General features: G+C 39.8%; 1 long non-coding RNA gene across 1 annotated transcript; it reads right to left on the reverse strand.

The window, feature by feature from the left end:
- Positions 1–40211: 40211 nt before the first annotated feature.
- Positions 40212–58161, reverse strand: LOC141740620 (uncharacterized). The gene is made up of 6 exons (XR_012586099.1): positions 58072–58161; positions 55811–55947; positions 54920–55095; positions 44686–44830; positions 44528–44580; positions 40212–43956 (listed from the first exon to the last, which is right to left on the reverse strand). It is a non-coding gene; the product is annotated as an uncharacterized LOC141740620 (long non-coding RNA).
- Between the last annotated feature and the right edge of the window lie 13928 nt (positions 58162–72089).

Here is a 72089-nt window from a genome sequence, read left to right on the forward strand (position 1 = left end):
CCAACTCCTTTCTGTGCCATACATGACAACAGAAAACAGGACCAAAATAGCCAATTTAGAAACAGCAGTTAAAGGACCCAAAAGACAGTTTCCATCAAACATGCTATTTTTATGCTAAATTTGGGGTGTTCGAGCTATTTATGAAATCCAGATAGAGAGATTAACATTTCTGAATAATCCTAGAACAAATGATGAGGATTGGGATCATGCTGGGTTGTTTAACATTTTCTTCTATGAAAATATTTTCCATTATATCTTGTGGGACATTTGTAACCCAAAGGATTCATGCAAAAGTCCAGAGCATTATTGCAACAATATAGAAGGAAATGACACATAGCAATGTGATAATTTCTTACCATGAAGTCTGGATTAAAATGTAGTCAATGCCTTTGCTTGCTTCTGTCTTTGAATGAAGACATGGTAACACCACAGAGTTCATTCAGTGCAGGCAAAATTGCATGCAACATTTCTGTCTCTTCTCCTAGTGCTTTTTGAATTCAAATGAGTTATATTCGGCATGTTAAACCAAAGAGATAGCACATGAAGACTATATCAAAAATATTTATCCATCTAGGTGACACTGGGGGACACGGAGAGAAAAATATTTTCATCAACATCATTTGTACTGCAAACACTTTGGACGCAATGGCTGAAAGAAGGACCTCAGGCGCTGTGTAATCACATAATAAAAGGTAGTTCTTGTTCTAAATTTTGTGTTTAAAGTACACACATCAGACAGCAAGGAGAGGGAGGAGGAACACCAGACTGTGACTGGGAGGTGAGGCAAGAGAGGCTGAGTGCCCGGCTCAGCACAGCTCAGGAATCTGTATCAGCAGCAGGAACTGCTCTCCCCAAAATCTCAGCCAGCACTTCAGTAGCATTCTCTTAAGTAAAAAAAGAGAACGGTAAGACAAATAAATTGGCTAACTTTTTATCTTCCTTCAATGAGAGGTTTAATTCAGTTTCAATTTGAAGTTCAGATGAGGGTTGAGTCTTGTCTTATTTTGTCAAAATTATTTCATCTGTCTCATACCATGGCTTTACTTCGTTATGTGTTTTACCCTTCTGGTCTTTTTCATATGAGGTAGTAAATTCTGGCTCTTTTCAACAGTTGAAATGTCAGGACATGATCATTTTGAATGTGCTAGATGAAATCTGTGAAATGTTGCATTTCTTTTTCAATGATCTCTGGAATGAAGTCACAGTTCATTGGGCTAGAGGACTGGAAGTGACGTCTGGGGTCACCAAGTCCAGTGCAGTGAGTTCAGCCAAGTGCACAGGCACTACATCTCTTTCACATGCCCACAGACTGTTGGGTTTTTTAATTTTGGGGTTTCTTTTACAAAGTTTGAACACTTCACTGCAAGCAGACACTAGATTAGGAAACAAGATTTTGCTCTTTGGTGGAGATTGAAGCCTAAGAGTCTGCAAACAGAAAAAAAGCTTGCAGGATCAGTCATACTTTGTGCAGGCGACCTAGGGTGCGGATAATGTTGCTGGATCCTGTCCCTCACGTCAGTGGGTGCGACGAGGTCCTGACTCCACCACTACCACCCATCTCAGGGATGCTGCCCACCTCAGCTTTCTGCATCTCAGTCTCTTGGGTTTTTTTTACAATCAGCAGTTTAAATTGAAAAGGTTATTCCTTCCTCTGGTAGCTCAAGTTCTTTGTTTTTAAGTAGTTTCAGGATATATCATGTCATAGGATGTTAGATACTACATTCCTTGACGCTTTTTAAATCATTGCTTCTTTCTCTTAGAAAGTAAAATTTTGTTAGAAACCTATTCAGGTTTGCTTTCCTTTCAAAAAAAATTAGGCCTTTATTTTACAAAACATTTCCTTATCCATAGCTTATTGACATCTGCCATATCAAGTTTTAGACAAACAAGGGATTTTTAGTAGGGATTTATCACTCATGAAATTTAATCTACAGATTCTCTTTTTTGTAACTAAGAAATATTTTTCAACATCAGGCCTTTTTTGAAGACAATCAGGCTTTTTTGAACATAATGGAATAATGACTTAACCTTCATTATCACATCTCCAATGCTACAATATAATACATTTGCTTAAGTCTGGGAGAAGGAAACCAAACCAATTTATTATAGCCTGTTGATTCACACTCACATGCTGTGCAGTTCGTGCGAAGGTCCCGTTTACTTTTTCACATGAACTGCCACAGCATGATTTAAATAGAGATTTCTCTAGCAGTAGTGTTAAGGGTCCTCATTAACATCACTTCTGGAGTCACTGGGCCAAATATATCCCTAGTGCAATTCCACTGATCTCAGTGGGGTTATCCTTAAGATATATTTGGTCCATTGTTTCTACAGAATCTCTTTGTTCTTTTTTGATCTCTTTAAGAATTTTGTTACTTTGAACATTTCTCACATAGCAAGTCACTGTGCTGAACAGTTAGCAACATTTACAAGCAATTTCTCAGGTATTTCTACCTATTTGTACACTGAAATAAGCCATTATATCTTATAACATTTTTATATTTCTTGTTTTTATTTAATAATCTAAGAATATATCCTGTTCTCCAGGAAAATCAACAAACATAGTAAGTTTCTCTTATTGTTTATTCTCTTATTGTATATTGTTTTATTTTTTATTTGTAAAAAATTCCAAAACTTGATACAACTACCAAAAATAATCTCAGACAGACTGCAGGTGCATTGGGCATTATTTTCTGCCCAGCTCTATTGCTTGCAATTTTTGGAAACAAATAATAATTGAGTAGTGATACTCTCGGGCCAATATATTCTCACATTGAAAACTCTGAGCTTCTCTGATGTTCTATATCAATAGTGAATGTTTGTCTTCATTAGCTGGGTGGGGTGTTTTTATTTTTTTCGATTAGGAAAAAATGTATGCAATATTAAAAAAAAAATTTAAAATCAACTGATACACAAAATTTGGCACAAGCTAGATTTGCAGTTGATGACCATTCTGTACATTATGCATATGCATGTGATTTACGTGACTTAGATTTTTGTTCAGGAGAATGAAAGGTCTGGGTAGGGAAGACAGCATACTAAAATGAAATCATCCCTATGACAAATGGTTGGGTAAATGGAAAACACATCTCATTCTCAAAACACCATGCCTTATTCCTTGCTGTATATTACTGCAGTTTTACACAGGCATTTGGTGGCCTTGTTAATTTATATTAATTTTCCCAGCAAACTTCTAACTCAGCACATAGACCTCTTTATTTGTTTTTGCATTCGAAGATTCTGTCAGATATTAACAAAGATAATACAGATAATACATAGGAACCATAATCGGCAGAGGAAAGTGACTTGGACTGGGACCCCTGGTTCCCTGAGCTCATACTTATCTTGCTGTCAAGATCTTTTTGTTCTCCAAACTCTTAAAATAATTAAGTCCTAACGCGAGATTGCATTCTGCAGGGAACAGCCTACAGGCTCCAGAGGAATTAAACCACTGCTGCTTGAAGAAGTGACATTTGTGTCTGATGATAACAAATGGGTCTGGAAATGCTAGCATGGAAAGCTCTGCTGCCAGCGTGGCCTTTGCTTTACACACAGACGCACGCATTCAGGGAAGTGCTGCAAAAGAAGCGCACCTGTGAGTTGCATTACTTATTCAGATACAGGGCTGTAATTTTTTGCAAAACTTCCAGTCCCTTTGAGTATGCTATTAACACCGAAGGCAGAAATGATACTGCATCTAAATAAGGATGTGAAAACCTCTCATTTAAAACTACTCAGAGGCAAAGCTTGTGTTTAAACTTCACACGCAGGATTGGTTTATGTTTATAGAGATTTATATGTGAGACAGAATGGAAAAATGTAATTCAGTTTTATTTAACATCTCTCTCAAAATCCTAAAGAACTGCTTTCAGATGAATTAGGTGCTGGTAAGTGCAGTGACTAGGTAGGCAAACATTAACAGCCAAGCTTCAGTCAGTAACAGCCCTGCATGTTATATTATGTGTTAAGAAATAGAATGTTAGTTAGAAACCTGGGGTTGTCCCTGTGCTCTTTTCAAAAGTGCAGTGTGATCATTTATCTACAAAACACTAGAGCTCAGATAAAGTGCTGAAGGTCTCTTCTGAAAGCTGGTGCCTTCGGGCAACACCTGGTACATCACTGAAGTGTTTGTATTATTATACCGCTCCAATCTCAGTGTGTTATTCCTGTCTTCCTGGTCCACAGATCACTGAGACCGAATGGCAACCTGTTGAACCATATTTTAACTCTGATCTTTGCACGCAGAGTGGTCCATGAACAGAATACAGTCATAAAATGAGGCATTAATCTATAGTCTCCATTTCTTGATCAGTTCCTTGGATTTCCTTGTATCAGCATCACAGAGAGTGTGTGAAGTTATGATTTTGTGTCACATAGCATCTGGTCTTGTGCAACACAGTGGAACCTCCTGAAGCAAGAATACAAGAAACAAGACAGACAGTGTGTGGTCTGCGGATGGACGTGCTCTGTTGAGCGCACTATCCTCGGGATGCACATATTGCAAAGTGCAGGAGGGACCCAGAGAGTAGGGGTGCCATTCTGACGTGCTCAGAGTGCTCTGGGGGGCTGGCAGCAGCTCTTCTCCCCACTGAGCCTCAGGGCAACTGGATACTGATTGGAAATTAAGAGCATATGGGACCTTTCACAGATAAAACCTTGCATGTGTGGCCGGGGGGGGCATTTCCACCTGACAGCCCCTCTTGGAGCATTATGGCTGGGTCTATGCTGTGCTCCTAAACCACTCCTAAAGGCCCTCCTCCTGGGAGCTCTTCATCTGCACCATCACTGCAGGCTTTCAGAGAGCTCCTGAGCACCACAGGGCCTTCACATCCTCACCATCCTGTGGCACAAGCCAGGAAGAGTGACCTGAAAGGCTTTGCACAATGTGAGTTGCTGATTTTTATTCGTGCCTAAGATCTTCATTGCAAGCAAAATCCAAATTTTGGCTAGAGGAGAGCTGAAACGCAAACAGCTTTCTCATAGTATATTTAGAGTATAAGAAAAATCTATAACATTTTATCGACTCATTCTTAGCTCAGGGGCCGGCCCTCAGAGTACAAAACCTCAGTTACGCCAGCTTTATGAAGAGAGAAAAGAACAAGGACTTAGGGTCTCAAAGTGCATAGATCTGGACTGTGTTGTAATAAACCCATTCAGGGCACTGGTAAAATCTGCTTTCCAGCAAAATGAAATGAAATGAAATGAAATGAAATGAAATGAAATGAAATGAAAAACACCTCATCGCTTTTGTGTTTAATTTAATTTAAAAAAAAAACCTCTATGTGCAGAATCATGCATGGCCATTTTAATAACTCTGGACCCACTGTTAGTTGAAGGACACAGTTTCTTGGATGAAGTACTGGAAATTATTTTAGTATTTTCAGTAAAAATAACTAACAGTGATGAGTAACTTCCTGGCTAATAAGTGCATCGGGCAATGCACATTGTTCCTCAACCTGATAAACTCTTAGCAGGGAACTTCCCTTCTCTGGGGCTGCTGCTCTGCCCCGGGTTTTTGCCTCTTCAGAACAGGCAGATCTGTATAATCTAGAGTCAAACATTGAGCAACCAGTACCACCAGGGCAGTGTTTTTAATGAGAAAAGCAGTTAAATAAATGGAATGTCATTAAGACATACAACTGTTTTGGAGATGATGCCACCAGTATAACAGAAAGTTATTTTAACATATTACTTGCTATACATTTATTTTTAATGCATATGAAATTGTAGAAACAAACCACTTTAACTAGCTAAAGAAATGGAGACTCTTTGCACACGCTATTTAAAATCCCGGTAGTATTTCAGCCTCTTGGAGTTGTCTCTTGAACTGTCAAAGAAAAATCTGGACAGTCTCTAAGTGTCTCTGACTGTTAAATCCTTAAGTGACATGTATATGTATATATGCTTAAGGAATGGGTCAACTTGCAGACAGAAATGTCCTGATCTTAAAAAAAGAGAAAAAAAGAAAAGATGAAACAGATTGGTGATTGGAATACTGCTGTGAAACTCCTTGCTCTCAGTTGACTGGGTTTGTTCCAAGATTCAGTGTTCACTTAAACATGGTATGAAAAAAAGCGATGTGGCCAAATATTCCTGTCATATGCTTCAGCAATTTTTTAGACAATGCTTTGTTCTGTAACTACTTAGTTCAATGCATTCAACATACACTTCCAAACCTGCTGGACCATTTCTCCTGCAGCAGTCAAAAATCTAAAGACACTTTAACCTAATAAGTGGCTGTGTTTTTCTTGGTTTCTGTCTATAGTGAACTTTTCCCATTCAGAAAGGATAATTTTTTAATGCAGTTGGGCATATGTTAAGGTCTAGTTGGCTTTAGCTCAATAGCAATGACACACATAGTAATCCTATTCTGGGTCTTGCAACCATCCTCCTCATCTACCACCTCTTTATTCTTTGTTGTGAATCTTCCAATTAATTAGTGGCTCATGTGAGAGTCACAATGTTATTAATAAACTAGATGAATTTTTAAAATTTTAGCCATTACTACATTCTTCCCCAGGTGAAATGAAGACCATCCCTTTCTCTGGAAATCAGTCTTTAACTGCTAGCAATGCACAGGTCTAAGATCTAAGATCAGACTTCTGCAAAGTACTGGTTAACCAGTACCGGACAGTGGGAGCTGGAAGAATCACTGAGGAAATGGTAAAGAAGGAAAAGGAGGGTTTGAATATTAGAGTCCTTAGACCTGCTTCTTTGGATTTATTTTTTTTCTCAGTTCTGAAGATGGAAAGTAATTTGGCTCCTTGGTTTTCACAGTATGAGCACCACTAAAACATTATTTGGTTTGCTTTCTTAGCAAATTTTGAAAAATGTTTGTAAACAGGGTAACACAGACAACGCGGCATAATCTGTTGCGAGTCATCACTTTCATTCTCAGTCAAAGTTCTTTATTTCTCAGCTTTGTGGCATCCTAGATATATCCCCCATGGGGACCACAATGATGATATAATTATTGTTGTTTTGACCCAAGAAATTCAGCACCTTTCTTTGAGGGGGAACTGAAACTCTTGGTAAACAGAAACTTCCCAGATATCCAAGGACAAGAGTCAAATTGCTCAAGCTATTTGGCTTTACACAGCTGCAAGGAAGACCAGCTTCAGGGAAGGACAATTAAAATTATTGTATGACAGGTAATTTATTATTGCATTGTAATTAAATGCAACATCATAACCTGGAAGCAACACTATAAACTAGATAGTACTGGATGAAAGAGACTGGATTATTGTTTTCAGCCTGGATAACGAATATTCCCCAGGTATCAGATTCCCATGAGATGCCAAACGAAGTAACAAGTTAATTCATACTCATATCCTCTCTTTTTTTCCAGGAAGTTCAAAATAGCTCTACAGGGACATTTCAGTCAGATGAGTATACAATTTCAACATTTTGCTAACACCTAAGGTCCTTTTGCCTTGTCCATATCAACAACTGTTAAAGGAAGACTTTATTTAGACTTTGTTTAGATTTCTTGCAGCCCACATATCTTTTAGATACTTTGAATATCTAGTACTGAATGATTTTGCATATCATGACATCTTTATCTAAAACAACAGTAGTTAATATCATCGGGGTCAGCCACTGCAATGTAATCGAATATATATACATTATTTCAAAAAACCCAAAAGGATGAAGGATGGAGCCACCATCTTACAAGACCTGTGGGGATAAAAAAAAAGCATGAAAACAATCTTGGGATAAAAAAAAAAGCATGAAAACAATCTTCAGTATTTTTTTTTTATTGTGCACCCATTGAGGATAGAGTTGGTTCCCTGCCTTTGGGGAAAACAAGAAGAAAAAACAATTTTTAGTTTTACTAGAAAAAGTCAATCTGAATTCCATGCCTCTGGAAAAATTCTTGCAGAAGATGGTAGTGTGGAGACTATTTCAGCAATCGGGGAAACCCCATGAAAGAACGTACAAAGAATGCTAATGCATTTTTTTACATACTGAATTTGAACCACCTCAAACAATGTGACTGACATGCATTGACAGGACAAAGAATTATATGCAGCTAAACTTCAACTTTTGTTCCTAACTTTAGACCAAATGAGGTCCCGCAGAAGGTATCTCACAGCTTCCAATCCATATACATACTTTGCTAGAGCAAAATGCTTTCCATGTCCTGCTACGATTGGCAGAGAGATTTGGTTTTAGTTGAATATGAATTTCATAAAGAATAAGAAAATAATCAATTAGATGTGAAATCCACAGAAGGAACTTATAAATACCCTGATTCACCAAACTCCGGTTAGGCACCAAGGCTGTGTGGGGAGAGCTGGGCACATAAGAATAGGCTTTGCAAAGTCTGACATAGTGCTTGGAGAGGCACTGAAGGCAGGCAACAGGAAAAGTTCAGCACAAAATTCCAGCTTTCCCTAGAGTTATACTGCATTCATACCCGTCACCTAGGTTGGGGTGGCACATATAGGAGAAAACCAAGGAAAGAAATGTGCAAATGGGGCTTTAAAGTAAGGCTTACTTGGAAGGAGAATGCTAGAGGTCTATTACCTGCTCAGTTTAACATAAAATACTGAACTATTAATCAGACTAGTCTGAAATATTCATCTCTCCCCTTCCAGGCAAGTTCCCTAACCTCAAAGCCAACAGCTTAACAAGTATTTAATTATTTCATTCAAAATGGAACAGTTTCCACAGAAATATTCAGAGGCTCCTCTCAACGCAGATTTCCCCAAGGCACCCTCCAGAAATTTTTGGAGAGACAATTTTAGCCAGAATTCTGTTGGACAAAGGGAAGGAAAAAAACCAGGTTTTTCAAGTCCCAAAGGGATGATCTAACTACTGAGGTGCTGGGTAAAAGCATGAAAGCAAGAACAAAAGCCAGTGTGCTAAGAACAGTCAAGAACTCTGTGGATCTTCAGATCTAAATTTTTCATTAAACACGTGGCTGACTGAAATATAGGGACCACAGTCCTAAAGGCTCCACTGAGACTTGTTGTGGAACAGATTTTGAATAGAGATTGTTTTAGCTCTACTTCCTTTTTTGGGGTTCGTTTTTTTTTTTTTTTTTCATTGGTTGTTACTGTTGTCAAACCATTTTTTTGTAGCTGTTGTTAAACTATCTCTCAGCCATCACTTTGTTTGCTTCTCAGAACTTTATTTATTACTGCAGATGATTAGTATCAGATTCATGAGTGAGGTCATCATTTCCAGAATTTCTTTTTGCTTTCTGTAATTATGGTGTCTAGTTTTTGAGTTGTTATCTACAAAATTTTCATGCTTTGCAGACATTCTGCAAAATTTGGAAAACTAAAGAAATCGAGGATGAGATTTCTGAGGAAGTTCTTGCAATCATCTTACAAAAAAGCCTTGCTCTGGAAACCGCTAATGCAATTGATTATATCCAGGACATTCACAAGTATTTCTCTTAACTGTGTTTTAAAAACTTCTCCTGAAAGAAACTCCACAACCTGTCCAGGAGCTTGCCAGAGTGACAGAGAGACTGGAAAATATGAATTCTTAAAGGAGTCTGATTTCCAGAAGGCACATGCTCAGGCTTCCACAAAAATCACAGGCTTTTTTTTACATCCTCCTCAGCTAGCCAAGTGTTTTAGAGAATCATTGGTTTCCAAAATCACATCTGTAAATGAGGTCCCTGTATCAAAGAAGTTGCTATTGAGTTAGATTGCATAGGCTACAGATGAACAAAATACTCATATGAGCCACAGGTTGCAAGCAGGTGAATTGAGGGTTCGGACTTAGCAATCAGTCCATTCATTCCTCTGATTTCTCTCCACAGTTTCTGGCTTTTGACAGGGCCTGATGCAGGGGTGGGGCAAGTTCCTTCTCTCTGGCCCTTCTTGACCGTTCTTTTGTGGTTTTATGGGAGTGTCACAGAAGTATATTTTGAGGAAGAGGCCAAAGAAAAATAGTCAGCAAAATGACAATGGATGAAAATATTGAGACCTGAGTGGCAGAGAGTGGACCTTAGCTGTAATTTCCATATGGCCTCTAACATCACAGTAATTGTGTCATCATTGCTAACCACTATTTAACCTTACTACCAGCTATTCTCCAGCAGTAGAGCGGGTGCTCAACATACCAGGAGAGGAGAAGGTTAGAAGCAGAAGTGCACAGACACTTCCCCTTTGCCCAGTGGGGAGGCATGCCTGGGTCTCACCATCCTGGCCAGAGAAGAAATGGAACTACTCCTAGAATGGGTGCCCTGCTGGTTTTAGGTGAAAACCAGAGAATTTCTGGGAGCAGGATGAGCCTTCCTGGAGACTGGAAAGCAGCAGCTGCTCCAGATTTATGAAGAGAGAAGGATTGAGAATTGGCTGCTTTGTAAATGTAAAGACTATAAAATCAGTAACTTACACAGAGTAAGTAACTGGGCACAAAAGAAGCATGTAAAAAAGATGGAAAGGGACTATGAGGTCTCACAAACCACAGGAGGCTGAAAAAGATGAAGCAGTATTGTAGGCTTCAGTGTGTTGTACCAGGCCTTATATAAAATAAGAGACCTGTGTCTAAGGCAGAAGTTGAAAAGATGCATTTCTGGAGCAGCTGATTTGAATAATGAGGAAGGCAAGGATCACTGGGTATCAGTTTAGGTGGTCTGGTGTGCGTCCGTTGTTACACACGGGGCGATCAGCAAACACACTCCTGTGTCACAAAGCACAGGTCTAGTGTTTTTGCATGAGCCATTTTCATCCCGGAGTATTTCTCATTCCCATCTCAAAAACACCAGGGGAGTTACCTCATGTATTCTTCTTTCTCTCCACAGATTACAACAGACAACAAAACAAGCTACTGTAAGTTGGTAAGTTGTGGGTACCAAGCCAAAGTATCAGTAGCTTCTTTTTTTTTTGTTACGTGGCATCTTCCAGTATATGTAAAGTGCTACAGACTTTTGTCCAGCTGGAAAGTCACTCTTCTCAGCCAAAATAAAACAGTTCTGTTACTTGGTGGTAGCAGGAATGAGTGTCTGTGAATTTCATGGGCTGGTGACTGGGGCATCTTGCCAGGCACAAACAGCTTGTGAGGGAAGAACATTATCTGTAGGAAGTATAATGTAAATTCTTTATTATTGCTTATGACCTTGTTTTTTGAGGGGAAGAATTTGCTACTGTTGAATTTGGTTACTACTCTGCAGTTCAGAGCAGCACCTATTGTCTCTTTCATGGTATTGGAAGATAGGTAGGTAAATAAAATATAATGCTTTTGTGTAATGTTTATTTCAGTGGCAGATACTAAAGTTGGAGAAGGTGAGTCAACTGGAGTTTATTTATAATAGTGCAAAAGCTTGCTTTTTCAAAGTCTGAACTACCTGAAAAAGATTGAAGAAGTTTAAATTACTAACACTGTTAAATAGCATCAAGTTCCTAATATTCAAAACCAGACTTTCCAGATAAAGAGGAATGTTGGACAAAAGAAAACAACAAATTTCCTGACTACTCTGTAAAATTGAAGCAGAAAAAACCATTTTGAGTTACCTAAACAATTGGATGAACCAAATAGTCTGGAAAATTTCGTTTCATGTCTGACAAAGTTAGACAAAAAGTTCCCGTGATTCAAAGTGCTAAATCTTCAAGTACTGCTTTTTTATATGTCAGAATTACAAAGGAAGAAGATTTCTAAATGAAAAATTGTTTCCTCCACACACTCTCTCCTTCTCTCCCTCCCCTCCTGCCCCCAAAAAATGAAGAAAAAGACACAACATTTTTATCTGGTTAATATTTGGGTTTTTTCATTAACAATAAGGTAAAAGCAGAAATGAGTTCTGTTCTCTAGGCTTTACATTTATTCTCAGGGAAAAAAAAAATCAGCTAAAAACGTTTTTCTGGATCTACTGAAGAGTACAGCCTGTCAGATCCAGCAGGTCACTTGATCATATATTTAATTTGAAACATGTGGGAAGGCCTGCTAATTTCATTTGCCTTTGCAATTGATCAGGGGTGATTCTTAAAGCTACCACTTCACACAAAACTAAACTTGCCTAGTGAATATGTATTTCAGACACATTAATTCCTATTCCCTCCATAAAAAAAATCTAACTTCTTTGCTATACTTGTAAGGAACTCTTTTCTTCAGAAAAAAAATCTGTGATTTTAAAATGGAACCTTGTTTAAAAAAAAAAAAGAGGAAAAAAAAAAGCTTTTGCTAAAGAAATATCTCGAACTTCTAATTCAAGACTGTGGCATTGTAAATAACTTTAAAGTAATTTTTCTTGGGTGAGCTCAAATGAACGATTCCCAGTGGGTTCTCTGAGGATGACTTGTTTTATTTGAAGCGTTTTCAAGTTTAGAATTTCTTGTCCCTAGTAAACTGTGTAAATGACACTTTCTTGAAGCGTGTTTTTTGGAAATAGCACGGTTAAACACACAGCAGCAAGTTCCCTTCTCAGTCCTTCACATCCTTCTTGCTAGCTACAAGCAGTAGTTTTTTGGGTGTACAAAACACAAACAAAGTCTGTTGCAATCTTTCTTGAGCAACACGAGCCTTACTTAAACGGGCACTAAATACACTGACAGCACTAAAATTAAAAAAAAAAAAAAAAAAAAAAAAGAAGAAATAGAAAGAAACCAATCATTCAACAGTAGCTTAAATCTTAATCCAGCTGCCCAGAGGGTAGAAAAATAATTGTTTTTATGGTAAAATTAGTAGCTTCAAACATTTTATGGCTCAAAAAGGAACAAGAAGAAATGTATGTATAAAGGCACTCTCTTTTGTCATTGTTTAGCTTCATCTGCTTCTGACCCCCATGGCATAATATTATATTCCAGGAAAACGGCTGTTTTCACTCTTTCCACTTGCTCCAATATTCTCATACTTCTGATATTTTTTTTCCACTGATGCAAGAAAGAAAGAAAAAAAAAAAAGAAAGCAAAGGAGGAAAAAAACAATTACTCACATCTAAAATTATACAGGCAAGGAGCTAACAATTGAACGAGAAATGCACAGCCTCAGTTGTCCAGCATCAAACCCTTACCTTCAGGCTGCATGGCTGTTTATAAGAAGGAAAAGGAAAGCCTCTTGCACCCCTCTTGGAAAACTGAGAGAAAAACAGTTGGCTTGACACATGCACTGCAAGTTCCTCCGATCCACCAAACACTACCCAGAGTGTCCGTCAGGCTGTGTCTCCTTCTCCTCTGAGGGTCTCACCCCAGCCTTTTCTTTAGGACTGCCATGAGCACTACCAGGAAGGAGTTGCTTTGGATCTTTCTTTGGTTCAGATAGACCATGGCACACTGACCTTAACTCGCATTTGGGAAGGTGTTGGTAACTGCTGCTGTTTGGAGACTAGTTGCTCTTTTTTTCAGTTATAATGAGATCAGCATAACCCTGATGTCACTTATAGTCAGAAAGTTAGCAAAAGCTCATTGTCAGCCTCAAAGAATAAAAAAATAGGTAAGGAAAAGCCTGAGTTAATTCCTGTACCTCCACATTCTCTATGGGGGAAAAAAAAAGCAATACTAAGGAAAGAAACTGGCTAAAAAACTTAAGAATCTGAAACATAAAGAGGAGGAAAGTATTGTATTTGATTTCTGGATTCTGCAGTTTAGAGAAGCATTCCATATTTTCAAAATTGTTCTTGCAGTCACAGAAGCTAGAAATTTGCTTTGTCATTTTAAGGAAAATTGTGTTCTTATCTTCTAAAAACACCGTCATGAGACTCAGGTGAAGTAGAGCCAGTCACATGCATGACAAATAACACTTCCTCAGAGAAATGGAAATTCCCAAGATCCCCACTAGAGGAGAGACACAGAAGTCTGTGGGAGCTGTGGTCTGACTGGGGAATTTGGACACAAGTCGTGTGTCCTGTACTTACACAGGGGTTAATCAGAAGGCTGTTTGGGTATTTGTAGCTTAAAAAACTAATTCATATAACATTCATCTTAAAAAGGGAATGAATTTATGAGAGAAGGAACAGAAAGAGAAAGCTATACATCCGCTCTCAGGGAACATCACATTCCTGGGCTGATTGCTAAAACACGCTAAACTAGGATGTTTGCTTTTAGTTTAGCTTAGTGTTGTACTTGAGGAACGGAAAGATCAAAGTACTCTCTCTGAAGATATTTGGCTTTCTAAAGCCTGTGCTGACATGTGGCGCACCTGGAACAAGGCTGCAGCTACATGTTCAAGTCGCCTCCTTGGATGTAGAGGTATTTCAGTATGTAATCCAGTGCTCAGGGAATTTTCCTCTGTGGACAGGGGACTGGGACGTGTGTGTCCTTGTGTAACCACAAGTTGCGGTGCAAACATTTATCCTTCCCAAATGGGTCTGATTGTTCTTGAAATAAGGCAACACTATACCTTCATGGCTGTATGAGTGTAGATATTTCATCTGAAAAAGAAAATTAAATCAATCCCCTATGTTAGAGTTACACAGACAAAGCCATTTTTCATAGGTTGGCCTTACTCAAGGGAAGCAGGGCTGACAGCATTTTACAAACCAGAAATCTTTTATTTGGAATTTTTTTCTTGGATTGATTTTTGTTTTGGAACTTCTCTAAACACTATTTAACTTCAAAAATATTCTGACCAAGCTGTACCATATGACATGCTATAAACACAGAATCTACAAGAGCTGCTTTCATTCTCTTCTAAAAGTCAGGCGCTTTTATTTAGCGGGGCAGGCTTACAGATGTTTCAGTGGATCTAATGCTAGGAAAAAAAGATCTGACAACGCAAGCCATGGTAAATCTAAATAGGCTTTCTGTATGCACCACTAATACATAAAGCCTTGAGTTCTCACACAGCATTGAGGTATTGCAGTGCTAACAAAGTAAATTCTGGTTTATAAACTGCACACAATTGTGTGGTAAATTAGTGGGTGTCCCCTGAGGGTGTAAAAAAAAAAAAGTATGAAGCAGTAACTAATCATAGAACAGAATTAAAACAAGGATCTATTTTCCATAAAGCCCCCGAGGAATTTTTACAGTCTCATCAGTTTGTGTGGTGTCAAACAGGGCAGCTCTGTTGTGGTTAGCAAACATTAGCGTGTCCTCTTCATAATCCCATCCATGCCTAGAGTAAAAGGGGCCCCATGTCAAAAATGTTCCAGATAATGCCTCTGCTGACTCTGCAGATGTGGGTTTGCTCACTTCTGAGGTGCTGGCACCCTCTTAACCTGCTTGTAGTGCAGCAGGACCAAAACCCAAACTGTCTTTTTCCAAACTGTGTCCCAAGGTACAATCTCAACACCAGAAGCCGAGGAGTGAGTGGGAAAGTCACCGAGCCCCCTTTTCCCCTTGGAAGCCTTTTCTCACATGAGGACTTGTGCTGTGTACCTGGAGTCTTTTTTTTTTTTCCTGTGAGGCATATGTGGGAGCACTGTCAGCCCAGTCAGCAGCCTCCCCAGGTTACATATGGCACAGGGATAAAGAGCCGCAGAGCATCCTCTACATTTACTTGAACCAGAGCTATTTACAGAGCCAAGCTAGTTCCTGAAAACAATAAGCCCCATGGAAAAACCTTACCTTACTTTTCTGCCCCTTGTGAAATATTTCCATAGTTAGTATCTATCATGCATACATCAGTTCTATCCAGAGGTTAAAAAGGGCATCCAAGTAGGCGGTCTTAGGTTGTTTGGGTTTGTGGTATTATAAAGTTTTCGCAATGACTATGCTGATATTTTTAGAGAGGTGTAAAAATCGTGTCAGATTACTGTTTTCTTCAACTCTTTATTCCTGTCAGCTAGGAATCTTCTAAGGGAAAACCATTTCCATTTTGATTCTAATCCTTCTTCCAGATCATTCGGGCTACCATCGTCATACTTTACTGTTCTACACCCTTCCCTTTTTCGGGAAATGTAGGGTTATCAGACACACATAAGAGATTCCAATGGCCAGTTCCTTAGGAACAGCCATAGTCTCAGCTCTATGATTAGAAGTAGCATAAGTTTTCAGGAGTATTTCTGAGTGCTGCTGAATTCTCAAAAATCAATCGTGTATTAGGATGTTTCGCAGAACACTGTTAGATATAAAGCTCCTTCCAAATTCTAAACGACCAACTCCGATCATGAAAAAACAACTCCTGCCAAGTTTGCCACACCATATAGATAACAATAGTTGTTGCTGCCTTTTTGAAGTCCTGAAATACTGAAAATGAAGTGCCTGGATACTTTAGCCAGTAGAAATTTGGCTATTTCCACTGCAACTGCTACAGCACCAAATTTAACACCAAAAGAATTTTTAAAAAAGAGTTATTATTTTGTCATACCAGTTGTATTAAGAAGCAGTGACAAATTTTCCCTGCTTCTGGTTTCACTCTCCCATGTGAATTAATGTTTCCCACTCCATGACAGATTATCCAGTTACCAAGCTTTAAGCATAAACCAAACCTTTCTGAAACTGGGACATCTCAGGACTAAAGTAACTTACTTAACTGACTGATAATGAATTCTTCCTTTTAATACAGTAAAATGGGTCTTGTTAAAGGAAAAACTCCATTCAACGGTGCTCAGAAAAAAAAACCAAAACAACATGTTTTCTTATCCACAGCTAGTTAGGTAAGTTGTATACTTGCACAATATCTGGATTGCACAGAGTGAGTTTTCTAAACAGCTCTATTAAAAAACTAGGTTTGGGCATAACCGATATCACCTATCGCTCTTTAAGAGCAAAGATTGTTTACAGGGAAATCTTGAAGTCTTTTTTGTTTGCTTTAGTGCAAAGTTCATGATGAAAAATTTGTCTTCCTAAAAAGAGTCTCCTGGGGAGGAAAACCTGATGGAACATAGAATTAATGTAACTGTCCTGTTTAGATTAACACTTAATCAGGTCCCATACAAACTAATATAAAATATTTAGGGACTTGATATAGAATATATGCTTTGCATGGTTTCTTTTTAAAGGTTCCTGCATGCGATACACCAACCATAGCTTTATGTATTAAATTCTGCAGGGTGGTTCAAAACCTCTGTAGAGTATTTTCTATTGAGTGCTATAGGATCTTTATCTGCAACATTATTGATTTACATAATAAATGCCCAGTTCTATATAACTCTTTTTTTTAAAGTGAATTCTTCCACTTTCAAAGGCTGTAGGTTTAGGCCCTTATTAAACACCATTGGTAGTGATGAGTACTTGCAATTCCATCTGAACCAACTGGATAAGTAGTTAGGATTGGCTCCAACAAGAGTTCCACATACAATGCCATGTGAGGCACAGACGCAAAATTCACCATTTATATAGATTTGGTATGATTAAGTTTGTGGCATAGCGTATTAACATATGCTATTGCTGCTTTTGCCTTTATAACTAGCTGTATTTCTGGTGTTACATAAAAATGTTGCTGACACTCATTGGGAACGATCATTTTACTTGTGTCTTAAAGATTCAAGTAACAAAAAAATAAATTAATACAAAATAGAACCATACTTCCAACCATCACTTAGTTGCTAGTACAATGTTTCTCAGGAATGCAGGGGAAATAATTTTAAAACTTTTTAGCATAGTTTGAACAGTTTGCTTGGTAGTGCTGTTTTTTCTCTCTGCAACTGGATAACCAGTCTACCTCAAGTGGAAAATGCCAGACAAGTGGAAGAAAATAAAAATCTGCTTAATGAAAAAAATCTTAAATTTTTGCTATTGAGTCTCTACAGGAGTTTAAACTCTTTTGTTGCATGTACATACATTTATCCTCTGTAAGATCATGCTATAGGCAGATGTAAAACCATAATACGTCAACCACTGTTCTGAACATTGTGTTACAGGGCATGGCTGAGTTGTACAGGGTTCCATGATACAGAAGCATTTGAACTAGCTACTTCCACACAGTTTGGCAGTGACAGCAGAGAGCTGTACTAAAGCTAACTGTACCATTTTAAAGGCTGAATGAGCTTTCTCCCTCTGCAAAGGAAGGAGAAGCTAGGGAGAAGCAGCGTTCAATAGGTATGAATCTTTCTGCTTTGAGAAGGAAGTCCATGTTCACACAACCTGCTTATACGTCATACCTATGGATGATCTTATTTTACTCCCAGATGACTCCCAAAGATATAATCCTGGCTGTATTAAAAATTGTGGAAATTATGTGGGTGGAAATTTGGAGCAAATGGATCCAATGGAATGTCTTGTCCCTTCCTCACTCAAACAGTACCCTGTCATCACTTTTCCTCACATATAAATTTAATTTAAATTCCACTGACTGCAGTGTCACAATAAAGATAGAATGTCACACCACAGAATTTTCATAAGCATATAAACAAAAATGTCGCGGGTGGGGAAAAGTCAAAAGTAGATTTTATCTACCCTTTTTGCATGTTTGAGTATAACGTTTCACTCTTTTCCCTTTTTCTTTCTTTTTTTTTTTTTTTTTTTTTCCAGGCAGAAATTATTCCCATATTTCTTTAGAATCTGGAGTCCCACATCATGAGTGTGAATAATCTTTTATCATCTGGGGTTAGGATGGTTTATCAGCTACTGGATCTGCCACTTCTTCAGTCACCTTTTCAAGGACCAGTTACTGATCCCCCATCACATCAGAGGAATTTATGAGAGGAGGAGCAAAGAAAAGAATAATGCCACATCTTTAGGGAAAGAAGACAACATTTGTCTGAAAGACTGGCTTTATGTGTGAAATGGCAGCTGTTTGGAACTGTTGACAGATTGGGAGTGTTGGAAATTGTCCCAGACCAGGTGGATTAGTGATCTGAGTTCGGGTGAAGTGGTCAAAGGTGCTTTATAAACGCCATTTCCCACATAGCTACCACCATAGCTAGTATAGGTAACAGTTATAGGTAACAGTTATTTTTATAACATGTAATTGAGTTATTTTGGATAAGTCCCACATAGGTCAGGGGTATGTACTTTTATATCATCTTCCTCTCCTTTTGCTGCAGCAATTGCAGTAATTTGAGACATTCCTACTACTATTCCTAATTGAATTAGGAAGGGCTGAAGGCAAGATATCTGGGGAGAGGTGGTAGAGAAATAGCTCTTTTAGTCAAGAAATCACTTTCAGTCTTTTTCTCTCTGCTATTTCCTGTGACCTGAATACATTGATCAGATTCATGGGCATGTTGTATGGAAAACATTTCTTTTCCAAGAAAAAGAAATGAATCAACCAAACAAGAACGGGGGAGGGGGAAACAAGGAGTTTCATCTATTCATGAGAATTTGATACTTTCACTTCTCACGCTCTATTCTGCTGCATTTTATTTATATTATCATGCATGTTTCCAGAGAACAAGTAAATTTTAATTTAATTTTAAATGGAAATAATGGAAAATACAAAAATCTTTCTGTCTCCATGCATACATAACATGAAATATATGATTTAAGCAACTGAATATAGTACAGAAATAAAGATAATTGAAGACGCATGTTTTTTTTCACAGTCTGCTTGGATTGAACCAATACCCTCAACTATCTTCTGTGATAACTGCAAAGTCGTGTTTTTTCCTACAGCGTCCCTCCACTCCCCGATGGTCTGAAGTACATCTCAGAAATACAGGTCAGAACCTCATCTGGCTCATTAGCCTCTGCTTGTGACAAAATCCTTGGGAATGCTGGACAAAAAGCTCTGTCAGGTATTGTCCTTCCCTACACAGGTAACAGAGCTTCTTTTGTGAATAGTTGCCCATGTAAATTTAAATTTGTTAATGACAGGTTTCTACCAATAAAACTTATTCATTAAGATCCATGGGAAAAGTGCACTAGATGACCTTTAAAGGTCCCTTCCAACCCAACGCATTCTATGATTCTATGATTCTAAGACAAAAGGTAAGGAAGCTTCTGACAAGAGTCCAGTACCGTATGTTAAGGTATGATCTAGATCCCGCTCTGGTTCGATACTGAACGCAGCAGTTAATTTATTCACAAACGATTAGTGAAGATTGCCCTCTCTGGTCCTGAGCTATCAGTCGGCAAAACACAGTAGTTTTCCCAGTAAGCTCTACCTAAGCCCGGTGTGCTAGAAAGAACAACTACACCAGTGAAAGGTGTGTGGCACAACACAGAGCAAATCAAAAGGTTGCTATACATTTTGTTTGCATCAGGCCACTTCAAAGTTATCCATCTATAATGTAGCAATGTTCTAGGAAAAGCTCATACAGCTACTGTTGAACTGAGAAGAACCGTATTTTCACACAGCTGTAACGAACAGCTTGGAAAACTTAATTATATGCATTTGATTCTTTCTTTCCATATGATTTTTTTTTTCTCAGCTAAGTTTAAAAATAGTTTGAAAATCTTCTGTCTGTCATTCCAGAATTCAGTTTCAAACCATGTGTCAGCAGGAAAGCTGTAGTTCTCATGTTTTCAGGAATATGCCCTCCCCCACCTTTACTACACAGGTGACAAAAATGCTTAAAACTTCAACCATTTTTGTTCTGAATCATTAGAGTATGCCAAATAATCTATGATGTAGCAATTGCTATAGCAACTGTTCCTTTGGCTCAAACACTGAAATAAACAGTTGACACATCATATTTCACATGCTAGGCAAGGTTGTTCCGGCATAATGTAGTAATATTAATACATTCTATGGAAAGTGAGCAATATCCAAACTGGTACATATTACAGACTACTTTAGGCTGAGAATAATTTTGATAACAGGATATTTAAAGTATATTAGTTTGCCTCTGTTTAACTGTAATTAAATACTATACATAATTAAGCTGAATTAATCTAATTAGACTTCCAACTGACAAGGGTTTCCAGTTGGCTGAAGTTTTGCAGGGCCCATTTTGTACATGCCAGTAAACATTAACCTTTTCTTTGAGCAGCTGACCCTTAAAAAGATGCCCCACTAAGAGACCATATCATCTACAGTATAGTCTAACCATAATCCTGACCGCTGAAAGGTCAAGAATTTCCATCATCTTTCAATATTACTAATACCTTAGGGAGAATTTTCTCTGTGTTTCTTGAGCAAAACCATGTTTGGTGAGCTTCCTCACTGGTTTCTGAACTTCCTCAGAACTGGTTTCTGAATCTTCAATTATTAATTGCATATTTGGTAAAGCTGAAGGGGGTCCAAGAAGATATTCTGCACTTCAGACAGGGTTTAGCTGCTATACAGAATGGTATTCTCAAACTGAGACAAATTCTATGCTATTCAGTGGGAATATTGTTCAGTTATGAACAGCAGAATTTGCCCATGTATTATACAGATATATATAATATATATACACAGCTATATGTATACATGCAGCTATATGTATGTATGTATATGTATATCGTCTATATTCTAAAAATCTCTGTGAAAGACCATTCTAAAGAACTGTTTAGAAATTGAAATCACCAGTTATTTTGTTTATCATCAGGCCACTCAGAATTCTGCCACAAACAGGGATTTTTATCTTTTTTTTATGGTTAAACTCTCAAACTTCTTTTTAGGTCGAATAATGCTTGTGTTTCCCATTAGGAAAGGCACATCAATGGGACCAGGGGCCCTATGAAGCATGGTTCTCAAGGCACAACATTAATAGCTTTCCTAATTGCATGAAAGGGTAGACTGTCTAAGCAGAGGTTTCAGGAATTTATGTATCTCAAACACGAAAACATCCAGGTAAGGAAAAATGATATGTATGGCATGCTGGGCACGGAGCTGTGTGCCAGAAACATGGAATTGTCTTGCTGGCTCTATTTCTGTTTTTTTTTAATCTGAGGCAGGTCATCTTGGTCTTCTGTACCTTGATTTCCTAATTCGTTTTTAATCTTCCTTGTTTACTTAGGATGTCTTTCTTTCAGAGTAAAGATTATATTTAATTATTTGTTTGAACAGTATGCAGCACTTATATCCCAGTGAATATCTGTGAGCACTCTGATAACTATACTCCAAAATTCTTACACAATTGTTTCTTCTACCTCTCATTTTAACCTTTGGTGTTGCATCATATTTAGTGTTCACAGAATAAAACATGAGTGTTCTTGCATTTACTTAACAAACAGCCCAAGAAAATTGCCTTCCGAATACGCAATAGCTACAAGGTGATGATCTGCTTGGCAACCAGGCACATGGGAACACGTTCAAAAGTCCTTAACAGGAATTAAGTGCTAATTAAAAGAAAAAGAGGAAAGCAACGATTTTACCCATAGGCTTGAGAAAGCACAGATGAAGATTCATTGAAACTGTATTTCTCAGGGCTACTACAAGCAGGAAAAGCAGTACATATTTAGCCATCTTCTCAGGTAGGTGCTTAATAATAATAGACTTTATGTCTCTTAACTCTGCTCCCAAGACTCTTTTAACAGTTATATAGTATGCATACATATTAGGGAGGAGTGTCTGGCATACCTGTATTTTTTTCCCTTTCTAACCAAATGTTGGAACTTTAAGCTAGAGTCAGGTTTCGTCTTGGCTGTACTCCTTCTGGCCCACAACGCCAGTATTTCTGGATGAACTTCAAGAGAAAGGGTGGGGAACAAGTTAATCAGAATACCTCATGGCCTGAGCACTTACTAGCACGTGAAAGATATGGGTTCAAGCATTCCTCGCTTGAAGAAAGCACTAAACTCTTAATTGCTGGATGAGTTAGTGGAGTATTATTAAAAAGGAAGGATAATGAAGTATCTGAGTGCTTGTATGTTGTCACATCTAACTTCATAGAAGATTAAGGTGGAATTTTTATGGCACTCCACCTAAACCTGGACTACAAACCTGCTCTAGGTGACCCTGCTCTGGCAGGGGGGTTGGACTAGATGATCTCCAGAGGTCCCTTCCAACCCCTACCATTCTGTGATACAGTACAGGGTTGACTCTCCAAGAGCAGGCACTGTCAATCATGCAGGGAGCTTCCGGGCTGAGTACAAAGATAATATATGTATCAGACTGTGTTAATCTTGTCCATGTGTAAAAAAATGTTAATCGTGGAAGACAATAAAACAATGGTGGTCTGTGATTGGTTATGGTTATTTCAGAGAATATAATAGCGTGGGACTTTTTGTTGTTATTAATCTAACATTTTCGAAGTAATGGAACAACAATACTTCTGAAAGAGCAGGGATTTGGATAAAAGTTACATATTAAAGGAATATGACTTTCTGATGATTGATTGTCTTTACAGCTCATCTTCAATTATTTCAGAAGTATTTTGCCTCTACAAAATGTACTAAGTGTATCACTGTATGACCTTACACAGACAAATAAAACCAAGTGAAGTATTTGTACAAATACAGTCCATTTCCCTTGAATTATTTCCAATCTACAGTCATGCTCAGTATAGGATTAAACTTCTCTCATAGATACAATACCAAGGACCCAGTTCTACTACCTTTACATAGAGCAAGGGTTTAGTCTGGGAGCAGTGTACCAAAGTGTCACTATATTTAAGTAAAGCACGTGTTCAACTGAATCAGGCCCCTTAGATGTGAAGGTGAGAGGTGCCACGGATACTTTTGCATTTGCAACATCTAATTTAGCTATGTTCCTGTGGTCTTAATGACCTGAAGCCATAACAGAAATAAAAGACTGCTGGCAGGCTCCACTGGAAATATGAGGAGAGTATCCAAAGGCTTACTATTTATTTACACACCTAAACATAAATAATCCCCTCATGTGCCACTTTTACCCATAGGCTAAACCACATAGTTTTACAGTAAGGTCATTCTTGTCCTCGTGTTTTGGAAATGTAATCTGTCTTTTAAGGTCTGCAATTCATTTTGTTCCAGCTGTGGTTTTATAAATCCCTCCACTTTCGAAGAATTCAAAAGCTTCTTAAGACTTAAGATAGTTTTCATTTGGATGGAACAAGTATTAAGTCTGATCTAAAAGAAAGTCCACTACAGTATACGTATGTATAGACACACACACACTCACACATTTCTCATGAATATTTCAGAAGGTATAACTTGGTATTGTAAAGGCCAAGATAATAGAAAACCTGGCAAACAAAACCTTCTTTTTCTGAACATAAGTGAAAGGTATATCACATTTACCTGCACCATTGGGAAGAGTTGTGAACTAATATTAAGAGCTATGATGAAATCCAGTATCAGAACTCATTAACATTTGAAATTCATTAAAATATTCAGTTTAAATCTCTTCCTTTTTCATATTCCTCCTCAAGTCCAACACCAGAATGCTGCAGGAAGTGTAAGTTTGCCTAAATAAGGTCGGGAAGCTGAGGTACTGTGGACAAGATCTGGGTAAGCATTCAAACTGCTGGACACTTAATTTATATAGGAATCTGATCCTAGCCTATGGTATATATCTTCTGCCTTTCTTCAGGCTGCAAGGGTCATAAGACTGATTTCAAGAGAAAACTTTGGGGCTTTTCTTTGCATGGAGAAGTAACCAAACATAGTGGCATTGGCTCAGCACAACACCCTTCTGCAGCAGTGGTGTTACGGTTTAGAGAAGTGAGTCTTGTGGAGGTGGTGTCTGCTCTATTAATTTCTGGCTGATCTAAAAAGCTATATGGATCAAAGCAACTGAGACACCTGACCAGTCTAATTCTACTGTCATATCAGCCCAAAAGCAATAAACTCTTGTTCCCTCAGGGGCCCCAAAAGCCCTAATGAAGAGAATCAGGCTATTTGTTACTAAATACATGTCACGTTTGAAAAATCAATCTTGTTTTAGAATGTCTTCCTAAACTTCTTCAAGCTGTTATTTGCTTGGCAGAATCACCACTGGGCAGAGTTGAACCATTTTGACGCACTTTTGTTGTGGTGTCCTTCCAAACAGAAGAGTGCCACAGTGTTTGACTCTTTCATGTTGCTGAAACCAAGAAACTAAACCCCAGACTCAAGCAGCATCACTTTTGGTCAAGGGGTGCAGTGAAGTCTCAAGGGCTGTCACTGTTTCACTCCCTCTGTGACCTACCACACCTCCCTGATACCACAGAAGGGGAAGCTGAGACATTTCCACAGGGAGCTCCTCTGTGTGAGAGCTGCAATAAAGCTTGCAGTGCAACGTGGCCTAGAGAAGGCTATGTAAGTCCATATACATACTTGTCTAAAATCTTGCTGAACAATCTAAAAAAGGGTAAAGAATAGTGCTTAATTTGAAAAAAGCTAATCCCATAAAAAAATTATCTTTACTAGATAGTCATCAGCCTGACAAGAAACTACTATCTAGAGGAAAGATTCAACTCAGCGCAAAAATCCTTTGATTTCTCAAGTTATTTTAGTAAAGGGATTGCTATAGTCTAGAATACTCTGGTCTGAAGTTAGGCATTTATAAACCTCAGATGATCCTGACATTCAGGAAGTCTAGCCCATTGCTTTACTTTCTGTTGGTTCATGACCTAAGTACAGAATTGAACTTTTCCAAATTTATCCTGTGTGAAAGCAGAACTGAGCCCAGAGGTTATTTGTTCCGTATTCTTCCACAGACTTCCTGTATGAATTTGGTAAGTTGTTTAAAGTTTATTTCTGTGTTTGAGGCCCTCACTGGATCAAATGTGTACATTTTCCAGTGCCATGTCTGGTTTAGACTACAGACCCTCTGGATTGTGGACTGCAGACTGCTTTTTCTGACAAATCGCTATACAGTATCTAGCACAATGGAGTGTGATTACTTGTCTGGAGATCTTAATATAAAAGGATCAAATCTAATACAAACATTAGGAGGCATAATACCATGTCATATCATATCAGTGACTGGAGATAAACAGAGTCACCCTCCAGCACTCTGCATGGAGAGCCTCCAGAGACCCTGCAATAAGAGGTAATATAGAAATGCAAAGTAGTCCCAGGTTTTCCAGGGCTACAGGTTTATTCCTTCTCTTTAAACAGCCAGTAAGCAGGATGAATAGGATGAAGGCCATAAAACAGGAATGCCCTTTTTAATTGGAAAACATGCAGTAAACTACCTACCCCTTTAGGATCAAAGACGCTATTAAAAATGAAAGATATTATTACCGTTATTGTAAGTTTTTATTGGTAGCATTTACCAATAGCCCTTCTCACAGGGGAAATTGCTGTAAATACCCAGCTGACTTACAAGCAACTGTATTGTTCATAACATCACGCCGCTGACCAAGCATTACCTTCTGCTACTCTTTTCATCTATTCTATTTTGTACCATTGAACCTAGGCTGTAGAATTTTTTTCAAACAAGGATGTAGTATGTCCCCGATATATGGCTGAGGTAACAGCAAAGCTGCTAATATTAGGGAACATTTACCTCTGTAAAAATTTGAGATTCCACTTACTCATTCCTCTCTCTGTTTACTTTCAAGGGCTAAATAAATCTGAAACTCTGCCTCCAGAAAGTCTGAGATATAGAAACACGCTGCATATCTTCTCCCATCCCATCAGTAGGCTATATTTGGTAGAATTATGCCAGATGCCTCTGGGTTCATGTTAGTCATTCTGTAAAATTGAGAGACAAATTAAGGGAAAACTGTTAGACAGTATAGTCCCAGGGATAGCCTAAAATCAAAACAAAACAGTATGTTAAAAATAAATTGCTTTTTGGAACCTTTGGTGTTATCAAGGTGCTAATACGCAAATGTCTAAGGAAGAAATACTTTCCTAATGACGATTTGCAGCTTCCTGGGGTGAAAAGCTCTAGCTGGCTTTTACTTCTACCCATTTCCATTTTGCTAGTGTAGGGATTGTGGCCAAGCTTCCCTGTGCTCCTGGGACCTCCTTAGTACTGCGATGGTTGGCAGCTATTTCACAAGGAGATTGTCTTGTGTGCTTATCTAGCTGGGCAAGTCACTTCTGCACTTTTTCTTTTAGAGTGCAGAGGTTAGGAGGCAGAATCATGAAATGAGGGGGCATTTCTTCTGGATCTGAACCCTCTTCTTTCTCTTTCCAAGCCTTGTCTTTCTGTCCCTCCTAAGCATAGGACCAGAAGATAATTCAAGTTGGAAGGGACATCAGGTCTCTAGTTCAACCTCTTTCTCAAAGTAGGCTCAGCTGTGAGGTCAGATAAGGTTATTCAGGGCTTTATTTGGACAGGTATTCAACACCTCCTAGGACAGAGACTGCTTCTTTTCCATATTGGGGGGCCCAAAACTGCACTTGGTATTTAGATATGGTCCCACGAGTGCCAAGTAAAGGCCTTCTTTCACTTCCCTTGATCTGCTGTCTGTGTTCCTAGTGATACAGCCCAGAATGTTATTGGTCTCCTTTGCTGCCAGGGCACACTACTAGCTCATGTCCCCCTTGCTACCGAGACCTGCAAGTCCTCTCCTGCAGAGATGCTCCTCAGCTAGTCAGTCCCTAGAATGTATTGCTGCAGGATTTCATTTGTTTCCAGATTAAGGACTTGGCATTTGTCCTTGCTGAGTTTCTGAAGGTTCCTGTCAGCCCATTCCTCCATTTGTCTAGGTCTCTTCGGAGGGCAGCTCTGCCTTAGACTTTATTGACCGGTCCTCTCAATTGGGTGTCATTTGCAAACTCAGTAAGCTTGTACTCCATCACCTGTGGTAAATCTTTGCTAAAGACGTGAAACAAGTCAGATCCAGAACAGACCCCTGCTGTACTCGTCATCATCCTTCAGGCAGGGTAGGTCTATTATCCACTTCCTTCAAACCTGATTAATTTTTTACCCATCTAGTCATCCACTTACCAAGACCACATTTTCCCTGTTCAGTCTTTTACTACTAATGTAGTGGTAAAGGCTACTCTTGTTTCCCTTTGGCATCCCTTTGACATCTCCGTTTGAGCTTTGGCTCCTTTTTTGCACTGGAGCTCTTTCATGAGTTTTCTACTTAGACAGGCTCGTCTCCTGATATATCAGCGTGCCTTCCTGCGTATTGGGACGGACCATTCCTCTACTTGGAGGATACTGTCATTAAGGATCTGCAATCTTTTCTGAGTTCTTTGAAGCTCCTTCCCATGGGATCACATCTAGCAGTTTCCAAAATAAGCTTAAATCTTATCTCCTGAAGTTCAGCGTTTGTAATCTGCTACTCTCCTTCCTCTGGATCGTGGATTTCATGGTCACTACAGCCAAGGCTATCACTGATTATTACACAGCATGCAGTTCTGCCTTGTTAGTGAAGAGCAGATGCAGCTGTGTGTCATTGCTCATTGGCTCACCTAGTACTTGCACCTGCTTACATTCTGCCTTGTTGCCCTTTCTGCAGAAAACAGGGAAAGCAAAGGGCCCCATAAGAACCAGAGACTTGCTGAGTTTTTTAAACAAGGCTTCATCTACTACCTCATCCTAAGGAGGTAGTTTGTAACACAATTCCACCACAGCATCACCTTTGTGGCCTCTCCTTTAACCCAGGCCTATAAGCCCTCGACCAGATTGTCATCCGCCTCACAGAGGAGCTCCATACATCCAAGTTCCTACTTCACTCAAAGGGTGACACCCTCATTATCTTCCCTATCTCCGTGTACTGAATATTGTGTATCCATCCATGACAAATTTTCAGCTGTGTCAGCTGTCCCACCAGTCATCCCAGTGATGGTGTTATTTGGTGACTACAAGCAGAGCTCTAGTTCCTCCTGCCTTTTTCCCTGTCTGTGGGCATTTGTGTACACACCCTGGAGATCGACCTCCTTTTGTCCTATTTCATCATTCCTAAGGTCTGTCTTGTACACATCACCCTGATATCACCCTAATGAGCCAGCTTATCAGCAAAACTAAGTAAGGTGGCTAAAGGAAAGCTAAGATGGACAGGTCAGATCATACAGATACAGATAGATAGATGGGGATGTTATAGCTTTAGATAGTTGTGTGTAGTGCAAATGAACACCTTCTGAAGACAAACTCAGTTGTATGTCAAAGGCTAACATGGCTGAGTACCCTCTGAATGTACAGGTACTGTGGAACACGCTAAGGACAGAAAATGGAAAACTGCACTGCAAAACACGTAAGAGGAGGCTGATACCTTTGTGTACCATTTTCCAATTAGCAGATGTTTTTTGAATAATACTAATCTCTACGATCCCTAAAATAAATTCACATTAGACAGTTCACTTGATGTGACACAGAGTAATCACTTTTAAATTATAAATATAAAGGAGACCTCTTAATGATATTTTGGTTTTCCACTGCAGATGTTTTTTACTTTCTTCTTTCCTACCGTGCAAACTCTGCAAAGGCCACTGACAGCTTTTTCTTTGCTAATTAAAAAGCTAAGTAATCCAATGCCATTAGCTATGACATTTTTTTCTATGTTTTAAAATATTACTAAGATCAGTATTGTAAAAAATGCATAGTCCCTAATGCATTGTAATAATCATAGTTTTCTAAAAATAATCTACTAAAATAAATCTCTAAAATGTTGTTATCATATACTATACCTTGTTAGTCAATATCCTTAGCTTTACATTTAATGATGCATTTAAATGTTATGCATGTACTTCTTTCACAGGTGCCTGTAGTTGGTTTCAGCTGGTTAATGTGTGCAAGATTGGGCATAGTAAGTATAATTTGCTCTATTAACAGTTTTACTTTACTACTTACTTTATTATTAACAGTTTTATTTTAAAGGATGTGCTTATCTCAGCAGAGAAGAAGGGAAAGCAGCTCCTGACACGTAGATCAAAAGTGTCATTAACAAAAGTTAAACCAGCTAAATTTAGTTATTCTGCACTCGGGACAGAGGATTAGAATTGAAATGGCAGAAAATGGGGTACTAATAGGTGATATTTTGAGGTCCTATGAAGTGTGAATATTGGGCACTCAGCAGAATTAATGATATAATGGCAACTCTTTTTAAGTTTGAGAGTATAACCTGTCTTTTCCGCAGTAAAATCACAAGACAATATCTAACATGAAAACTTTGCAGGCAGCACTATGGCTTGTGATCTTCTGTTTGCATCGCTGGATTTGCTAGCTTTCCTTGCTTTAAATTTTACGATGACCTTCAAGGCTAAGCAAACTGAAATTATTCTGTCTTTTGTCTATCTGTCCTTACTGTTCTCACAATGAAGTCACTCACCATGAAATTAAGTCTACAAGTAAAGTTCCCAAGCAGAGGGCGTGAGCAATATGAATAACGTATTGCTCATAACTTAAACTGAGTCAAATGCACTGTCTAGAGATATCATTGCAGAAAAAGTGCTGTAAGAATAAGAAACTCTCACAGTGGCCAAGTTTGCTATTAATGGAATTAAAACTGTCATCAGACACGGTAGATTCATAATTGTATTTCTGAGTTATTCCCATTGCAGAATAATGACTGCAAACTGAACATTAAGCGTTATTGAAGCAGTTATCTCATGAGAATGAACAGCATTCAGTATTACTGCAGACTGCTATGAATGCCAAATGTTTTTAATGTTTTCTACATAATTTGTAACTAATTCTCCACCAAACTGATAGCTATCCCTGTTCAGTTCCATCGTCTCAGCTACTGCAGGAAGAGCACAAGAATTCCTCAGCCTACCCAGGAAATGGGTGCCAATGGCAAGGGCATTGCTTCTGATTTTCTACTGCTTCTGTGGGCATTTGGACTACTGAAATGTTTATATTCCACCTCAGCGGTGTTATCAGATACATAGGAACCCCACTCTGAACAAGTTTATATTGGTATGTGAGAGTAATTAGCTAGTATTTATCCATGAAACATTCATGGATATATTTCAGTTTGGTAAAAACATTATTATTTTCTCTAATTGTCAATCAATTGCTTTTGGTCTTACAAAAAGAGTATTTGGAAATTCTAGAATCTGAAGTATTTCTTGTACATCTTAAATATAAATTTAAGCTATTTCACACAATTTATCCTGTGCTTAAGCCAGGCTACTGATTAAGGTGGTTCAGATAGATCAGGTGACCATAGACATTCAGATCCACCTCTTCTCCTTGTGGACATGCACTGTCTGCTGGCCATAAGCACAGCCCGATCTGACCCTGCAGACAAAACTGACTTCAGCTCAGAGTGTAACTCCTCCAAGAGTTCATCCTCCCTTTGCATAAGCTAGCAGTATAACATTCCCTCATCCCTTTCACATTTTTTATTTCACATGAGAAATGGAAGACTTCAGACATGAAGCCCTGGAGCTCTCTTCAATGACAAAGGAAAACCCAATCATGATCAAGAAAAGGGACTGAAAGTGGTTTTATATATTTAAAAATAACAATAATACTGAGTCGCAAAAGAAAGAAGGTTACAAGAAAATACTGCAGCTGATTACATTTATCGGTAATAAGGGACATAAGAAAAATTTGAGAGAACAGAGAATTGGTGGCAGGTCAGGCATCAGCTTGGATATTAAATCAAGGACAGGAAATTGTTTAGACATAGCTCAGGTGAAGCAAGGTAAATAATACCAAAAGGAAAAAAGATATGCTCAAGTATATATGAATATTATGGTTCTTTCCTATAACGCAAAACACAAAGGAATTTACTTAGAATCAAAAAGCTTTCTCAAAATTATCAAGATAGGGTGATTACTGAAACTTTTCAGTGCCAACTCCAACCACAGAACAACAGGGTTCTTGGAACAAAAAGTGTGTCATCTCACGTATCGTATAACTGTCAGCACAGTCAGGTACCATTCCCAACCATTGTGCGTGATTACAGTACAAATAGATAAGCATAAAAATGGTAACAGTAATAGTTAGAAGCCAATTCTGGAATTTTTTCCAATTTTATTTTGTAAACTAGGACCTCTGGACATGCAATGTAGAAGTGGGAAACAGAAAAAAAATATTGATATCTTGCCATTAATAGCTCCTCTATTTGTTGTGAGTGAATTACATAGAAATCCTTCCTGATTGCAGACCACACGTATTGTATTCTGATCTTGCTATTGTTCATTTTTTTATTCCAAATAAGGAAGATTGCTTTGGATGTTCAGTTGCTGGAATCCATTATAAAATGTCCGTATACAATACTCATGATGCCTAGCTGAGTTTCTTTTCTTACTAATAGGTAGAATGCTATCTTTCATATCTTTAAGTATCTCATCTTAAATGATCTCAGCATTTTTGGAAATGCCAGTAAAAGATGAATAGAAATGGAGTCTGTTTCAAAACTCATACCTTTGTTATAATACTGAGCTGATACTGGTGTGGTCTCCCTGGTGCTCTTTCATCTCCTAGTGTCTTTTCAACTTGAAAAGGATGTTAGTATTATACCGCTAATATGATTGTCATTCTCCATTTGCCACATATCTTTGATTTTATGTTGTCATTCATAAGGTCTTTGTCTTAGGGACCATCCTGGGAGTAATTCCAAGTGGCAATAGAAATCCACAAAGTGGCAAAGCATACGCTCTGATTGAAGGCCAAAGCCTTAAGTCAGAAAACGGTATATTGCTGTTTGTCTACCAGTAACTCCAGTAACTTTTTTTTTGATGACTTTTTAGTTTTTGTTAACTTTAACGCTGTTTTTATGCCAGAAGGTAGAAGACCCCACCACAAAACTGGTGCCAAAAAAACTCAGGTTCTTCAATAAAATACTGTAAATGATACAGAAAAAGAAAATATTGGGAAAGATAAAATAGCCCTTTTCCCCCAAATACTGTCTGTATTTCCAATGACAGTGCTTCACCTTGTTCTAACCCTTTTTGTAACACAAAATTAAACACTTTTCAGGCAGCCTCTGCCTGACCCCAAGATGGATGCTTTTTAGCACTGATGTGGTGCCTTTTCCATATGAAGCTTGAAAAGCTTTTAACAAACATTGTAATTACAAAGCTATGTAAATGTGAACTGGGATTACTAGTAATAATACAGTAAGGTCTTAATTCATCTTTTTTTAATAGTCTTTTCAGGGAAAAAGGAACTTGATAGGCTGCCTTATACAAAAACAAATGGGAAGCAACGAAGAGATCAACTGCTGTTCCTTATCTGAAGATTGAGTTTCAAGTGCTAAATAGATTGAAGCTTAGAAGAAAGGCTTGAGAATAAAGCAGAATTTAAATTTTCCTTCTGTCTTCCAATTTGATCCCAAATTTCTGGTCTTTTAGAGGATTTGAAATAAGAAAATCAAAGCCTAATACTATGGTATTTGCCTGGATAACAAAAAAATCCAAATATAATAGGGTGAAGAAAAGCAAGGCATCCAGGGAAACGTAGCTTATCTTAGCACATGCTTTACAAGTTTCTTTCTCCTACTGAAACTTGATGCATAAAAAGGGGGAGTATTGAGCTTGAAGATGATTCCTTTCCTTTTGGAAAAACAAAACCAAAAAACAACAAAACAAACGCAGTTAATATGGTCTGGGCTGAAAGAATAGAAACTTTAATGCTGGGATTTTAGTATTTTTACATTCTAATTAGTAGGACATAAAGTAAGTAGATTATAGTAACCCATAATAATATGTATTCCCAGACTTTTTGATGTTTTTTATATTGTCTTAGTAAAACAAGTTAGTTAATTATTTCTGGCATTAAACCTGTCTCACATATGTTCTGCCTCTCAAGCGTTTTAAAAAACAAGCTGATGAGACATCGGTGGATCTGCGGTGTTGATAAGTTCATGCCATTTAAGCACAAGAAAGTACATGTCCTTCGAACTACTCCATGTTGTATGTGTGCATGACCATGTAGATGCAAAGCCAGTAGCCAGTCTCTGCGTAATATAATATTACAGGGACATCTAACAGATACATAGTGTTCCCAGACCATGTTTTGAACTTCATGAAAAACAACCTTGAAAAACTGCTTCTTCCATTTCTGCCTCCTGGGAATTTTGCCATTAGCAGCTTTATGAATCTTTGACAAGCAAAAGCTGGTCCCTTAGCAATCTGGTTTAAATGTTAAAAAATAAAAAAAAAAGAGAGAGAGATAGAAAGTATATATACGTATTTATATGTATATATTATCTCTCTAGCATTAAACAGAAATGCATGTGGATGATGTGGAATAGGTGTAGTAAGTTGGGAATGAGGCATGAAATGAAAATGCATGTCCAGTGCACAGAAAAGCGGGCCTTTCACTGCTCTGTGTGTGTAGAAATCAAATTGCCATTAAGTATCTTGCCTGAAAAAAAAACCATTCTCCAGCAGAATAACTGTTTAAATGGGGCTTAGCATTATTAATATTTCTCATTGCCCACCAGTGATTCAGTAAATGCCTTTCTACTATTAAAAATCAGTCCATAATTTTAATGAGACAGAAGAGTTGGTTCAGTGAATTCCAGCTGTGTTTTTTCTTGAGTCTGCGTAGTGTTGCTGAATAGAAGAGAAACTATAGTTTCTCTGCAGGTGAGCTGTCTTTTTTTTTCCAATGAATTGCTCCCTCTCCTCCTTCTCCTTCCCTTATGACAGAAGACGGCATGCCTATCAACGCCTGCCAAAGCAGCAGAGAAAATGTTGCTGGCAATGGCAGATGCAAAGAGAACTACAAATCCACAGCGCTCTGGATATGCGCGCCGTGGTGTTAGTATCACGACTCCAATCAATGGTTCCTTCCTATCACACCCCCTCCACCTTCCCTTTTTTTTTTCCCCCTGTGCTGTTCTCAGGCCAGCGGCTATGTGTAAACAGGATGTGGGAGCTGTACTGAAATGTATTCAAGTCCCGTACACCTCCGTCCTCACCTCTGGCTGCAGTGTGCATCCTGCCTGGAACATCTGCTTCAGATAAATATAGGGAGAGTTCAAGCTGTGCAGAGAAGGGCACAGCCTGGAGTTCTTCATCCAGTTTTCACTTGTCATCTTTTTTTTTTAGCATTTAAAAAATATGGAAAAAGCATTTTACTTCTAACTGGAGGGCAGGTTTCCTAAAAAATCATTGTTGAATATTTGTAAATAACATGCTAACATATATTTAATAATTGAAACATATTCTAAGCCTGCTAAGAATAAAATAACTTTGTTTACTTATTATTTCTAATGATACTAACCTAAAGGTGCACATTCATATGCTGTTGATATCCTTGATGTAACTTGAGATGGATTTTCACAGTCGGCAGTGCAGTTTTTAAAAAAACTGCCTCTGGTAATCCAGCTAAAATAGATCACAGGGCTTTACAGCGCATTCATACAAAGAGGATTTCATTACAGCTTGGAAACTGAAAGCCAGACTCATGGAAATGTTTGCTGCTTTTCAGTAGACTCCACTTCAGGCAGTCTGGGAGATCCATACCAACTGCATGGCTGTCTCAGCTCTCCGCACTGTATCTGCCCAAACTGCTCTGCTCTCTGGTGAACAGAGCAGCTCTGGCAGGAGAGGTGGGGGAGTATTTACATGACTGCCAGCTCAGAATGGGACAGCTCTGAACATGAGAGCAAATCTATGTTTAGACATCCTGGGAACTCTGTTGTCTAAAATGGCAACTTAGGAGTTTCTATGACCAGGTATTAATGAGTAACATGCAGCCAGTGCATCTTGCCTCGGCAGAATTTAGACATGTCGGTCTATGGCCTTCATCACAGGCACCTAAGTAGGCAGTCTGATTTTTAATGCTAAATATTTTAATGTTAAATCTAAAAATTAGTGTTAAAATCATTCAGTGTTAAGAAAGGTATAATATCCTTCCTGATTCCAAGATTAACAGAGAGGGCAATATGTTAGGTCTCGCAGAAATACCTGTGTGGCTATACTCTCATTTCATTTAATAATACCATTGTAAACCCAAATGTGACTCAAGTACACTTATTCACCTGAACTTCCTGAGAAAGTATGGGTGATAGACTGTGATACAGACCATAATCACTTCTGCAAAAGCATGACACCTGACAGCTGAAGAAATACTAACCCTATACATTGGACTTGTATTATAGGAATATTTCTTCCCTGCAGAGAAAGTAAGTATGGAAACGCAGAACAATTTCCACTTTTGTACACCTTTCAAAATGTTATTTTAATGGACTATGTCTTTGTTTCCCTAACTCATCCTGTTCCAACTCGCCGTGCCTCTATCCACACAGTATAGCTATACTATATACATACTTAGGTATTTCCCCTGTGAGCCCCTCCACAGAAATTTTTGCTTTCCCCCATGCCAGCTCTCTGCCACTGCTTTGCTAGTACCTTGGCTGTGCTGATCCCACTACCTGTGGCTTCAAGCGGTAAATGTATATGCTACTGCATCATAGTTTTATGGTGGGTGTGACTGACCTAAGGCTTTTCTCTCAGCAGAACCCGAGAATGACTGATGTGCTGCTAGAATACTTCAAGTAAAATGGGCACATACTTCAGTAAGGCACTGTGGTCTGCTAAAATGGAGGGGCCTGGGAAAGGGTTAATAATCTGCTTAAAACTATTTTTACCGTTTTTAATGTACCAGCACCTAACAACCCAAATGAAATCAGTACTCATTTCACAGGGCGCTATAGAAAGGCTTCCAGCATATTGCAAGTTAAACACATAAACGAAACAAAGGGAAAACAGAACTGCAGCAATGCAAAGTGAGTTGCTCAGGGTCACTCAACAGGTTAGTAGCAGGGCTGGAAGTTAAGCACTTGAGGCCCCCCCCCCCAGCATGCTCTATCTGCAAACCACCCTCAATTCCTACTATCATACAAGCCTTTTAAATCAGGGTTTCACGCTCATCATCCCAAAGGTGATAAAGTGATAAGTCTTCTTTTAAAAACAAGAAGTACTTGATCCTTGCATGGAGAGCAGCAAGGCTCTTGAGAGTGTAATATTTCAATGCGAATAGGCTGTAGTTATAAGAATGTAAAAGACAGACTCCTCACAGTAAGCAACAATAGGTCAGCACACTGTGCAATAGGAGTCAGGATTATAATTTCCTGTGTACACATGAAAAAACTAATACAGATGTCATTCTTTTAACGTGATCAGGCCTGGGCCTAGGCTATAACAGATCCTGTTTTTCTGCTTTTGCTTAGGCTCAGCACAAGGAGGAACTTTGTTACTGGGTCTAGGATGATCTAGAATTTCTTAGTCTTCAAATTTTTAAGGGCAATTTCAGCCTTTCCTGGCTGAAATTGCATATTGAATGAAAACGTATATTTAAAAGGAGTTGAAATTTAGTAGGCCCACAATGAAAATTTACTGAAATGACAACATCTACGGAAATGACTCCCAGTGCTTTATCATATTTTCCCTCATCACTCTTCATTCTCAAGTAGCAGCAATTGTAAATGCTAGTGCCTTTCTCGCCAGCTTCTCTGCAACCACCCCAGCAGCACTAACTCAGAGCCCACTTTCTGTTAAGCCCACACGCAGCTCTCCAGAAAGTATGTATAGCTTCATAACCAGGATTACTCCTCCTTCCAGTACAGAATCCTCATTAGTCTCATAAACCACACATCTTCCAGGCAGAAGGTAAGGCAACCTGTAGTGGCCACTGCTGTCCAAACTAATAGGAAAAGGACAATGTTGTTTTCTTTACATTTCTGCCATGACACATCACAAAGAAATGCCAGATCAGGGTCAAGTTACACTAAGCTGCACTGTGCTTTTTGGTCTTGTGATGTGACGTAACCTCTTACAAAGCAATGAAAGAATTGTAATGTAAAGAAAGGCTTTTGAAAAATCTACTAGAAGGAAATAATTGTTGAGTATGGGGAGAAACTAAGTGGCTGGTGTCACCCAAGCATTAAGTGCCGGCTCCAAGCAGTGCTCCAGGGTTGTACCCTGCTGGAAGGAACAGACCAACCCTCATGTCCCATGTCAGCATCAGAGGGCACCCAATGCCACTGGAGAGTGTTAGGTGGCTGGAGGGGACCCTGTTCCCCAGCTGTCTGGGGAAAGCTGCAGTACAGAGCTCATTCTCTGTTCTCTGCCCCCCCGACTGTGGAGACGCCATCTCACTCCTCCTTTGGGTGACGACATAGCCCTATTCCGTGCTTTTTGTTTGCCAACAGATTATAGCTAGTCACTCAGCTGGGGTCAGCCAAGGCACAGACAAACAGGAGAGAGGCAGCAAACCTGGAATGCTGCCAGCATAGGATGATAATAAGGAATGAAATGGGGACCCTGCATCCTATATTCCCACCCTTATATAATTTTCCCATCTTTACTTTCAAAGCCACTGTCTCGGACCCTCTGGCTCCTGAACACTATCACAGCTGCAGTGGCTCAGGAGAACTATGAGACAAGGAAACACGTAAAAAATGTCAGAGAAAAGGCAGACGAAAGTGAAGAGGCAGAGCGGCTGGGAAAGTGCAGGAAACACAAAAAAAACCCCAAATGAAGGTAAGGAGAAAAATCAGAGGAAAAAGTAGGGACAGGATATATCACCCACAGTAAAGGCTTAAAAAGTTGTAGGAAGTTTACACTAATGTCATGCAAACTAGAGGGGTAAGGTAAGACCCTAATGTGAGATTGGTAACTTCGAGCAAGCATAACTGTTATTGTGCAGTCCTGGATTTAGAAGGGCCATTCTTGATCCTCAAAGAATATCTTACATCATGTGCAATATACAAGATATTTTCCTTTATTTTTGAAAGCACTCTATAAACTTCAGTACTTACGGGAAACACACTTTTAAAGCAGGGATCAACACACTAGTGGTTGTAGCGCAGTCCTACAAGAGAACTATGTACCCAGTTCCGGAGATGATGATGGCTATAGCAGCATTACTAGGACTTGAGGTATGGAGGCACAAGTTGAGAGAGAGAAGTGCTTGGACAAGCATGAGAAAGTCAGCCTGGACAGAAATAGATGCAAAATATAATTGCAAGATCTTTCTGACTAGATTTGTTAATACAGAGTCAGTCATGAATAATAGTTATGAAACTCGTTTCTTCTATTCATCACTGTCTACTACAGTACACTTATTCCTCTAGGATTTCAAGAAGGAATTAATCCAAATACTCACCATGCACACTGGGACGGTGACAGAGATTATGACTGGAAGAATATACAAGAAAAAGGTTTCTTCTTCTATTTTCACCTGCCATAATCCTTGGAGTGGCAAATTCATATTTGGAAGCCTGTCGGGTAAGCTTTTTTTAGAGTTACTTCATCTTTTGCAAACACTGCTCTCTTTCACAGAAAAAAAAATACCATAGTTCCTTCTTGTATTTTTAATTTAGTTTGTTTTCCTCTTTGCATTTTAAAACAGAAGTGTTTATTCGCAACTGAGCATTCAAGAGGCCCTTAGAAATGTATCATGTGATATCATACTGCAACTCCACAGTACAACGATTAACTAACAGTAACACTTCTGTTAGCTAAAGTTGCCACTTTATAGATCCTTTCACTTTTCCATTAAATCAAGTCTTGGCTTCCAAACTTGCTGATATGAAATGTTGCTTTGCCATCATATTCACAGGTTGATATTGTTTCTTTTGAATAACTACAAGATTTCATTAAAATTACTATAAAAATGATAAAATGATTGAAAGCTAAACAGCAAAAAACAATGTGCACACAGTAGTTTTACTGTTCAAACTTCTTCCCTAACTAGTTAAGACACCCGAGATATTCATTGAGCGACTTGTTTTTGAAGTTAGCTGACTGTGTCGGAATAAAGCTTTGCTGCACGTTCACAGGATGCGACCCACAGGATTTTGGATGTCATTAGGTGCTAGGCACTAGAAAAATCGCATTTTTGCAGTAGTACTTGAAGAATATTTGTTGTTCTCTGTTTCTCAGAACCAAACAATGACATGACAATTGCAGGTTATAACCTGTGACAGGAGCTATTATTCCACTGTGCTTGAGGAATAGCTCACAAATCGTAGACCAAATGAAATATGGAATAGAAAGAGAGCATCGCCTCTTCTGAGTAATATGTCTCTTATGAGTTCTGATTTATCCATATCTTTTATGGACTGCCTTCTGTGTTTTTTTGAGACTAATTCACAGCAACGGTCTGAAAAGGTCCTTTTTCTATTAAGAGAAGTCTTCGTTTTTCTTGACAAATGTTTGGAGGGGCAGCTTCCGAAGAAAGCATCGCAATACATTTCCTGAGAAGCCACAGGGCTGCCGCCTCCTGCTCCCCTTTATAGGCCAGGCCCCATTCTGCCCACTGCCTTGGATGGCGAGCAGCACTTGCTTACAGCTGGTCCTGCCAAGCCAGCAGGATGGCAGGCAGGCAAAGGAAGGCCAGTTTCCCAGGGATAGCCCCAAGCTGCCGGACTGGTCAGCCATCAAGGTGGAGGTGGGCATGATGGCCAACGGGTGCTTCCCAGCCACTCTCTGCTGTGCCCCGTCCCTGCAAGCCTCAGCCATGTTATAGGCTCTGCTGGCTGATTTCTCGAACCCCCGCTGCTCCCCACTTTGCAGGCAGTGAGGAGGCTCGGAGCTGCCTTCCCCTGAGCCGGTGCTGAGGGCCCACAGCCCGCCCGCCATCTTGTCCCTGCCTGCCTGTCCTGCTCGTGAGGAGACAGGCAAAATGCAGCGCTCCGATACGTCCCGCATCCCGACAGACCGGTTCATTCCCGCCCACACAGCCAGATCAAACAGTGTTCAGGAAACAATCTGGGATCCATATTAGCGCTCGGTGCCGTCGCCGCCAGGGCAGTTTAGCGGGGTGGAGGGGGCACTGTTTCTAGCACATTCCAATTGACAACAGCTGGGATGGCTCCGCTCTGAGCAGCTGCCTTCACTGCGGCCCCACTGCACCGCCTTTCTGTGTGGAAGGCTTTGTTTTGGCTAGGGATGGGTTTGTTGAGCTTTCTTGCGCTGAAGTGTCACACAGAGACTTTCCCTTTGCCCATGGCATGTGACCCTGCCAACTTATGGGCCTGCATCCCCAATAAGAAAAACAACGTTAAAGAAAAAAAAAAAAGAGAGGGAAAAAAAACCCCTAAAGGTTAATTAACCTCAGGTCTGTTCTCAGCAAAGCAAGGCTGCCATGGATAAGCAATAAAAATAGCTTCTCAATGGTCCTTGTGTCTGTCAGAGACTTGCTCTGTGATCTTTCAGTCAAAACCATGGAAGCGGGAGGGGGAGGAGAGGCTGATTCGCTACTGTCCTTTTCTTGTGCATGTGTTCCCAAGGCTGCCCAGCTCTGTCCTTCAAATCATCTCCACCAGTAAATCATTTAGCTCAACCTGTCACTCTCGGCCATTGTGAGGAGACAAAAGCTACCCATTTAACCCCAACCATGGCTGATTCACGCGGCAGGGAAGGCAGGCTCACAAAAGGAGGCTAGCAGGGAAGGTGGCGGTTGGGTTGGATTTCATGCAGTCTGGTGCTGGTTTTCCCTCTCTCCCCCCCCCCCGCCCTTTTTATTTTCCCTCCCCCTCTGTTATTTTAAATTAGCAGCACCTCTCATACTGGGATTGTTTTTTGAAGACCACATGTTTGTCAACAGAGCTGTTCTGCTTCAGTAATTTGACCCCAGCCTGGCTTTAAAAGTTTGAAAGGGCAAGAAGCACACACACCCATATCAGCATATATCTATTCCCCCTTTCACCTGGACAGATTTTTGGACCGTTTTTGTTGCTTAAAAAAAAAAAAAAAAAAGTGGAAACAAAACATCCAATTAGTCACAAGGAAACAGAGCTATTCCAGTCAACCTGCTATTTGGAGAAATCTGCACCACAATTATCGGGTTCATTTCACCTGAAGTATTGCTCTAAACCATCAGTTAAAACTCTGCTACCTTGAACCATAACCACTGCCCCGAGTCTGCCCCTCAAATGGGGCATCGCCTGAGTTACAACAGGTTGTTCTCTCTGACAAGAAATCACGCTGCCCTGGTATTTTAAAATTAAAAGTTAGTCCTTTGACAACATAGAAATCAGCTGTTAAGTTTAAGACTTCTTTTGCATAATTACCCTGGCCAAAATTTGATCTTCATGTAACACCACCTACCCCTAAACAACCAAAATACTGGAAAACTGAACAGGCCATTGGAGAGCAACAAATTCACATGGTGCTGACAGTAAAATGAAATGCATAGAGAAACCAAGCAATACTGCAGATAGTTTCACGATTTATTCCTTTCCCCCACCAAATTCCAGAATACCCCTAGTGAGTACAGAATCGGCCAGAAAGCAAACTGTAATTTATACATAAAATATACCTGCAAATATCCACAATTTAATTTCTAATGATACTGTCATTGATCCAGAGGAGAATGCTTCAGTAATTACCAACCAAGTGTAGTGCCCTGTTTTAAGAACCAAGCACTGAAGTTGACAGACTCACAAGAACAAAATACACTACATCTGTGCTTCTCCAGGGACATCCCCGATTTTTGTTATGCATGTGAGATCCAAGAAATGATTATGTATTATACATTTTTTGGAATCTTTTTAATGTGCCTTCTAACAAAAAGCAGTTCAGGATGTGGTTATTGCTTAGTGTGTTAGACATGTTTACTCTCCTGTTGGGCATTTAAAATGCCTTAAGTTCTCTTTTCACTATGAATTGTGTGTCAAAATGTTGGTTTGGATATCAAATTCTCTTGTAACCCTGTCATTAGGAAGAGACTTTGTCTGCCTGAGTCACTCTTTTGAGTCTTTTGTTTTGTTTTTTGTGTTCCCCTGACAGGTCTGTCCTACACCTTTCTATAGCTAGCAGAGTAAAGCAGAGTGGGGAAAACATGTTTTGCATTACTGAGTTCGCAGTCTCACTGTAAGCTTTCTCACAGATTCATCTTCAGTGAAGGGCGGAGGGGTGGGGGAGAAAACATGCTTTTCCCTGAGACTGCAGAGTATGTGAATTGCCTTCTCTTTCAACCTATGGGGCAGCCTTCACAGATTTCAGCACAAATGGAAAAAATATCTGATTTCCCATTCCATCTGGATTCAGTTTCTTTCTTCCTCTTTGTATAGTTTCTTAGAGACATTATGGAGCTCACTGGAGGGGCTGCTTACACATGACTATGGCGGCACTGGGCACACTGCCAGAATTTCACTCCAGGAGGCTGCAACAGGAATCTTTAATTAACTTGAACCAAAACACTGAATGGCAAAGAACAAAAGAGTGGGGGTGGAGAAGGAGAGGAGGAAGGGAGGGAGCAGAAAATAATGTTTCCCATGCTAGACTCTCCAATTTTGGTCATGGTTTGACATGATCATAATGTCGTCCCTTAAATGTATTTACTAGAGCATAGGTAATAATTCCTAACTCCTGCCTTATTCAGCAAATTTTGCCTTTCTGCTCATGGAATGAGTATCTGTGATTGCCCTTTCTACAACGTAGTGATCAGTATTCTCTGGACTCTTATATTAACATACAGTTTGATTACATATATCCTCTACAATTTACAAGTTTCTAAATATGAGATGACTGAGGCTTCAGCAGCTTCAACATTGCATAACTACACTCTAACATTGTGACAGTGCCTAGGAGTTCCAGACATTGAACACGATCCTACTCTGCCAGGCATAGTACCAATATGGTATGTCCCTGTTCTCAAAAGTTTACATTCTAAGCATAAGCAAAAATTAGATACAGACAGATGAATAAAGTAAGTACTTACTGAAACAACATTATTCATTGTTGTGAGATGTTTTCAAAACAGAATGGATAATGTTTCACAGTCATTTTGCAGAAACATACAAGATGCAAAGCAGTAAAAAAATCAGGCCTGAAATACTTTTCTCACTTGAGCTCAAGGGAACGTGTGGCATGGCTTCTTTGCTGTCCATTTCCTGGTTAAATATGTATGCAGAATAGTTACTCTAAATGCAAAACTAATGGTGATTTCATGCATATTCATTCAAGTGACTTTGTGATCGAGGCTCTGATACTGTTCTAGCTAATGAGGCTCAGTTGCTCAAATATTTGTGAAAACAAACATAGCAAGGACTTGTACATGCTCAACATGAACTTATTTACACATTCAAAGGAATATTCAAGTGTGAATTGATTTGCCAGTTGGTGGTTGGGAGTGTATTATGTTTGCATCTTTTGGCTTAATGACTTCCTAAAAGAATCCAGTTTGCGCTCTCTCTGGTCAGAACCAACCCATGGTGGCTGGGGACAAGCAAGAGATTCACTTTAAAAACACAGGCCTGACCCACACTGAAATATTAATGCGGACGTACCCAAATTCCAAAGAAATATTTCATCCTCAGAAGCATATATACTTTTTCCTATCCTAAATTTCCAAAACAAATTAAATCAAAAAAGTATTCTTAATTTCCTGTTTTAAGCAGTAGTTTGGTATTGCTGCCTAAACATTTATGGCAAAGAAATCATATTTCACTGCTCTGTAAAGCAATCGTGTACTTGCTGAGTACAGTGTGAAAACCTGACATAGAGACAAGTTCCAGAATCCCCTCAAAACAAGAAGTTTTCCACAGAGGCCCAAGGTTGTGTCTTCCTCAAGTTACATTGGGAGTAGCTGCAAAAGAATTTAAGAATCTTTAAACCAAATGTATTATTTTTGATAAGGCCCTGCTCACGTTTACAGATATCAGGGGGCCTGGGGTAAAAGAATCAGTGAATGTGCCTTAGAGAGGTCTCTGGAATTTTTTTGCAGCTTCATTGGAAGCCATAATACACATCAGAGAGCAGACTTGGAGATGTATCTATAATATATATCTCCAAATTTTTTTTTATATATATATATATATATGTATGTATGTTATATATGTATATAAAATTATATTTTTATATATAACCTTTTTCTGAGCCAATTTGATTCACCTAACTTAAAAAGAATTATGCATGAGCTGTACGAGGAGTGCATTCTGAGTTTATATAACGTTTCTATCTGCTAAAATACAAACTCTGCTGTGAGTCTAGTGTAACGACAGAATAACTTTATTTAATTCAAAGGCATTAAATTAGATTTAATAGCATGAGAAGACTTTCTCTTCCAAGTATTTTTCTCTCTCTCTAAATAAATGTATATATATTTGTGTGTGTGCGTGCATGCCCACACATAGATAGATACGTAGATGGATAGATACCTGCTACTTTACCAAAACACACTCAACGAGGAATTCAGCATGGTTATTGGAACCTGTGAAGAATAAGCATGATACAATAGTTGTTCTCCACCTAATTATTAGTATGCTGGCTCATTCTGCACTAGAATCTCTTTTAAACATTTAAAGATGTTACTTACATACACCTACACTGAAGGCAGCATTAGTTGCTTCTGGCCTTACTTGGGCAGATGGATTAATCTTCGCAGTATAAACCAATCTCTCACGCAATATAGTCCAACTTAGAGGTTTCTCTGAAATCTTCTGTTGTTGTTATTTAGTTTCCTAAAAAATATCAAAATGAGAAAATGGTTTCAAATTCAAAGTGACAGCAGAATAAAACCTCTTGAAAGCCCTAATCAGCATTCATTCCTCATGTAATTCATTCCACTGAGGACAGTAGAGATAGGGCTGAGGCAAAGTTAACTCACATTATTTTCATGTGACAAATAACCCGGATTTTTTTGTACTGGCTGATTTTTAACTGTGTCAAGTGTTCACCATTAGAAGTGAAATTATTGATGTGTATATTAACAGCCTTTCACTACAAAGGCAAATATGGGCTATCCTGTTCCATTTTCTTTCACGTCAACTTTCTGCCGGAGTTTAGCAATTCCCTTTTCTAGTGAAAATGAGTCCGTTCTGAGTGACAAATGGCTGTTAGAAATTCTGAATACATGTAGTCCCAATAAAAATAAAGTTGCCATCATTAGAAATTTAAAAGTTGTAAAATCGCTCGAGTCAAAACAGATCATTTCACAGAAAGGCTCACAGACCTTTTTTCACTAGCTGACGTACCCCCAAACTCAGCGGGCTTTCATTCTATGGGAGCTGCTCACTGGTGTGCCAGTACTGCTTTCTAGTTTGCTTCATGATTACAATTCCCACTAGTTTCCAGGCATTCCTAAATAAGGCCCAACACTTCTCTGCATTAAGATTCTGCCTTACATCAGACTTCAGCAATTTTCACTTAAAAAAAAAAAATAAATGAGGAGGATATCTGAGAATTCTCTTAGAGCAGAATTTAAATTAAATCTCCTTATTAATGATGTATGGATTTCTTTCATTGTTTAGGAGGCCTGTGAGCAGTTGAAAGAAACAAGAAGGCTTTTAGTAATGGGCACTAACAGCACCATTGTGCTTGCATGGAAGCTCTTGGCCATTCAGTGTCACAGGGTCAAAAACAATCCAAGCTCCCACACCAAAGCAGTCTGTAGAAGGCCACACAGACCTCACAACAGTCAGTCTTTAGAGCTTGGGTGGGTTTCGGTGAGTGATGTGTTAAGTTCAGCATTGGGAGGTAGGGAGGAAATTAATTTTTTATTAAAGTTCACACTCATTCAAACTTCCCAGGTCCATTTTTGATTTCTGAGTTAGGTTGAAAAATCTGATGGCAACAAGCTAAAGCACGAATTAGAATTATTATGAAACAGCCTTCATTTCGAATTCTTTTACTTCCGGTTGTCTGGCAGATCTCTCTGTCAAGCACTGGGCATAGTGTTGCTGCCTTGCAAATAATAGGAATAGAAATCATAGAGGTATACAGAGCAGGGGATGGGGGAGAGGAAACAGGACTAGGAAAGGAATTTATTTGACTTAGTGAACCTTATGAACCATTGTATTTAATTGCTAAGAAAATATTTGAGTCCCTTTTTATCTGCTCCTCCTCTCCTTTTCCAGCTTTTGCAATGTGTGACCTGGATGGTGCTTTAAGTTGCAGATGGCAGTCAAAGAAGTCTCACATACTTCAGAGGGAAGTTAACTGCACATCCCTGCATAAATAAACAGTAAATCCTGCATTTTGCTGCATAATACCAGGCACAGGTTACAGATGTATATTGATTATCCATATACAACTCCACAGTATGTACACATTCTAAAGCATGAAAATGTGTTGCTACAAGGCACATAATTTATAGTGATTTGCTGTGTCAGTGAAAAGAATTTGATAACCTGAAAACCCCAAATGTTGCCAAAATAACAATATATTGTAAAAAAACTTCTTTTCTTTTCAAAAAAGTATGCTATTCTATTCTCACTAGTGTCAGGAAAACGTAATAGGATGGGAGAAATAAAAAGCTTTTCATGCACACAATATGCATCAATGTTCCTATTCCAAACGCATGCAGAGCACGGTGCTTTTTTTCTGATATTTACCTTCTCACTCATGAAGAAGTTCTACTTCTCTCCTGGCTTCACAACTCTGGCAAGGCTTTCTTTTCAGTCTTTACTATTACCCCATTGCAATCTTTACCACACGAGTTTGAGAGAGTATTTTTGTTTCCCAGGGGTTCAGAGGTATTACTCTAAAACCAATTTTGTTTCAGTCTCACGTCAGAACCGTGCAGAAGGCATTCAGAACCACAAGGAGCAAAGTTGGTAACTGAAGACTTCTATTTTTGACTGGTGTTTTAAAGTAAAGAAAGAATGTTTACCTTGTGTTTTGAGTGAAACTAATGGTAAACCACAGCAGATCTGTTGGTGTTTTGTGCAGTGATGTTCTTAGATTAGAAGCAAAATTTCTTTGTGAGGGGGCTAACAATACTGCAGGGGGCCATCTTGCTTCACTGAACTGGAACATCCAGTCTTTTGAGAGCACTCACACATTAGGTCGTAAGATTACTCTCACTATAGCAACCCTCTCCACTACAATCCTTTTTTTTTTCTGTTTTTTTTTTTTCCTGTTTGATTTTTGTTTATTTTTTAAAAGAAGGCGCTTTATAAGTTAGCATTGCCACTACCTATTATCTTTCCCAACATCTTCTACCCTTTCTCTTCCTAAATTTTCTCCACTACCCAGCCAGTTTCAGTTCATTTTTTTTTCAATGTTTGGCTTCCGCACTTCAGTTTGTATATAGGGTTGGGTTTTTTTTACAGAACTAAGCAAGGACAAGAACGTGGTGCTCTTTATCCGGCAGGATCAGTAGAATGTTGAATTAGAAAATTCAGGGCTCCTCTTGATCACTTTGATAGTTTCTCTGAAAACTAGGCTTTGTCTCTATGAGCCTCTAGTTGAGTGATGGGGTAGTCGTGAATGAAAAGTAGGTACTCTATGAAATGGTCTGAATCTCATCTATCTGATGAAACTGCTGTATTATTGAAGGTGTTGGAGTAAAATTAATCAGCTGGTTGGCATCAGAGAAGAGAAAACATGAACATCAATGAACAGCTGTCTCTGCAAATAAGAACACCTTAAACAGTAGCATGACTGAAGTCTAGGGACGAAAAAAGGTAGATCTTCAAGAAGTCTCTGAAAAACCAAAGCAAGCTGTTTGAGCCTGACCAGACTCAGGGAAACTTCAAGGCTCCTGGATCCAGTACTTGTATCCAAATACAGCTGCCTGCTGAGTAGGGAAGTGGAGCCTGATCTGGGATCTTGAATGAAGACTTATTTGCAGTTTATTGGCGACCAGATCCATAGGGGTAATGATCGGTACCTGTCTTGAATATATCTGTTCCTGAATATTACTGATCCTTTGGTCTATAGAGATTCTTCAAAGGCAGGGAACAGGACAGAGGACACAATTTAGATGCCTGTTTCTATTTTTGACACAGACTGAGACACGCAAGAAAAGCTATAAGGACAAATTTATAGCAAAACACAGGAGATATAGTGTGAGAAAAACATAAACTGGTTATTACAAAAGGTGAGCTCCACTATAAGTATCTAACACAGCACAGCTTATCCGAATAAAGATTTATCTTTTCTCCAACCTTTTGACAGCTAACTGGCAAGTAAAATCCTGTTCAAGAAACTGTGTCAAAAGAGCAAGCCAGACATGTTGGGAGCAGCGTTTGTTTTAACTGAAATATATACTGCATGCCTAACCCCAGTATGGAAAGCAAAAAACCTAGATTATGCGACGCACCTAAGAAGAGGGTTTCTAGACCTCACTCACTGCTGGAAGGGAGGGTCATTATCTTAGTGATGAAGTCTGCTTTTGTCCCTGGAGAAATAAAAAAAACGAGCTAGCCAGCTACATATGAGCCGGGTTTAGGTTGCCGACCCTTGATCGGGTGTTGACAGAAGCTGGGAAAAGGAGGAGGAGGCTTTCTTGGCTTGAATCTCATGCTCTGCCAAAGCTGTTTTGAAACTAAGTTGGAAATTTCCTTGCAACACCACATGTGATAACAAAAGTGACCTTATAGACAAAATATTTAACTTGCTGCTTCAGGATCCCAGACGGCTGTTCATATAGCTCAGCATAAAAAGCGAAAGAAAGAAGACAGTGTATCACACTCTGCTGAGCTGCACAATGCTATGAAGACTCAAAAATATTTAGTCATCCATCACCATCCATCACCAATATACAGTATTACAGGCACCTTGGATAAAATTTCTAGTGTTATTCTTCATTTCATTCCTCTTTTATGTGGTCTTTTTATGTGATCTTCCATCAAAGGACTGAAGCAATGGAATTGGCCCTTTTAGCAAGAGCAACACAGTCTAATATAGGGCCAGCACTGTTAGCTAAAAAGTGTCCTTTACAGCAATAAGTTTTAAGTTGTTCTGTATATGCAGGGACTATTTTCTGCACTACAGCTTTATCTGGCTTCACATATTGATATGGCTGATCAGGACATCACTGTTTCTTTTCCATAAGAACAGCGCACTGAAACTAGATGGCTGGTGCAGCTGGCTCAGTAACTGGGCTGCCCTCAACCAGCCCAGTGCAGTGTAGCAGGAGTGGGATCAGTAGGAGTACTTGTCACTTGGCAGAGGAGCTGCCATGGAATAGTCCAGCTCTCCCCCTTTCCCATCCATACGGGAGCTCCATCAGTCCCTGACACAGGCCACGGATTTCAAATTATAGTAGAGGTGGCACTGGCAAAGGCTTGTTGTGTCCATGTGAAGAACAGTTTGGTGATCTCAAACCATTTCCTAAAATAGAAGCCACACAGCACAGAGTGATACCTAATTGGGCAGTCTACGGGCAGAGTCTAGGATGTTTATGACTGTACAGTGATTTATCTATTAACCCTAGGGATAGTACACGGTAGATGACAGTACAACTGTTGGAAAAGCAGCGTGAGAAAGCCTGCTGCCCTGCACCAGGGCCTGTTTGGTACTGGTCCTGTGGCTGAACAGAAGCGCCAGTGTCAATGTTACATTCAGAGAAAGAAATGTTAAAGCTCCAGTTAATAAAGGCTGCTTATGCCGGAGTCAGCTAACTTTGGTCAAGCAATAAACTTGGAAGTCTTTTCCCCCAAGGGCTTCCTTTTTTGTCTCTAAAACAAAGGAAAGTGAAATGAAAACAAGAAGTCCAGACTATATAGCAGAGCATTATGTGACTAAGCCAGCTGCTGCTCTGATACTGTTATTTTTGTAGTCCAGCCTATTCTGACAGAAGGAAAAGCCTAAGTCTGCCCACAGACCTGGTGCTTTTGATAGCTAGACAGGGCAGTGTACACTAGTATGATATTCTTTAGCCCTGTGAACCTACACCCGTATGATAGGGAGTCTGAGCTGCCAACAATATATAGCGGTTGAAAAAACATTTACTATTTATTTACTTCTACTAGCAAAAAAGAATCGTGGGAGTAGTTTGACTAACTCTATTGTTCAGGTACTCGTTCATTAGGTGCTTAGTTACTTTTAACACTTCCAAAAGTGCAGCAAGTTATTTACCAAAGATTCCAGCTTCAGCAAAGATGCCCTCCAGCCCTGTGAACTTCCAGCTTTTCATGCACTAGTGTTTTAATGAAAGCCAGGCAAATATCTAACAGGGCTGGGTTGAGGTAGTTGTGAAGGGGGTGGGGGGAGGTTTATATTAAAATGCAATACAGCACCAAAGACAGTGATAAAGACTAAACAAGAGGAAAGCCTTCCCTCCCTGCACTCGTTTAGCAAGCACATGGAAATAATTGTTGGCCCAGAGACACATATCCATAATTCCCATTGTGCTTCGAGAGCCGGCATACCAGCCCTGTGCACCCTTACAGAGCGCTCCGAGTATTGGAATGCAAATCTGCACACCAAGTGTCAGGACTTGCGTAGCCAATATTCTCACAATAAGCAACACTATCAATGAGAACAAGGCTCCCCAGAGCAGGTCCGCAGCCATGGAGCTTTCAGGAGTTCATCAGCATGGGAAAGACTTTTACGTGAAGCGGCTCTCCTGTGTTCAAAATAATTGATTTACTATTTGTGTTTGATCAAGCCTGAGTTTAATCCAGTGTGTTAAAATAAGGAGACGCTCATTGAAACAAATAAGGGCAACTCAAATAATTCAAAAACATGTTGTTGATATTTTGATAGCAATGAGTTTTTAAAAATTCAGGGATATTTCAAAGAAAATTATGTGTTTCTTTTGACTAGGTCATAAACGACCAAAGCCAAGAAGTTTCTTCTATGAGCTGCATCACAGAACTGAAGAAGGGTCAAAACTGTGTGTCATGCAGACATGTCAAGTTGCTTCTCTCCCAGTGTGCCAGACCGCTTGAGGTGACAAAAGCAAGCGGGTAGGTGACAGGACCTGGGCAGGGAGGCAGTGGTGCTGGGCTCCTGCCAGGGAGCATGCTGTCCAGCCTGGCTTTTTCTCCACACATGGATCACAGCAGGCAATAGCTCTCCATCTCCATCCCCAATGGCATTGCCTCCCCACCGTTTTCTGACCCCGCATGCTATATGTCATGACTGCATCGGCAGCTCACAGATCAGGCTGCCACACTGCCTGGGATTGTGGAAGGGGAGAAAACCATCATGTCATAAGAGAAATGAGATGCAGAGTTAGCTGCCAGGGACTCAGTTGCATGAAGCAAAGCATAAAATGCCACAGGTCTCAATTCAAGCCTCTTTCCCCAAGGCAAGCAAGACAGACTGTTTTATCATTTAGATAAAAATCAAATGTTTGGTAGACTGAGGTTAAATTTTGCTTTGGGGGCATGGAAGATTACTGTTTGGATTTGAATTGGCACTACGGAAAATACTCTACATCCTGAGCACCAAAATGCTTGCTGCAGACAACACTCACTCAACTTCATTAAGTGAAGAGGACTGTGTGAAAATCAGCACTTTCACGTTCAACAGGGTCTCTCGAAGTGGGACACTTTACTCACACTGGCAAGACAGTTGACACTTGGGACAACGTAGTAACAATAACTAATGGAACCAGAAGATTCATACTCTGACCCAGACTCCTATGTGCTTATTTAAGGAAGAAAAAGAGATGTAATTACTGGGAATGTAGGCCTTTAGCTCTGTAGCTATTTTCTTGCTTTGGGATAAAGACAGAACGATCATCAACAAAACAGCTTTGCTAAATTCAAGTTAATGACTGAAGCCAGTGCATAAGCTACACAGACTTACAGTGGGTGCATTTGAAAGATGTCAGTGGAGGACTGAAAAACTGTTTTTCACAGAAACACAGAAAATAATTTCCCGATTGATAGGGAAATAATAATTTTGAGAACTAAAATTCTACTTTCACTGCTACTTTTCATATCACACCCTTTCAAAAGAGAAATTCAAAACTGGAACAAATCAGTTAACGCCATATTTATAGAGAGAGAGATTTATAATGAAATAGAATTTTAAAATGACCATACTGAACTAGGTGCATGTGGAAATATAAAAATACAAACAGTGATGCTTGTTATCAGAAAACAAGACAGGAAATTAATAATGTAAGGTTTTAGCATCCTATCTGACAAAAGAAGAAACAGATGTCACAATGAACTCCTCTCGTAACTTCATAGCATGGAGACTCTTTTCATCAGCTAATAAGATGCAACCACTTAAAGCAAAAGCAGGGTGTAACTGCTTGATTTCTCCCACATAAACCCCGCTTTGTTGTTACTGCGCTTGCCTCACTATCTTGATCATAAATTGTTGTTCATAACTTAGAGCTGGGAGGCACCATCAGTGATGTAAGTTTTCTTGACATAGGGCTCTAAGGGATGGCTTTGCCACATCCTTCACAGCCCTGTCTTATAGATGTGGCACTATGATTTGAAAACAATAAAATAAAAAATTACTGCAGTAGAAATATTGTTGCATGTCATCAGGATCTACAAAGTGAGTCAGAACTAGGCTGGGAACATTTTAGGGCTTCATGGTCACATATGATTCCAGGACCAAGAAGTTCATGCTCTGAGCCTAAAGTTGCAGTCTTAGAAGAGTATGATTGCATTTGAGAACAGACAGTCGGGCTGTTTGCTCAGAAGCACCGAAACTCCAGCCTCTTTAATGCACTAGTGCTCTTACAAATGATCTATTGTACTTTCTACTGTTTACAGAGCCAGGTTTACGCCTGTGTGGAGAAACAGACTGGTAAACAATATTGATAAGACTGCGCTCCAGCATTTGTGGGAGAAGCTGAATGAAGAGTTAACAATTAAAGTCCTACTAATGATAATGCAGCTTGGTTACCTGCAATCAGAAAAGAGTTACAGCTCGATTTTTGATTACTTCTTCATTTCCTAGAGAAAATATACTGCACTAGACCAATGAGCAGAGACTGCAGGTCTACTCTCAAAGCCCACTAGTACAACAAAGGGAACACCAGTCCTGGAACTAAGAGTTGTCCCCTCTGTCTCCCATATGCAGGCAGCACAGCTCTTCTGCAGAGAGCATTAAGGGCACCAGCACTGCCCTCTCATTCTTCTTCTCTGGCTCATGGACATGCTCAAACTGAGCACAGTAATGCTACACCCAGCAGCAAGGATGTGGAACACCTCCCCTAGAAAGCACCGAGGTGTAAGGAATTGCTGCATTCCTTCCTCACCACAGTTTCCTTCCGTAATTTTTTTTGTGCCAAAGGTGTGAATGCTAACCAGCAGTTTCAGCTGTATGTTTTTATAACTTTCTAGGCCTCCTTTACCACCATGTTCATTCAGAGATGACTGTTGGAATCCCTGCTGTCACTACACTTCCAAGGTGGGTTCCACTTCTCTAGGCTCAGTCTTGACGCCTGTGTAGACTGCAAGTCATGCCTAAGGTATTTTGAGTCATTGTTTATTTTACCAGCTATCACAATCTTTTAAGGAGCAAGGTGGGTTAAATAAATAATGTAACGAGCTACTAGCAAGTCTTTTCCTCTCCCCCACTCCCAGCCTGCAGAATAGTGATCATTGAACCACACTGTAAATTAGCTGTAATTAAAAAAAAAAAGGAGAGGGAAAAAAAGAAGAGAAGCAAAACAGGAAAAAGCAAATTTGAGCTTCAGAAGGTTGCATCTCAACTAAAGAGTATTGTCATTGGTGAGGAAAGAAAACACAGAAATGTTTTTTAAGGGGTTAAATAAATATTTTCGAGATGAATATTAGGTATCCATTAATGTCTGTCTGTTTAGTCCACCCTAATATCCATCCTTCAGTTATCCTGTTACCAAAATGAGAGAGAGAGAAAGCGAGAGAGGCTTTCCCTTTAATTTGCTTTGCAGTCTGATGGTTGAAGATAAGAAAAAAACCCAAAACCTTTCTGGCTGTTTTGAATGAATGGTCAAAGGTACCTTTGCGGCTCCTTCACAGGGTGAACTAATCTGTGACAACTGTAGCTAATCTGATAAGAAGGCCCGCATGTGTGCTAATGTGCTAATATGAGGGGATTCAGAGCAGTCAGCGGTGGGGAAAAACCACCGCTTCCTAAATGGACCCTCATATGCGACAGCCCTGGCCAACATATGCGCATTTTAACACTCGCTTAACAGGGAGACAATGCGGTGGCCTTTGTTGTGCAACACAGAGGCCCGATTCTCATGGTGGGAATTTCTGCCTCACAGGCGACATTCTTTCAGATGCGATGCAAGGAGCTGGTGGCCTGGCCGCGGCCCGGAGCTGGGGCTGCAAGGACTGCAGGGCTCGGCAGAAAGGCTACGTGTACACGTGCAAAAGGAAAGGCCCTCCGCTTATTCCTTCCCTGAGAGGCTGAAAACCTGGCTAATCCCCGCGTGTGGGTGCACGAGGGAGGGCGGGAAGGAGAGAAAAAGGCAGAGAAAGCGAGGAAAGAGGGAAGAATCAGCTTAAACATGTTGGACCAGGTCTCTAGCTGTGATAAAACCAGCTTGTAGGCTATGGTGCTTTATCTAGAGCTATAATCAGGTTGACACAGGCCGCTCAGAGAGGTTGCGGAGTCCCCTTCTCTGGAGATACTCAAAACCCGCCTGGATGCGTTCCTGTCCAGCCTGCTCCAGGTGAACCTGCTTTGGCAGGGGGGTTGGACTAGATGATCTCTGAAGGTGCCTTCCAACCCCTACAATTCTGTGATTCTGTGACACCAATCTGTAATGTTTTGCTGTGTTTTATTTTCTATATTGTCCTTGGAGGAGAGTTCTTAAGTGCTCCACTGGAAAGATTAAGTAACATTTCCTTGCCCCCTGGACTGTTTTACCTCACCCTTAGGATAAGTTATCTGAGAGAGGATAGGCACCTTACTTTTAGTATAGACCATGCAATAGGGAAGAAGACTTCATGGACATTGAAACTTGAAACTTCAAGAGACAGAGAGTTCAATATTGGCCATGGTTGTGATGCCTCTTCTGGACACAAATGTGCCCTGCAGACTGGGTGGACCCTAGTCAGTTCCCCACCGTCCTTTGTTTTCAGGTGTCCTACAGCAAAATGAAAATAAAAGTGTGAGCCAATACATACCTGGAGACAAAGTCTACTCACCTAAGAGAGAAAAGTTTACTAACTGCCTCTTGTGAGTGGGGAACAAAAATTTTCAGTTGTGCCTTTGTCTGGTTGGTGCCCAGCACCTTTCCAGCATGGCTGGTGCCAGACAGCACAGTTACCATGAGCCTGACAAAAGCACACGGACAATGGGCACAAGTGGAAATACAGAAAATTCCATTTAAACATAAGAAAAATACTTTTTTACTGTGAGGGTGACCAAACACTGGAGCAGGTTGCCCAGAGAGGTTGTAGAGTCTCCACGCTTCAGAGACACTCATCGAACTAGACACTGTCCTGGGCAAGCAGCTCTAGCTGACCCTGCCTGAGCAAGAGGTTGGATGAGACGAGGTGATCTGCAGAGGCTTCTTCCAACCTCAGTCATTCTGTCATTCTGTCACTCTAAGAGTTCAGTGTATTCCCCATCCACAAGTCTCATCCATAGTTATTTCATTTGACTGACAGCACAATGACAAGAGCAAAGGGAGAGCAACACTAATATTAGCTCTTTTATCTCAAACAACATTCCTGTTTCACCGTGAGGGAAAAATAAAACTCAGGGAACATCTAAGCTGCAAATATGGCCTCAGAAAAGTGCTCTTCAGAGCACTTCAGATCCACAGCACTTTGGTCCAAAACACAGACCAGACTTACCCAAGAATTCCCGTAAGAGCATGACCCTGGTTTTACAGCTGCGGGCTTTTTAGCCTTCTTCCATTCAAAACACATTCCCATAGCAGAGCTGACAAAAGTGGTGGGATTCACCAAATGCTGAGTAGTGTCTGGGGTACCTGTAAAACAATATTATTTTAGCTACTCAAGACCTGTTTGATTTTTCTCAGCATTCTGAAAGTATTAGTGAGTAAGAATAACTGTTGTGTTTCTAAATATGTAAATGGAGAAATCTTATTGATTCCGTTCCACTTTGTTGCATTCAGGGATAGTATTTTATGCTTGAGTTTTGAACGCATAACAATTGACCCCTACTGAATAGTGACGACATTTCCTCTCAGAGGAAGTCCTGAGGGAAGGAAGGTCCCGCATAAACAAACTTCCACTCAGCACAATAGAGTAGGCCATAAATGCGACCATTTTTTCAGGGCATGGGTGAGGCTGACACTCTCTTCCTGCTCATGCAGGCCAGGGCTTATCGCAGTCCCGTTTCCCTGTAATTTAAATGTTTGCCTAGCTTCTAGTTCATTTGTATTTTTCCCCACACAGTGCAGATGTATCCCATTTTCCTGTTGCTGTGGAACACAGCCACAGTTTCCAACAGTGTTACATAAATGACCATCTGTGGTAAAAAAAAAAATGCTGATGCACAAGATTGCAGTGTGAGAATTTTAGCTAGCTAGCAAAACTTATGCTATTAATACTTTTGACGCTTCCTGACAATAAAGGCAAAATGCAGTGTTCCCTCTGTTTTAGCACACTTTAGATACATGACAGACAGCCACTGTTGCTGCGTGCAGGGAAGAAGCTCCAGGGAAAAGTTAAATAAAAGCTATGCCTAGCTTTCCTTAAGCTTTTCAGCAGAGTAAAGGCAGACTAAACTAATGAAAAGTTATTATACTTATCATGAGAGCGGTACCCAATGGAAATAAAGAAGAATACTAAGGTTTCATCAGCATATTTTTGGCATCTTTGCATTTGCTGACTTCCAGAATCAGCAGAGCTGGGAACACTGAAACCAATGCACAGATCTCTGCGACTGGTGCAACCGTTGTCATAGTAGATGATGGCAGTAGTACATTGACAGTGCTTGTGTGGATGGGGATGAGAGGAAATTAAGATCTTGTCAGTGACTTTCACAGACACTTGGTGCCATTCCACGTGCTAGAGGGGCACAAGGGCTGTGGGGTTTTTTTGATCACCCCAAGACTGACACTTGCTGCCTCGTTCTCTTCAAAATACTGCTGTAGCAAACCTTCCTTTTCCCTGCCTTTGACTCCTCATCCTCTGGTCACTCATCTCTCACAATAAATCTCTCTTCCTTTCTTATGCATCACCTTGCCCAGATAGTCCTGGCTACCTGCCGGCTCCATATCAGATTTCACTTTCCCCCACCTTCCTGACTTCTTTAAGTTCTGGTTCAGTTCAAAGTTCCCCTCAATCCAATTCGCTATTCTGAAACCCAAAAGCCACAGTGACACAAATTAAACCTTTCCAGGATGTCTGATTAAGAGTGAAACAGTATGTGTTTTCTTAGTTGTTTTTTTTTTTGCCTTCCTTTTTTTAGCAAATGTTGAACTATTATGTTTGAAATTTGCAGTAAAAAAAAAAAGTGCGGGCAGACATACATTACGTAAAATTTTATTCCAAATGGGTGAAGTTTGTGAAGCCTATACACCAGGATCAGATAGGTTTGGGCAACCTTAATAACTTGTGCCGATAGGCATGCATAGTTATATATACGCGCATGCTCTTATGATAACTGTGCCCGAAGTGCACTCACAAAATAAGCGCATTCATGCACCAACAAGCAAATATGTGTACAAAACAGAACTATGAATATTGCAAGTATCTGCATGTGCCACAGCGTCGGCTTTCTCAAACTTGCACTTTGCACGTATGATTATTTTTCAGCTCTTACAAAACACTTTGAAAGTATTCATGCTCATTCAAATTTAACTTCTGAGTCCTTTTAGCAGTAGCTCTTGAGCACCTATCAGTTTTCAATCCTCTGATAGAAAATTATTCTATTATTACTTTCTACAGATGATTTCTATGAATGGCGGAATGTGATTTTGTTCATTCATAAATAGCAGCAACAGGCAGACATGTCCATTAATAATACACTAACAATAATAATTAACCATAACAATAATAACAGACAAACAGTACAAGGAGGAGAGCAATTTGCTGTAACATCCAGATCTAGAGAAAATTGATAAAAACAATGAGGTTTTCTTTACCTGTGAGATTCAAATGTCATTTCATTTGAATTTCTTTCTCTTTTCTCTCTTCTCTCACATTTTTCCTGTAGACAAGAAACTTTTGTTTTGTGGTGCAAGGAAAAGAATGCGAATGAAAAGTAATTCACACAAACACATATGCTCACACACAATCCCCAAGAATTCTGAGTTCCTGAAAATTTTAGGCACATCTCCTCTTTGCCAAGTTAGGCCAGATTTCCTTCTAATTTTACAGAAATGGATACGCAAGTCTCTAGTTTTCTCAGCTGCCACTGTGAACTGCTTGTCATAACCTTAAGAGACCCTGAGAAATCAAAGCATCTACAAAACCTCTGCTTTGGGATCTTTTTGAGTAAAATCAAACATCCTCAGTATGCAGTTCTGTAAAAACAATGAATATAAATGTCACATTCAGCCATTCACTTTTAGTTCAGACTACATGTTTTTCTGACAAAGGACCATACATGGTATATAATCCTTAGCTCCTTCAGGATTTTAATCTGCCGTGAAGCATATGGTAAAAAAGGTAAGTGTTCTGTAGAATCATTAACTTGCCTAAAGCAATGTGGATGTTCTTTATTTCTTTCTTGAAAGACAAAGAGCATCTGAAAGTAGTTAACAGCCCAAACCCTATAGTTTGCTGAGGCAGCAAAAAATGAACCTGGAAATGTCCCTGCAGGGCTGAGTTTTATGTTAATTAGTCAATTCCCAGGGCAGTGCTTGTATTGACAAGAGTATGTTATTGTTCTGCTTCCTCAGTTAGTACCAAGAATGTAAGAGCACAACATATAAATACATTTATTTATCAGCACCAAAAACATCAGGGGGATTGTGTTATATCAAAGCTATAGTTGACAGAAAAATTGCAGAAACCTCAATTCTGATCTCGCTCCAGTGAGAGAACAGAATTGTCCTTTTAATGTAATGCCGCTCATTGTAAAAGGGATTCCTTTCAGAATATCAAAAGCCTTAGGTCAAACTTTACCTTGTAAAAAGCCCATTCAGTGGTATTCACAAAGAGTGGGGCTCTCAGAAGCACTGGGCTCAACCAGCTCCTGGTGCTGAGGAAGGGCAAGACAAAACCACCAGAAAGCAGTCCAGAAGAAAAGTAGCTGAGGATTTGCTTTCTTCTAAGGGAGTTGTGGAGCAGCTCAGCCTGGAGGACGCGGCACTGCTGCTCATCCCCTCCCTCCCTCCCAGCCCAGACGGTAGGCTGCAAAGCAATGTCCAACTGAGGTCAGCCAGGCTCCGGAGAAGCAAACAGCTGGTATGGCACCAGCCCCTTTGTGTTTCCTCCTAAAGGCTCAGTGTGGCTGGCTCCTGGAAACATACTCATGTATGGGATTTTATACCCACAGAAGAGGATCTGCAGAAGACAGCACGTTGGGGGTTGGACTAGACGACCTTTAAAGGTCCATTCCAACCCAACACATTCTATGATTCTATGATTCTCTTTATAACGCTGTCTGTTGCAGTCTTCTTTAACTCTCTCCATACTTGTTTGCTGCTGCGATCAGCTCACATGCTGAGCAAGGTTAGGGGAAATGAGAGGGGAAATGAGAAACTACAAGAATAGTGTTCCGGAGTAAACCCAGCTGAAAACAGAGAGACTTCATTGAAAAAAGTGGGTTTTGGATAAGAGTTGACAGAGGCCTCCCTTCTGATAAGCCTGTGGCCTGTTAACGTGTCCAGAACCACTCTCTGGCTCTGAGGATGAATGGCATTAGCATGGTCTGGACTCACACAACCAGCCCACCTCTTTGTACCTAACTCCAGTTACCACGTCCATGCGACCTCTTGGGAAGCACCTTAAATCCGCAATAGTCACCCAAATGATGTTTGGCCCTTAAATGGGAGAAGCTGGTCAGCCCAGGCCAAAACCGGGCCAAACAAAGTGTAAAGCAGGAAACGGACTGTGTGATGGTGCTCAAACCTGTCAGTGTGCCATGATAAACAGAGCCTTTGGAGCAGCATAATGAGATATGTTTCATCCCATCCCATGTGTTATGTTCAGGGACTGTTCCAGAAAGGGCCTGATTCAAAGCACATCAAAATTGTTTGCAGTTTTCCCAGCAGTTTCAATGGGCTTTGCGATCTAGTCTTCAACATTTGACAGTAATCAGCATTTTCCCTAGAACATACCACTTAAATGCACAGAAATCTAAATAAAAAAGTGTTCTCATAATTTTGAAATCCTCATCTGGATCTGTTTCTCATTTAAGAAAAAAAAATTAGATTCATTCTTATTTTGCTCAAACGAGTACATACGTCTCTGGTTTAAATAATAGAAAGCAGAAAAAGATTTTTGAGGTGATATTTCCAGTGATGAGTTCCAAATTTTTTGGAGGGAGGAGCATGAAAGAATGGAGTGGGAGTTTTTTTAAGCTACAATGACAGTTAATCTAGTTTGAATGTTAATTGTGCTAATTGATTTCTTTTCAGTCTGAGACTTTCCAATATACGTACTTTCAGCTTGGGTGCAATATTTAAAGGTTTGTTATAAAACTCCTTTATTTGGAGCTTATTACACAGCACAAACCCCAGCTGTGTAGCCTGACTTGTTAGCATTTCTTTTTCTTATACTAAACAATGAAAAGCCACTTCCCATAGAACTGTGACGTACAATATTTCTATAATCTTAATATAATTTTCTTTCAACCACAGACTTTGTGTGTCCTCATGCTTTTCTGGGATAAAATTTTCAGAGGAACAAAATCCCTAAAAAAGTAATTAATCATCTGGTTCTGGTTACGCAAATGGCCCGATTCTGTGACCTTCAAACCTCTCTCCCCCTCAAAGAAAGCAATAAGAATGTAAAGTACAGAGAGACAGATTTTTTAGAGGTATTGAGGCTCTGACTCCCGCTGACTGTTAAAACAATCTCATCCTCAACACTTCACAGAATATGTGCTATGCCATACACCAGTGGGCCCTTAGTTTCATCCTGCATTTTGATTTCCCCTTATTGATAGATGCAAGTCCTTCATAATTTTTTTTTTTACATTCTTTACTTGTAATTCAAGTAAGCTTTCAAGTATAGCTTGAAAATTCCCATTTATCTGATTAAAATTTGCAAATCAATGTTTACCAAAGACTTCTTGAGAGTTGCACACATTGCTTGTGTATTGAAATTCAGTAGCAATGTATTACATGGCACATCTTAGGTAACTTTCCCCACTTGACTAAAGCTCATGATCACACAACCGTCATCTGCTACACAAATCCTCACTTCAGCAGGTTGCTGATGGACATCACTAATGCACTAGTATAGTGGAGTGGCTAACTTTCTGTTAGATGACCCATAGGAAAATACAACCAGACAATGTTGTTCTCCAGGAAGGAGCGGAGGACAAGTTCTGACAGTGATGACAATGATTCCACGAGGCCCATCTTTGGTCCCAGCAGGGTGAAGCTTTCAGCCCAGCTCCACAGGGAGGATTCAGGCAGTCCCAAGGCAGCCTGTAGCCATCACCAACCATGGCCTTGACATGGGAGCCAGGCTTAATTGCTGGTGAGCCAAATCTGCCTGCTTTCCAGGGGTGGTAAAAAGAAAATACATTTCCTTCCCCCACAAAAAATGCTGCTCCCATCCAAACACTAAACATTTGGTATGAGAAGAGAAATTTTAAAGTAGTCCTGCTCCCTGGGCATCCTGGTTCCAGACAACCCTGGGCAGCAACTGCCAAAGGAGACACGGGACTCAATTCCATAGGTTCTTAGGAAACTTTAAAGTTTTGTGAATTTGTATTTTCCAGTGGGAGAATGAGGAATCACCATGAGTGCAGTGCTACATTGAAAAGTGCAGGGTTGTGATTATTTCTGTTGGAATTAGACACCAAAGTATCGTGAAAAAAATTGAGTTGATGTGCCTGTTTGCATTTTTAGGGAATCAAGTACTTTTTAAGAATCTAGTTCTATAAATTCCAATCAAAATCAAGGCCTTAAAGCAAATTAACAGTTCCTGACCCAAAAAGTTTTAAAAGAGTAAAAATTTGTACACTAGAAGACCAATCTAAACTTTTTAGACTAGTCTAAACCAGACTCAAATGAGAATTTTGGGACGCTATTTCCTCAGCAGGGAATTGAAATACAGGTAGTGTAAGTCACTTGCCCAAGGATCACATGAGAATTGGCTGACAGGAGCAAGAGTCAAACTTAGATCTTCTGTGTCTCAAAGTAGTCCCTTAGCTACAAGACCATGTTACAAATTCCATCCAAGCGCTATGAACTAACTGATCTTTTAGTGCAGTTCTACATATCCTGTCGATAACTGTTCAATCTGCGGTAACAGGTTTTAAAGATTCATGAATGGTTATTGTATAAAGCAGTGCCCTTAAATCCCATTACCACTGCGTAAATCCTATGCTGCTCTCACGTGTACTTGGTCCTGAACCAAGGGGGTTCTGTGCATGAGAGACACAGGATGCACGAGAGCAGGATGAGTCCAATAGTTCTATAATTGTGTATTGTGCAACACATTCCTTTTCCTCCTCTTTTTTTTTCCTTGTATATTCCCTGAGAGAATTCATACAGAGCTAAATTACCCCTTCGGGAAAATGTATGAAAAAAAAAAAAAATCTCCTCTTGAAGCCTCTTGTATCTTCCTTCCAGATGTCCGTATCATTCTCCAGTCGATCTGTAGGCTCTTCTTTGGCAGTGCTAGGCCTGTGCTTTCTCAGAAGTTGTAACATGCTTGAGTGTTGGTGGCTGCCTTATTGTTTATATGATTAGTCACTCTTGGACTATTTTAAGGAGGTGATGTATAATTTTTGTAAATTTTAGATAAACTTCATTTATTTTCTGATGACTGATGCTGACCAGTTATCTGGCTAATTGCATTTTCTAGTTATTTTCTCCAGAATTTGAAAAGTGTTCAAAATGAACAAAAGCTTTTCTTTCTTGCTTGCTTGCTTTCATTTTCTTTTTCTTTTTTTTCTTCTTTTTTTTTTTTTTTTTTGAGGAGGGGGAGCTGTTGTAATAAAGCTAACAAAACTCTAGCTGAACTACAGCTTTATAATAAAACTTGTGACAAGTTCTGGGATCTAAGCCAAAGTCAAACCAAATGTACAGTTTACGAGGGTGAAAGGTTTTACTGGCCAGTCTGGTTCTCTTCCAAAATGCCTTCATTTCACATGTAAACGCTAATAGAAACAAACAGTGGTAGTACCATTAACTTCTATTTTTGCCTCACCACCTCCATGTCATGCAATAAGCCAAAGAAAGAAATCACAAGTAGAAAATCGGAGGAGGGGGAAAAAGCAGGAGAAAGAAGAATGAAATGAAACTCCTTTAGATCCCGCTCTCCGAATTCCATCTGGCCCACTGAGACTTCCTCAAAATTATTGGCAAAATGTGTTATTATTTTGGGAGGAGAAGCGGAAGGTAAAGGAAGGAAAGGGGAGGGCTCAGGCTAGCTCAAAAAGATCCGTAATTATAAAAAGCTGCTTTTTTGTTCCTCCCAAGCTTTGTTTTTCTCTGCAACACCAAGCCAGCATAGTGGGAAGCACATAGATTCATTTGTACATGCCTGATCGTCATTTTGTGACGAGCCCCAGATTCTCCTCCTTGGTTCTGTTTAAGACAAAACTCCTTCTGAAGTCTATGGGAGTTGAGCCTAAATAAGCCGCAACATGAAGCAAGAGACTCCCAGGGCCCCCTTGCTCACTGTGATACTACGCACACAGCATGTCTATGAAAAACGTGCTTGCATTATTCTTCCCACATCCTTCTCTGTTTCAGCTCCTATCCATTTGTTTGTTGCCTTCTCTGATTGCATCTCGTAATAAACCCAAGACTGATAGCTCCTTAAGGCAGTGGCTTTCCATTTACTCTGTGTTTACAGTATACTTCTGCCAAAAGTACAACCTTATGCCAAGGTTATATATCAGTGCCTGAACGTGATATATTTTTAATTTTTAATTTCCGAGCTATATTAAGTAAGTAATCGCATGATTACTGGCAATTAGATTTTCCCTATATTTAAACTGCTTGCACTCCCGCTGACTTCCCTGTATGCAAAGCTGGTGCTGAGACTGCAACACGTCTCATTTCTTGGGCCACACCAACACTACTTGTGCTCAGCACAGTCATTTTCCCCCGAGGAGTGGTTAGCATGAAGAACTATGCATTCTGCTCCTTTTGAGGAGCCGTGGCTAAAATATTTGTAAGCACTACGCACAGGCTAGCATGACAGGGGCGTTTCCATTTGTCCCTGTGCTGTAACTGCAGATTATAGGAACTCGTGAATTAGCATTTGCTTTGTTTTTTCATGAATAAACCGATTGATTCAGCTCATCTCTCTGGAGTCCTGCATCTGCAGAAACCTGAGTGTAGAGACATAAAAGATGTCAACACATGTTGGATCCTGATCTCTTAGCTCTAGGAATTACTATAATGCAGCACTCATGTATGTACAATGACACACAATAAATACAACGACAATCATAAATTCACAGGAGAGTTGTGCTGTTTCATCTTTGCTCTAACCGTTTTTATTTCTCTCTCTCTGGATGAATTTAACAGCATATCTTAGAGCATCTTTTCCTGGGAATTGAGGGGAATCTGACAAAAATAGTGCTTTCAGCAGAGTACCAGAATGCACTTTGTGACAGGAATCAACTTCAAATCAAAACAAAATGGGAAGCTCTACTTTACTGACATCCCTCAGCTTGCCTGCCTTAGTGTTAAACTATTAAGTACGCGGCACTTAGTTTGCAGAATGGTTATGTCATCTTAAAAAAACTTTATTAAATCATTCAGCAGCCTGTCATAGAACTTAACGTAAGCTGTAAAAATATTGGTGGGGTCTTCTGATGGAAGACACTTCACAACACGTCTCTGGGCGCAGACATGCATTAAGGCATGATTGTGCTTACTACCCTGATGTGCATGCTGATCTGAAGCCTTGTGTAGTTTCCTAATACACGCCGGATGTCTCATGACTGACTCACACCATGTCCATGCTGCGATCAGGATGTGCAATTCCTAAAGACATTTCTTTGGAGGCTTCAACAGACCTAGCCCAAATAGTTACCAAATGTGGCTAGTCTGAAACTGGGTGGTATCTTTTTCAGAGGAGTTTGTGCCTCTGAGTTTTAGGACACTTGCACCTATAGAAGAGGCTTTTGCCTGTCCTATGCATGGATTTGCATAATCTAGTTAGGAACTTTTAAACGTGTAGGCTATGACGTGTACAAGGGAGAGAGCAAGCAAGGGCAAATGTGAACAAAGGGACCTTCCAAAATCACTGTTGCATGCACCATTTTTTTTTGTTGTTGTTTTCAGAAGTTATCCTCTAACAAAAAATATCTACAAAAATATAAGAGCGTGCCAGACTTTGCTGAACGTGACCATTTCAGGTTGGACACATGCAACTGACAGACTCCTCATAAACTAACTTCCTTTAATTTAATGACCTGTACCTGATGCGGACTTAATCATGATCACTTTCCATATAGCTCACAGACATACTATGTTACAAGGATGAACTTAATTTTCACAATGTCCTCTGCTGCTCTTATGACATAAAAAAATGCTGGGAATCAGCAGCAGGCATACCTTCGGTGCCAGGCTCACTTGCCACTCCGCTAGAGTGGATTAACTGAATAATAGTAAACAACCCAGGGCGGGACGAAAGCAACGCTTGGGAAATAAAAGCAAAAAAATTTACATACGGTGGAGGGCCCATCAGAAGCAGAAATCCACTTGATGATTGACTCTCAGATTGCACGGCAGCAACCTGGAAAAGAACCTGGAAAAGAATGCTGTAGAGAAACCTTATAGCTCAGTGCAAAGGCGAGCAAGAGAAAGTGTACCCATTGCTGAAAAAGTTACTTCTTAATAAATGTAATTTAACACTGCCACAGATGTACAACTAAATTTTCATGTCAACCCCCAATTAAACAGTGGCAAGACAACAAGAGTTCAAGTTCATGGTGGTTTGTTTTGGTTTCGGGTTTTTTTCCCCGCTTCTTTGTTTAGTCATTGTTTGAAAATGGCCAAGAAGCTGAGATGATTTTGAATCTGGATAGGGTGAATGGGTAAAGCCAGCCTCACGTCTACTTCTGACTTGCCAAAGGTGGAACTTAACATACCCATTTACATCCAGCTTCCCTTGGAGGAAAACAGGACTGGCCATAACAGATCAGACCCAAAACACACAGAGTTTAGCACCAGGCTTCTGGGGACTATCAATACCAGACCACTCAGGGCAGTTTAAGAGCTCAAGAGTAGGCAGAGAGGGAACTAACTCCCTTCCCTTCTAGCCCGCCACAGCACTGATTTCAGCAAAATGTGCTCAGATCTTGGGATGAGCTTGATGCTGCTGCAGTTACAGTGTTGCTGATACTGGAGTTCATTTGGCTCACAGCCAGTTGACACCTTGTTTGCTGTAATGACAGTGTAGACTCCCTCCTTAATAACTGAGGAGCGGTCCAAGCCCCAAAACAGAATTCTTAATCTAGCCAATGGTATTATAACTGTGGATATGCTCGTTACTGGTTTAAACAGCTCTTCAGGCTTCCCTTGCTCCAAACGGGTATGTTTCTTGCGGGTCTGAGTCATTATCCCTCTGCTTATACTCTCTTGGGAGTTCATGAATCTTGTATTCTCTTTCTATTCAACAAATTCAGTTTTAAGAGAATGATTCACTTTCTGCCTGTGAAGGTAAGAAATATCTTTTTGAACTCTTACTCTGTGCTGATACCAGCTATACAAAAGATAGATGTACCGCAACTTACTGGAGAAACACCTGGCTTAGCAGAGACACACTTCGCAAAGTGGCAAGTTTTCAGAAGCAGCCCTCTCTTCTGCATATTTTCTGGCTGACCTGTGATTCTCAAGAGCCTCTAGTAAGAGTTAAGTGACTCTCTACCGAATAGCGCTCATAAGTAAGTGTTTAATTTTGGTGTGAGCCAAATGCTTAAATTCCTTAATGTATATGGACCCAACAGCTCTTGCCTGTCTGCTCAGAAGAGATCTAATTTGCTCTAATTAAAAAATATGTGTCTCCATTAGCTCTCCTGGGACCTGCCTATGCTTACTAAACTAGGCTTTCTGTATAGACTTATCTATATAGATTCCTTGCTCATTATGACCCACATGATCTTTTTTTATTTTTTTTTTAAAAAAAGAAGTTCACTTTCAGTGTTACAGTGGCAAGAGGATACTATTGCGGCAATTATCCCTGCTTAGAAGACAACTCAAGCCCTACTCTTAAAGTCACTGAGAATCCATAGCTCTGTTTGAATTCAGTGGGAATGACAGGAAACCCAAAGAGTGTTCTTCTAATTCTGTAAGACATACAGAAAAAAAAAATAAATCGGAATATGGGCCCCTTGACAAGGTGTCAAAATATTAGTGTCCTATTCATTCAGTTTGTTCTTGTTACCTTTTGTCTTGGGCAGCTCAACTCTTCCAGCCTACTGGAACGCTTTAGCAACAGTGCTGAATTCCAGAAACTATTGCTATTTCTGAATTCTGATTGCCCCATGTGCACGTGATGCCAACAGTACCCTGAGGGAGCAACAAAAAGTGTTTGAACAGCAAGGTATTCCGCAGTCTTGTCTCATCAAGGAACCTGGGCTAAGATATTAAAAGCAAACTGATGCCAGAACTCAGTTCTGTGCGCAAAGAACAGGCTTAAGGTAAACCAGAAAGGTTGAAGAGAGAGATAGAAAGTAATAAGGAACTAACAGGACAAGCGACCAATACTCAGTCTGAAGCACTCAGCTCAGTGAATATAGAATTTTCTTTTTTCAAGGTTTTGTTTAAAAAATTCAGAGAGAGAAATTTCTTCAGGCTGGGGGTTGGGGGGGAGTGGATATCCTGTTTATCAACATCCATCTTTCTTCTTTTCTACCTCAAGGAGACACTCTTTATCTCCCCTGAGCATCAGTCCAACTGGCTGGTTATTTCAGTTCTGTGGATATTCTGCTGATAGATATAATGTAGATTCCCATGCCAGATACTTGAGTTAATTAGCTTGTGGGCTGCTGGTGTCAGACTTGTTTAGTGCAGGAAAAATAGCTGACAACAAATCATCACTGTGTGAGATCTTGATTATTGTTTGGATCCAAACAGCAACACGCTGGCACCGAATTACAAGTGTTTTCAATCACAGAAGGATGTTCTAATGCTAACACAATGATGCTGGCTTCTTTTAGGAGAAAGGAGCTGAATCATTGATGGCCTCTGGTCTTGTACGCTTACTTGCTATTTGTTCAAATTTCATTTAGGTAATGCTCTCTTCTGTGGCGTCATAGGGTTGAGGGCCGAGATCTTCAGTTTTTAAAGGACTCTGATAACCAGTTGTCAGAACCCAGGGATGACCAGTTGAGCATACTAGACATGCTATACAGTGAGTCCGCACTCACACAAATGTTACATACATGCATTTCATTACTTAGGGAGATTAACTTGAACACAGGCTGAACAAGAGATCTCCTCCTTTCCGTGTGTCTCTCCAACTCTCCAACCTCTTTCCACGCTGCTTAGTTTCCACCAAAAGTGCCACTGGTCTTTTGAAGAAAATATTTATTGCTCACTGCAACTACCCTTGCTTTAGATGTGCCCTCTACCCCACAGCGGTAAGCGTTATATCAGAGTTTCATTCCCCATGAGCCAAAGTGTAGATCAGAGATGCTCAAAGTTTTCAAGGTACAAGACTGCAATGACAGTACAAAGCAAGAATTTCCTGCAGTTCATCCCTTTGCAGTGTTTCCAACTTTGGGGTGAATTTTGGAAAGGTGTGGTGTTTGTAGATAATATTAAGGTGTTTAGATTCTGTGGTGTTGAGATCAAGGAGGTATGCACAAAGATATACATTTGGTTTTGCACATAGATCTGGACGTTTCTGCTGTTGTTTGTTGTCTCACTTTAAGTGTTGTGATATTCAGATTCCAGACAGCAACGTGGCTAAGTGCTGGTTGGAAAATAAAACGGACAATTATCACCTGATATGTTGTGTAAATTATTATTTTTTTCAGCTTCATCAAGATATCCTGTTGAAAATACTGACTTTCATCATTGCTCCCCTCATCTCACTCCATTATTTTAGTAACAGAAACTATCCAAACTTCTAATGAAATGCACTAGTACCAAGGCAATCTCAGTGACTGCAATAAAATGATATGGAAAATGTGGTTCTCCCATGTATACTTTCCACCAGCATTTTGCAACTTCCGTGGTCTAATCAGAATAACAAAGGGAGGTCGCAAGTCTGAACCTAGAATCAGAAACCTAGCTGAGTCAGGATACAGAAAAGCCACAACTTTAATCTCTGAGGATACTCCAATGACCTGTTTTGAACCTCGGAAAAGTTGCTTCTGAATCATCAAACCTCAGTAGGTTGACAGCTGTAGAATCATGGTAGAGATAAAGGAGGTTCTGCGCTTTGAGAACTTGCACAAGCAGCAACAGGCAACTCTAGCCATGTAATTAGCCTCTTTATATGTAATTAGTACAATACGTAATTTGGAACTCTTGGAGTTAATTATACAACGTACATGCCTGAATTCATTCTATGGGTAGCAATTTGTGCATTGTGTGTTATACCTTGAATCTGTAAACAGAAAAGAATTTTTGGTGATGAAGTCTATCCCACTAAGTATGAAAACAGACCGGAAAGGAGACATGGGATTCTTCTGCATATCTTTTAGGGGAAGCAGACAATGGCAGATTTTAGGAGATGTGGAAATGCAATACAAAATGAAATGCAACTGTCAACCTATTCTAATTACACTCAGAGACATGGAAAAGCTATAACAGAAGAGCAACGAACATGATAATAATTTTAGCTGTGACTTGTTTGACAAGATCCTGACACAGACCCTTTAGAAACTGCAATATTAAACAGACTCTCAACTTTCTCTGTTAGTTTTTAAGCCTCATACGTAACTCGAAATAGAGTCCCGAATTCAATCTCTTCATCCTGAATGAAATGGGGATGCTCTTATAAGATTAATCATGTACTTTCAACAGCTACGTTCCTCCTAAAACACAAGCATCTCAGCTCGGGATGGCTGAATATAGATTACTAAATAGTACCACGGGGTAAATCTATTTCTTCAAATCACTTGGAAATTTGTGGGGAAAGTAAAGAGCTGGGGAATTCAGAGGGGTATGAATTATTCATTGCAAACATTCAATCTATCAGTTTCATTAGATTACAAGGATGGAGCCAAACAGATGTGACCAGGCAGTTGGACAGGGGAAACGGAGAACTTCTAAAAATACCAGTTTGTCAAACGCACCTTCTGGACTGATTTTGTGCCGCACGGTGTTATTGCTTGTGCCAGCTCATCTCTGGGACCACTCAAAAATGTCTGAAAAGAAGCTGGTGGTTCCAAACTAGTTTCCAAGACCCATATTACAGAAAGGGCCTAACAAGCTGTGACAGCAAAATAGCCAGGGACTCTAAGCCTTGCAAATGATCCTTGCAAGTCAGGACAGTGTCAGGTGCTACACTGATGGTGTTAAATCCAGTGACGGAAAATTTTGTGGAAATATTGGTTCAGGACAGCAGAAAACCAAACCGGCTAAGAAAGCGTCATATATCAAGTGCTCAGAGCACAAAAGGGAGATGGGGACCAGTGTCCGTTACTAGTTACAGAATATAAAGTAGCGTAAATCACCACGATAATTCCTATGAGACTACAAAAATTCGATTATGTCAAAGTTTTAAAGTAGTAATAAATATAATGGTACAAAATGTAACCACTGCCTAATCATTCCTTAAAAATAGAAATCTCCTACACTGAAATAAGAACACAATACAAATCAATACATACTTAAAATAGCCATTAGGCAGAAATTCTTGTGTGATAGCTACAGCTCTATCAGCCAGAAAAATTGCAATTTAGCTACATAATTTCCTTTACTTAAACAAAGAAACCTATCAAATTCACAAAATTTGCATGCTTCTCTTTTAAGATGCCAGATCTGCTGCTTTAGGACAAGCACTTTATGGGCGGGACACACGTTGCGCGTTTTCAGTTATGTTTCTTCCAAGTAACACATCCGCAGCCTAGCCTGCTTTTTTATAAGTAAACTGGACAGGTATCTGCTTTTTAAGCTCAGGCCACAAAAAAGGGCAAACTATTTTTATCATTCGACGCTGTAACGCTTCAGACTGCGTAGAAGTCCAGAGTTTACTCTGAAGAACTCTGTTTAACTTCTTCCTCTTATCCTTTTGGGAGGAAGGGTATATAAACAGGAAATTTATATCTAAGGTTACCCAGGAAAGGAATGGAGAGCTGTTACTGTTTGAAATTTATTGATGAGGGTAAGATAACCATGTTCAGTCTGGTTCTAAATTAACGTTAGTCCTTAATTTAGGCATAGTATTCGGGTTCCCTTGCACAGAAGGCTGTTGAGATTTAGTTGCAGTAGTGTTAATTATGGATCCCACTCAAAACTGAGGCTTTCCAGTGCTGAAATACAGGGAAACATAAACACTGCTCTGAAAGGAGAATGTGGAAATAAGTGATAGCCTGTGATATTTCTGAGGCAGGGTTTGTACAGTAAAAGAGGAAGTTTTTAGGCCAGCTGGTATAATCAGAAGAAAACTTTCAGGCCCACAAATGCGTTTTCAAGGTGGAGCAGAGATTTCTGGCATTTTCTCATCTATATTGAAAAACCTATTTATTCCTATACTAATGGTAACTGATGCATCCAAGTCCAGAGAGAATTGCCCAAACACTTTGGATATTCAGCCTTAATCCCTCTCTGCTAAGTTTGCAGTGTGCATATCTAATTTTTGTTACATTACAGAATCGAGGGCCTGAGCAGTCAGCAAGTTAAGAATTATGCTTTGTTCCGATGAACGTAGGAACCTTACATGAATTCATACCATAGACGCTTCCCCAAGCCAGGAATTTCCTCCTCGCCTCGTTAAGTTCACAAGTCAGGTAGAGAGTCATGTAGCATATTGAATGATTCACGCATGTGATCAGAGGGGTTTGAAATAAAATGCTGGTATTATACACTCATAATTAGGGATAACCTCCCACTCACCTCAT

Source organism: Larus michahellis, chromosome 3, assembly GCF_964199755.1.
Source record: "Larus michahellis chromosome 3, bLarMic1.1, whole genome shotgun sequence".
Lineage (NCBI taxonomy): Eukaryota > Metazoa > Chordata > Aves > Charadriiformes > Laridae > Larus > Larus michahellis.